Source organism: Muscardinus avellanarius, assembly GCF_963383645.1.
Source record: "Muscardinus avellanarius genome assembly, chromosome: 9".
Taxonomy (NCBI): Eukaryota; Metazoa; Chordata; class Mammalia; order Rodentia; family Gliridae; genus Muscardinus; species Muscardinus avellanarius.
The window spans coordinates 21788348-21860436 of NC_137795.1; the positions used below are offsets into that span (position 1 = coordinate 21788348).

Consider the following 72089-nt stretch of genomic DNA (forward strand, 5'->3'; position numbering starts at 1 on the left):
GAGTGAAACTGAGAAAATGACTAATTTACCTTGACAATTATTTTAATATCAGCTTCAGTTTTAATTGCAATTTTTTTCTGTTTGTACAGTTTAGTGAATTTAAGAATTTAAGTCTCTTAAACACAGTTGTTTATTATAATACAGAACATTAGATTGACTTAAGATTTATCTGGGTTACTTTTTCTTAATATAGAATGTGCTGTTGCAGAAATACGTATATTTATTCAGGTTCAGTGCTACAGAATATCTCAGCTGTCTTTTCAGAATTCAAATAAATGTGTTACATCACAGAAAACATTTACATTCATTTTTACTTACTGTTCTAGCGTTAATGCTGATAAATCTGGTAGTGCTTTGCAAGTTTGTTTTAAATTTTCTGCTTTCCTGAAGAAAATGGCATTGATGATCCCTTCACTTAGATACTGTACATCTCATTGAAATAGAAATCATGAAGGAATATCTTCAATTTTTGGAAATTCAATTTTTCTTTTGCAAGGCATTGAAGTAGACTCCTGCTGAACTCTCAGAATGTTTTGCTGATTTGCTGACTTTGAAGAGTCAAATTGACACTATTACTTAATGTCAGCTAGGATGGCAGAAAGTTAAAGAAGGTCTACATTAAACTCCTTGGTACATCTGCTCAGGACCTTAACAAAATGAAATTTAAATTCAGTTTCTCCTGTACTAAATATAGTATGTTCAAAGTAAGAAATTTTTTTTTTTTTTTTTTTTTTTTGGTGGTACTGGGGGTGGAACCCAGGGGCTTTTCTGTGACGAATTGAGAGAATATGGTTTGAAGAAACTGTTCCCCGGGAACCCCTGCTAGGGTCCCGGACACACTTTCCCCCAACCCATAACAAAACCCAAAACGACCCCAAACAGAAGAAATACCGTGGATTCTTGTCCTAAGCTAAGAATAAATATGCATAGCTTGCACCGATGCTGAAGATTTAAAGAAGTTTATTAAAAGATGGAAATACAGAAAATAGAAATACAGCCCCATGCCAAAATGGCATGGGGGGTGGGGTGACTCAAAATGAATACACCAAAGGGCTTACATATGGACTCAGCCTTTTATACCCATTACCTCCATCTTGTTTGCGTGACTCTGACGTAGTGAATGTCCCTGTAAGGTACCTCCCCTTACCCTGTAAGATACCTCCCCTAGCAAGGTGTGGTGAGGTGTCTCCTTTCTTGAAGGGCAAGGTCAAACCCTGCTCCATCCTCCCTAGATCATCATGTAGATCTGTCTTTAGATAAAAGCCTAGTTCTCCTCTCTTAAGATTTGTCTTTAGATAGAGACAGGCCTAGTTCTTTCCTATTGACTGGTTAATTACTTTGAGCTAGGTTAATTTACATTGGAATAGCTGCCTGTTTTTAGGCAGAAATCAAGTCCTTTCTTTACCCATGTCTGCTGCCATTTTGACACAACTATTTTGAAATATACCAATTATTTTCTTTTGAAATATATTAATAATCAGAGCTTTCCCAAATCTTCCTAGGCCATTCCAATACTGGTACATTTTCTACCTGTGGGCTACACTCCCAGACTTATTTTGTATTTTATTTGGAAACAGGGTCCCAAGTTGCTGAGAGCCTCACAATGTAGCTGAGGCTGGCTGTGAACCTGTGCAATCCTCCTGTCTCAGCCTCCCAAGCTCTGGGATTACAAGCGTGCGCCACCACGCCCAGCTCAAAGTAAGTAATTTGAAGACTAGAAAAAATTTAAAAGAAAGAAAAAAAATATAATTTCTCTAGCCAGACAGTAATGGCAAACATCTAATATATTTTATAGGTAAATTATTTTAAGAATTTATTTAGATTTATGTTATAGAGTTGTAAACATACATGTATATAAGATTTTTAAGATCTGGTTGTTATAACCACACATATTTGTAAGTTATTTAAATGCTTCATAAGCATTCACTTTAATCAGTCTGCTGTGGCTGTACACCATGACTTATCTAATTAGTTCCCTTTCGTTAGATATATAGTTTGTTTTCTAATTAAGAATATCAGAAATATTATGATAAAGTATTTTAGCACAGATTTTTTTTGAAGAATAACATATGCAGTTCATATATGTATACGTGTACATAAGTATAAAGCATTTTAAGTTTTCGCCAGTTGGCACATCACGGAAACCATTTAAATCAGTAAACTATTACTGAATGAACATAGATAGTATGTCTTTCTTGACCACTACCAGATCAAGAGGTCGAACTTTATCAAGTTCCTAAGCACACTCCCCACGTGTGCCTTCCATTCGCTATTCCTTCCTTCTAGCTGAGCAAGCGATTTCTAATGCTATAGGTCAGTTTATGCTTTGAATGTCTGTAATTTAATGTCCTTTGAATTTCTAGAAGTAGTTATTAGACCAAGTATGAAAACGTTAAAATATCTCAGTTCATATAATCATTACTTACTACCACCTTATAGAAAAGTACTTTTTCTGAATGTAGAAGAAAGAGATCAGGATCAATTTTAAATAGATGATGTTTTGGATGGTGAATAAGACCAAATGAGAGCATTTTAGAGAAGTCTCAGTAGTCTGTTTCTGAATTCCATCGTACCCACCTTGAAAATGCTTTTTCGTTTGAATATCACCAGTGATTGGCAGTAAGAAAAGTGAGCATGGCGAATCATGCCCTTAAGAGTTCTGTATACAGCCGGGCGTGGTGGCGCACACTTGTAATCCCCGCGCTTGGGAGGCTAAGACAGGAGGATCACACGGGTTTGAAGCCAGCCTCAGCTACTTAGTGAGGCTTTCAGCTGCTTAGTGAGGCTTTCAGCAACTTAGTGAGACTCTGTTTCCAAATAAAATATTAAAAAAAAAAAAGGTCTGGGAGTATAGCCTGGAGGTAGAAAGCCTCTGGGATCCACCCGCAGTACCACCAAAAAAAAAAAAAAGAGTTCTGTATACAAGTACCAAGCAAACTCTGCCTGCATTCATGGCCAAAGAAAAGCATGTGAGTTCACCAGAACTAGGAGTACATATATCTTTCTACAGGGAGAGGGGCTACAGCAACAGGGACTGGAGTATCTGGTCAACAGTCATACTATCATTCAGTCACACTTCCATTCAGTGGCTTTTCCTCATCTTTGAGAAAATCAAATCTAATTGTTTAGATTATTCACCTTTTTATCTTATTATAGAAGCACTTCCTGGCCTTAGGGAAACCTGCATTTCTATATGGAACTATGACCTCTGTAATTGTTATATAAGTAGTTACATATTGCTGAACTTTGGGGATATGAACACTTCTTTTCCAAGAAGCCCAGAACATATATGTTAATAAATGGTGATGGGAAATTGCTAAAATAAGTGTACTAAGTACTTTTGAAAATAACAGTTCTTCATTAGGAAACAAGTATTTTATGGCTAGTTTACATGCCCTGCTTACATGGCCCAGGACAGCATTGGGTTAATGGCTTCCTATTCCACCAGTAGTGGCACTTATGGACTATGGAAGTTTTCTCCCTGGTTTTACTAAGAGGTTTATTTCTTGTTATGAGGATCACCTTTTATTTGTGGTTAACACCTTTTCCTGCTATAAATTTGCATTCTTTATTGATACTCGTTTCTCTTTTTAATGATTTTTTAAAAAATTTTATTGGTGCATTGTAGTGGAGTACAAGATTGGTACATCTTAGTGGAGTACAAGATGGTATAGGCATATATGCACACATCACCCAGTTAGCCCTTACCCAATTCCCACTCCATTTCCTTCCCCCTCCCTCCTTCTCATGTTTGACTTAGTGATTGACTTTGATATGTTTGTTAATGTACATCATGTACATTAGGGAATTTCTCTCTTCCCTCCTCCCATCCCCCTCAGTTAGGTTGCCTTGTTTTTTCATCTGTAGTATCTCTTTCTTTGTCTAGAATTCCTCCTATGACCCATTTTCTTCCTAACTTCCACATATTAGGGAGAGCATCCAGTTTCTTATGTATTGTGCCTGACTAATCTCACTTAGAATAATGTTCTCCACCTTTATCCATTTTCCTGTAAATGACATAATTTTGTTTTTGTTTATGGCTGAGTAAAATTCCATTGTGTATATATCCTATAATATTGTAATCCATTCATCTGTTGATGGACATCTTGGCTGGTTCCATAGTTTGGCAATGGTGAATTATGAAGCTGTAAACATAGATATGCATGCATTAGTTTGGTAGTTTGGTTTCAGTTCTGTTGGGGGGTAGATACTTAGAAGTAATATGCTGGATCAATCATATGTTTTCCATACTGTTTTTCAAAATGGTTGCAATACTCGTTTCTATAACAGCTAGTTTTTGGTATTAAGAACATAGACTGTTACTTCTTATTTCAGTTTCTTTTTGTCCTTATCAAGACATGAGTATCTTCAGTCAAAACACTCTGTTGCTTAACACATAGGCTCACAGTTGTAAGGGTAGCAAGCATAGTTGTATTAGGTGAGCTCTGGTTTAATGTGGTATATCTCTTTTTATTTCTCAAGGTCTCTTCTCACTAGGGATGTTGAAGTTGGAAGAAGGCTCCTTTAACCTTCCTCTGGGATCAACCACCTGCCAGAAGACATGGAGAATACTCTCACTGGGAGCCAGAGCTCCCATGCTTCTTTGCGTGATGTCCATTCTATCAACCCCACACAACTCATGGCCAGGATCGAGTCCTATGAAGGAAGGGAAAAGAAAGGCATATCTGATGTCAGGAGGACTTTCTGTTTGTTTGTCACCTTTGACCTCTTATTTGTAACATTACTGTGGATAATAGAATTAAATGTAAGTTGATTTTTATTACTTTATAAGAAGTGTTTTCAGTGATAAAAAATAATAATTTTTTCTCATCATTTATCTCACATTTAGTGAATTACATCTTTATTCAAGCATAACAACTTTGCCATTTTCTAGTTTGTATCTTTAATTTAGATATTTCGTTTTCTTTAATGTTATTGTTTGAAACAAACTAGTAAATATAAAACTCATTTTAGCATTTTTAAATTTGAATTTCTAGGCCGGGCGTGGTGGCACACTCTTGTAATCCCCGTGGTTGGGAGGCGGAGACAGGAGGATCTCACAGGTTTGAAGCCAGCCATGCTGGCTTAAGAGACCCTGTTTCCAAATAAAAAATATAAAATAGGTCTGGGAGTGTAGCCTGGAGGTAGAAGGGATTCCAGGAACCCCAGTACCACCAAAATAAAAAAAGAAATTTGAATTTCTAACATTTTTTCCAATAGTAAGAGTTTACAAACAACAGGTTGTGGGACAAATTCAGTTGGACTGCTAAAGTTTTGTTGGACACAACCATGCCCATCTATTTAAGTATAAAAAAGGCAAAAATAATTATTCCCTAAACCTTTTAGAACAAGTTCAACAAGCCTTGCTCTAAAAAAATAGGAAATGCTTCTGGAATATGTTTTAGCTATTACATGAACTTTCCTAATTCTCTTCTTTGAGATTCTGCATATTTTTTACTTTTCTGCAAATAGATCATTTATTTATATTTTGTCAAGCAGAATTTCCTAGTGGTATTTGGAGAATTATGAGATTTTATTGCCAAATAATTGCCTAGATCGGTGTTGTCCATTGGAACTATAATGCAAAATTTGTAATATGTAATTTCTCTAGTTGTTTGATTAATAAAATTAAAAATAAACAAGTGAAATTTATTGTAATAATACATTTTATTTAATCCTATATTTCTCTTTTCTTCCAAACCTGAGTCAAGTTGTTTACATTTCTCACCAGTTGACAGTGGTCTTTTCAGAAGGCTTTCCTCCCAGCAAGGCCTGTCTGCTTCCTGTATCATCAGCAGCTCATGTCAGTCATCAGCCGTTCTCTTATTGTCGCACAGAACGGGCTCCTTTCTGTATTGGGACCTCCACACTAGTAGCTTCTTCTATAGGAAATTAGTCATTTCCTTTATCATTTTTTACATTTTGATATCCTATCGTGGTGGTGTCAGTTTAAATGTTACCATTATTCTATCACACTGCCCTGCATTTGTTCCCTGTGTAGCACTTGTCATCTCTCTCCCTTGCCTAGAATGCACTCCCATGAAGACAGAGATGATGTTTTTCATACTGAAACACTTATTTTAATTAGAACAATGCCTGCCATTCCATTGGTGCCAGCAGATATTTGGCAAGTAGACAAAAATCATTGTGGCAGTGGGGTGCAACTGGGCTAAATTAGGGGTAGATTAGCATACGAACAGTAACTCAGAAGCTGTTGACAGAGTATGAGGTGGTATGAATAGAAAAAGAGCTCATAAGAGAGGCCTACAAGAGAGAAGTAGGAGAAGACTGGCTGACAGGCCGATTTATTTACCCAAGTATCCAAAGATGACTAGCTTTCTCATAATGGAACCCAGAACTGTATGGGTAGAATATCCCTTATCCAAAATGCTCGGGACCAGAAGTATTTGAGACTTTAGATTTTTAAAAATGATACAAGATATGTATCAACTAGGTTGCTGAATCCCCCTAAGCTGCTGAGATGTCCTTTAACTTTCGATCCACCTCTCTCAACCTTCCAAGTACTGGGATTATAGGCATGGACTACCACGCCCTGTGTGGCTGGTTGGTCTTTAATAAATATTTCTTCTTGCTCCCAGGTTCTTATTCTATTCATTTGTAAATGTCTATAGCCAAGCAGGTCCAGGGCCAATATGAACTAATTACACAGAAACCTAAACTTCTAAAGGAATTTTAAGGCACAGAGTAGTGTTTATTATTTGCTTTCATTCATATAATAACATATCCATGAAAAGATCTATGAGCTAAGACCACCCTTTCCTTCCTTTTATTTTAATTTGACCAACTAGGGAAACTCACAAAGTTATTTCTTACTAATTTTTCCCACTTATCCAGTTGCCTGGTTAATTGCCATCTGTTTTGTCCCTTTTTAGAACATCTGTATTTGTTTTCTCAGACTGGTTTAGCCTTAGAAGCTTGAAATAAATGTTATATATCACATTCCCTCTGACCAGGCCAATACATATACGGACCCTCCTAATTACAGATGTCCCACCTGGATACATGTCTGTCTTACTTGATTTGTTAAAAATACTATTTTCCATAGTTCAATTTCTAAACTTTCAGCAATTTAAATTTTGTTTAAAAATAGAATAAGACAGCTGGGCGTGGTGGTCCACGCTTGTAATCCTCACACTAGGGAGGCTGAGACAGGAGGATCCTACAGGTTCAAAGCCAGCCTCAGCTACTTAAGTGAGGCTCTCAGCAACTTAGAGAGATCCTGTTTCCAAGTAAAATATAAAAAATAGGTCTGGGAGTATAGCCCAGAGGTAAAAGCTTCTGGGTTCCACCCCAGTACCACCAAAAAAAAAAAAAAAAAGAAAAGAAAAGAAAAAAGAATAAGACAAATTTTATCATATCCTATCCGGTTTCACTATATCATATACTCTTAATTTTGGTATGATTATAGGCCTAGTCTGTTTTCACTTTTGTTATCTAAGTTATTTATGTGTTTAGTTATTAATATGGTACTGGAGATTTAACCCAGGGGCATTCTATCTCTGAGCTATACTCTGAGCCCTATTTTTATTTTTTATTTTTGAAATAGGATCTGGCTGAGGGCCTCACTAAGTTGCTGAGGCTGGCCTTGAACCGCAATTCTCGTGTTTCAGCCTCCCAGGTGCTGGGATTATAGAGGTGCATCATCATGCCCAGCTTAAATTGTATATTTAAATAAAAAAGAGTGGAGAATTTTAAAATGCTAGGAGCAAATAAAAACGAACAACCATAGAGAATTTTTATCTTCTGTCCAGTGTCATAGTAACTGTTCTCATGCCATTTCATTTTTAGCTTTCTCTTATTTTGATAATGAGAAATTAATCTGGAACAAACTTGGGCAAACTTTGCTACAAGATCAGAGGATACTGGCCCTTCTAACACCTAGAAAGAGGCCCCACGTACACATATATTGCCTTCTTTAAAAATACACATTTGCATAATCGAAGACTTTAAAAAGAGAGTTATTTTTTAGAGTAGCATTTTAGTTTGCCAAAATAGGAACTATGGAAAAGTCATTGTTCTTCATTACACACTTATTTATGTTTGTTGCATAAATAAACTCAGAACTGAGGAAGTGGAAGGTGTTACTACTCAGCCTCTCACCCCTCCCTTTTTTGTGTGTTATTGGAGACTTAACCTAGGGGCATTCTGCCTCTGAGCTATATCCCCAGACCTATTTTATTTTTATTTGGAAACAAGGTCTCACTAACCAGCAATCCTCCTACTAGCCTCCCAGGTACTGGGATTACAAGCATGCACTATCATGCCCAGCTCAGCTGTATTTTATTAAAATTTTGAGGGCTTTTTTTTTTTTTCTGTGTTTGAATATTTTGGGATTCTAAGGAGATAGGAAAGTATATAGGAAACCTTACTCTTATTTCGTTTTCACATGTAAATCACTCCATTTTTCTGCTTCTTACTCTCCTCTCTAGGTGAACGGAGGCATTGAAAACACATTAGAAAAGGAGGTGGTGCAATATGACTACTACTCTTCTTATTTTGATATATTTGTGAGTATGTTTTTTTCTTATATCTCATTTCAGATATGATGAAACCCAAAGGCATCGTTCCTCAAAATAGGCCTCAAATGTGATGCCACTGTTCCCCCTTGCATGCGGGCCATATCTCCTTTTCCATGAATTGCACACCCTGCCCACGCTGTCTTTCTTCCAAGGAACTGTCTGATCACTATAAGAAAAGGAGGATGAGTGAGAGAGAGAGGGAAGCAGGAGTCATTCCCATGTTCTAGGCATGAACCTTTATTCTTCCATGGCAGAAGTAGAAATGTCCTAGTCACTGAAAAGAAGATTTACCTAGTTATGCAGCAGTATGAAGAAAACGCCATTTCATTTTTAGCTTTCTCTTATTTTGATAATGAGAAATTAATCTGGAACAAACTTGGGCAATTTTGTGTTGGGCTCTGGGTAGCAAGTCCTACATGCTGGTCTAGGGATCAGTACCCTTCTAGGGCAGTTCATAGCTAGTCAGAATGATGAAGATAGTCTGGTGAGTTCAGAGAGTTAATTTACTGTATTTTCATATACATTAAATATTGTGTTGCTTTTTTTTCCAGCTTTTGGCAGTTTTTCGATTTAAAGTGTTGATACTTGCTTATGCTGTATGCAAATTGCGCCACTGGTGGGCAATCGCGGTGAGTATGCTGGTGTCAGTGGGTCATCTATATAGAACTGGTGGCCAGCGCCTGCTCACAGTGACCTGAGCTGCAGGAAGAGGGGGCATCAAAGCCTAGAATTCACTACTGCTTCCCAAGTCCCCTTTCCCTCACTTGGTAGGTTTAACACTCCAGGGCTTGTTTCCAGTGTTAACAAATAACTAGCTTTGTCTTTGGGATGCTGAGCCAAATGAGAATTCTTGATATCCAAGAGTGATTATCAGCCAAGTATCCACCTCCTGTGACTGCATTTTGCAGATAAGAGATGAAACCAGTTCTTCTGTCACAGATATTTGGAAAGTTCCTTGTTTGATTGAAACTGCTCAGTGGTTTTATTTATGATTTGGTCTCTATTTGTTTTGATAATCACCTTCCCTCTGCCTTTTGTTGCCCCCGCCAAATCTTAGAGAGAGGAGCTTCTGTGCTTATTCCTATTACTGTCCTCTGGCTCCTTGAGGACAATTGACATTTTTACATATCTCTTCCTTTGCATAAAAGCTTGGGCACATTCTATTCACTCTTAGTAAATATTAAGAGATTGAAAGAGTTATAAGCAGTTCTGTCTGAATTATATTTTGCCATTTCCATAGATGTTCTGTGCACTCATCTATTTTAAAGACCTACTAAGGCAGATATTGGGAAGGGGGTGGGAGATTATGGAAGAAATGATTTGCTCTTCAAACTTGGGAGAATTATACAGGAAGACCCTGAAACTCTGCCATTAAAGGACACTGGTGTGTCCTGGTTGGAATGAGAACTGTGCTGCCCTCCTAAGACTGAGTCCACCAGGGGCCCTCTCAGCATTCCCAGCACCATAGGACACGGGGTAGATCCCTGTTATTCCAGAGCTCTAACATCAGGAATGTAGCCAACAATCTGGGAAGACGATTCTGTTTCCAAATACACTTCCTGATGTCACACTATCTGTGATGACAGCACCCTCCTTATTCTACGTCAGCCCCATTTTGGATACACTAGTATTTGTCAGGTCATCTGTTTCAAGGCAGAGGGATTGATGTAGACATGCAATGAGAGTTATAAGAATCTTCAGTATCTGCTTTCAGATTGTCTTAAAGATAGATCTAATTTAGCAAATCCATTGCACTGTTTCTGATTCTTGTTTAAAACATTTGCAGAGAGAGTCCCTGAGACTTGAGAAGTTCTCTGGTACCAAATAACTCAGGGTTGGCCCATAAAGTAAATTAGTATCAGTCTGTAAAATACCTCTTCTCCCAAGAAACTCATGCTCTTCAGGGGGTGTGTCTATAACTTTGTTAGCACTTCCTGAGCAAGATTCTTGATATTCCATGGCCTTCATGGCTACTGTTGGCATTCACTTTGGTCAGGTGTCACAGTACTAAAAATATTAATTAGAAGTGGGAATAACAAGGCTCTAGTATGGCAAAATTGCTCTGGGTTTCATAACCCCTAGGGAGAGCACTGTATACATATTCTCTGGTCCTTTCTTCTGTGTGATTGTACATTTTTTCCTTCTGTTGTGTAAAATATAGTTTTCTAACACATTAGCTTGCTAAAACTTGGGAGAAGGAATACCATAAGCAGCCAGTCAGTGATTGTGTGCCATATGGAAGTCCATTTTGCCCCAGCCTGAGCATAGATGGTAGATGTAGAATAATGTGAGACTAAGCCATGTCGGGCACAGGTTTTTCAGGCATTGCCTGCTTCTGGCTTGGATGGGTTTCTTATATGAGGCTTGGATGGGTTTCCTAAATGAGGGAGGTGGCTGCACAGTGTGAAATATTACTTTGAATGATGCTTTGTCATGTGTCTTGCAGTTGACAACAGCAGTGACCAGTGCCTTTTTACTAGCGAAAGTGATCCTCTCAAAGGTATGCCCTCCCTTTTCTGTACCTTTGCCCCCTCCGTGGTGGTGAAGCCTCATTATCCAGTGTGAGCCATAGTGACTGCCTCTCCTGTTCCTGCTCACATCTGTTCTTGCAGCTCTTCTCTCAAGGGGCTTTTGGCTATGTGCTGCCCATCATTTCATTCATCCTTGCCTGGATTGAGACATGGTTCCTGGATTTCAAAGTGTTACCTCAAGAAGCAGAAGAAGAAAACAGTAAGTATCTGTCAAAGCCAGCTTCCAGGGCTAGCTGGGTACCAAGTGGCAAAGGAGAGCTGTGGCTTCTCCATGTAGGAGCTGCAGATGGGTAGAGCAGGGCAGTTACTGTGGTTCTGTTTTTCCCTGGCTATGGCAGATTGGAGAAAAGGGTTGGGAGGTGAAAGTATATAACAGGAAGTAGCTCCTCTTTCCAGCTGTGGGGACAGGCTTCCTCTGAAATAAGGTATGAACAATGATCGAAAACATTAAGGAACAGCAAAAAATAGGTACTACCTCTTCCTGCCCAGACAGGTTGACATTTTCTCATTAATAATAATTGTCATAGGATACTAAGCATTTTGCATATATAAACAGCTGTGCTGTTTAAGGACTAAAAATTTAAACCAATTTTAAGTGATTTGAGTCAGCAATTTTGAATATAGTCTGTAGATCTCCAAAGCATCATAATGCTATGCATACAGAAGGACTGCCATAGTTACATAAGTGAAATGCCTAGATTGGAACTGTAATGATGCGGATAGAGTTCAAGAGGAGGACTCCAGCCACGGCAGTGCTCAGCTCTCTTAGCCTCTGCCATATTCCTCTGGGATGCTGAGTGACAGCTAGCACAGTGTACTTCCAAGTCCTGTCAAAGCCGCTCTAATGCCACCACATGGCTTCGAGTATCCTGGGATATTAACTAGGAAGGCCAGTAGACTGAATGATCTGTGTGGCTGATTATTGGGTGGGGAATTCTCCATAGGTGCCTCAATGGTAGCCCACATGCCCCACCCACCCCCGCTTGGAGGTGAAATGGTGCATGCAGTTTCCAGACATGCTGCCTCTATGCCCTTTTCTGTCATCTGGCTCCATGTACCCTGCCTCAGAGGAAAACCATCTTCATTTTTGAAAATCTGACTAACAAAAGAAATCTATAAGAAAAAAATTATCCAAGAGTAGATTTAAAAAAACATTATTCAGTGGTCCAAAATATGTCTTTCATCCTGTGTCCTCTGTTCATTTATGAAAGCATAGTGTGGAGAAGAGATAGAGAAAAATAATGTAAGTATGAAAGTCATATATATGTATATATATATATATGTATATGTGTGTATATATATATATATATATATATATATCTCAAGCTGAACTTCATTGAAACCATGTGAACTTTTAATATGAATGATGCTTTAATGATTAAATGAATAAGCCAATTCCACCATCAATGATAAATCTATACACAGAATTCATGGAAGTTTTTAAAACTGCATGTGCTTTCATTGTCAGTGTCAGAGGACACATGTGCCTGGTTCTTGCTATCTGGTGGGTACTTCCTCCCACTGTCTCCCGATCCCTCAGTCTTCACCAGATAAATTTGGTGTCTATGTTTCCATGTTCTTCTTTATAACATATTAATGATCTGGTGCTCTCCTCTTTTATTTTCACTTTGTAATACTTGTCTTTTCTTTGGAGTATTTTTCATAAATATTTCTTCATCACCTCAGTTTTTCTTTATATAAATATAAAAGGCCATGTAGGTATTATGCTTGATTTCTGATGTTTCTCTAAACCATATGCACATAGTGGATCATTTGTACAGGCTGCCTGGGTTTTTATTTTACTTTGTGCTTTTCTTTTGAGGTTAGTGCTGATTTGGTAGAGACATAAAAATTATTAAGGGAAAGGTGCTCTAAATACAGTGTGGAATTCCAGGACTAACATGAGGCAGTTTTTATAACTGTCATTATAATATTGGGTCATAGTTTCTTAATGAAACCTTTACTTTTGGTTAAAAAATTTTTAGAGTACCTCCTGTGTCTAAGAGGTATGTATGTATGTATGTATGTATGTATGTAGGTATGTATGTATTTTGCGGTACCGAGGATGGAACCCAGGGGCAATCTACCTCCGAGCTATACTCCCAGCCCTATTTTTTATTCTTTATTTTGAAACAGGGTCTCACTGAGTTGCAAAGAGCCTCACTAAGTAGCTGAGGCTGTCGGTGAATTGCTATCCTCCTATTTCAGCTTCCCAAATGCTGGGATTACAAGCATGTACCACCATGCCCAGCATCTAAGAGGTTCTTAATGTTATAATAATACTATTTATATAATACTGAATCTCGCCTAGAAGCTATAAGGAAGGTGATATCATTCACGGCATCTGAATTTCTTCTCTTTCAGGGCTCCTGATAGTTCAGGATGCATCAGAGAGAGCAGTACTCATACCTGCTGGTCTTTCTGATGGTCAATTTTATTCCCCTCCTGAATCTGAAGCAGGTAAAAAATTTGATTACCATTTTTGTCTCTGTTCATCAAAAGCTCTGCCCTCCCTCTCACTACTCCCTCTTGTTTCTCAATATATTTAGCAAACATTTAGCACACCAGGATATGAAAATAGTTAAGACATACCATTCCATGAGACCAGGGGTGAGACATGGGAGCTCTAAAACTGAGCACAGTAGAGGGGCCCAGGTACTCTGACTCATGATCTGCATCTCAAAGACCGGCAGAAGGGGAAGGGGCTCGCTTCACTCCTTAGCGCCTTCCATCTCTGTGCCACTTCCTGTAGGACTGCCATGGCTGAGAGAGGCAGCTCCATCCCAGGTGCCCAAGTCAGGATCAGAGCCTTTCTGCGAACTTCACCCTTCCTTCAGGCTGATGCCTCATTATTCACAAAGCTGTTCATCTTCCTCCTCCATCTTACTTCCTACCAGCTCCAACCTCAGTTCAGCTTTCCTTGCTTCCTCTTCTGCCACAGCTTTTCTCTTCCTGCCTCCTTATGCCTTCCACTAACCAGCGACCAGAGTGCTCACAGCAGTGGCTCGCAAAATCCAGTAAAACCTGATTGAAAGAACAAAGGTCTTGAAGAGACATCACCCATGAAGGTACACAAATGACCAGTAGGCCTGTGAATTAGTGGTTCACTAATCACTAGAAAAATGCAGTCAAAACCATAGTGAGAGAGATTCCTCACACCAATCAGGATAACTGTTAGCAAAAACAAAGCAAAATAAGAGCAGCAAAAACAAGGGAGAAAAAAAAAACAAACAGAAAAGAAGTGCTGGTGAGGATATGAAGAAACTGGAACCCTGGTACATTGCCTTGAGAATGTAAAGTGCTTTAGTTCCTATAGAAAGCAGAACAATGTTTCCTCAGAAAAATAAACATAGAATTATTTCATAATCCAGCAGTTATACCCCTGTGTATATACCCCAAAGCAGGAGAAGCACATCAGATAAGTGGAAAAGTAGAAACAACCCACATGGCCATCAGCAGATAAATGGATAAACACAATGTGACATGACCTCCAGGAAAGCATTGCTCAACCCGAGAAAGGAATGAGATTCTGACATATGCTGTAACATGCTGGAACCTCGAGCACATTGTGCTAACTAAGCCAGGCACATAAGAACGATTATTCTGCCACTCTCCTTTAATGAGGTACCTAGTATAGTCACGTTCACAGAGACAAAGTACAATAGTGGTTTCCAGGGGCTGAGGGATGTGCAGAGAGATACATGGCAGTGACAGTGGCACAACAGTGTAGATGAACTGACAAGTACACTTAAAAAGAGTTAAAATGTCAAATTTTACGTTCAGTGTATTTTGCCATAATTAAAAATCATTATTTTAAAAATCATTATCAAAGTTGCTAATACTTTGTAGATATCAGGTGCTATTCTCAGGGCCTTGCTGACATTCATTCACCTATTCCTCATAACCACTCTTTGATATAAGACTCTTGTCCTCAGTGTAGAGATGAGCTAGTTGAAGCACAGAGAGCAGAATCAGCTACCCAGAACCACACAGAAAATAAGTAGTGGAGCTAAGATTGGAACTCAGCTCCAGTGCTGGGTCCATGCTCTTGACTGTTCAAGCCAACGGCTTTCGGTGTGGATGAAATGCAAAGTTGATCCTATCAGTCCCCTCTCCAGATGTCTTCAGCAGCACAAGGGACTCATCAACCCTCCTAGCAGCAACTCCTCTGTGACCACTCCTGCCCTGTTGTCCTCTCACCTCATTCCGACCTTCTTGGCTTCTCTTTGCAGTTTTCCTGAAAATGCTGTGCTCCAAAGTCCTCATGTCATTGCTCATCTTGTTCTTTCTATCCTGTGGTTACACCTCCTCTCATGTGCTGTCTGTATACCATTTCCCACCCACCCCATCCCTCCTGGAAGTCTGGAGATGGTCTCTGGGATCTCTTTCCCAGCCTGCAATCCTGTACTGCCAGCACTTCCTTCAGCAGTGACTTGGTCTCTTTCTGCCACTGAGATATCTGCTTGTTTTAGAGACTACATTATAGTATTCCAGTGTTTGACATAGTATTTTAAACACACACTGCAATAACACAATCTAGGCAGAAAGAGCCATGTAAAAGATGGAAGGCACAATAATGAAATATCAGTGCACTGGAAGTACTCCAGGTAACTTACATTCTAGACTATTGATGTAGGATCTAAAAGCACTACAAAATACACAACTATAGTGCAACATGAAATAGAAATGTAGATTAGCAGAAAATCTGTTTATAAGATGGTAAAAATTAAAATTAAGTATTAATCTTTTCAATACCTTATAAGAATTATTGCATTCAGATATTTTGTCATAGAACTCATTCTATTTAAAGTTCATAATATATTTCATGCTTTTCTACTTTTAAGACTATCCAGTTTTTAGCTTATTCTTTTTATAAAACGAATAGATTTCTCAGTACTAATCTATATTCTTATTTAGAAGGTCAGAAAAATAGCATAATAGCAGAAGGAATTCAGCATTCCTTCCCTATCATGTCTGTGGTGTTTGCTACCACCTAGTGGTCCTGGATTAGGAAGCTAAACAAAACATTTTCAGTGCCCACTGGTGGTTGTGTATGGGTGCGTGCATGCGTGCATGCATGTGTGTGTGCATGCGTGCGTGTGTGTTAATTACTAGGGATTGAACCCAGGGGCATTCTACCTCCGAGCTACACCCCTATCCCTATTTTTTTTTTATTCTTTTTTTTTTTTGGTACTGGGATTCCTGGAAACCCTTCTACCTTCGGGCTTCACTCCCAAACCTATTTTTTATATTTTTTATTTAAAAACAGGGTCTCTTAAGCCAGCAAGGCTGGCTTCGAACCAGCACAATCCTCCTGTCTCCACCTCCCAAGCGTGGGGATTACAAGCATGAGCCACCACACCTGGCTTATTCTTTATTTTGAAACAAGGTCTCACTAAATTACGGAGGGCCCAAGTAGCTGAGGCTGGCCACAAACCTGTGATCCTCCTGTCTCAGCCTCCCAAGTACTTGGATTACAAGAATGCACAAACAGGCCCAGCTGGGTGGCTGCTATGGTTGACAAAATGCAGATTAGCAGTGGTGGACATAGGAGTGTGCAAAGACCTTGCTATATTTATCTGTGTTCTCTCTTCAATTTAGGAAAGAATTTCAAGTGAAATGATTCCTAGAGTTAATGTATCTTAAAAAAAAAAAAAAAAAGAACACTCTGGAGCAAAGGCTTCTTTTTATGTCAGTAGCTAAAAATAGTCTTTCAGTAGCTACAGTCCCCTGGTCCTCTTCCCACTCTAGTAGACTGGAATCTTCTGAAAATCCAAGCTTTCCATTCCTGTCCGTTCTTCCATAGCACTAAGACAGTACCTGGCACATAAATTTATATCTAATGAAGGTTGAATGAAATCAGAAAGAGAAGAGTTATACATAAAGATGTTAGCAGTTTTCCTTGTAGGAACAGCTTGACTTTAGTATCCAAGAAATTAAAAAGTTAGCACATGTTAGTAGATGTATTTTAAGGGCTATAGTTTCTTTGTGGGCTTGCTTAGAAACTACCTGTGTGCCTGCATATTAAATGGAATGCATGAGGAAACACTGTCCTTCAGATGACTATATTGAAGTGGTTGTCCATGGTCAGAGAGCTGAATGAACCAGTGATGTTGAGAAGTGTAGCTCTTCACATCCTAACTCATGGAAGACTAGTTTAGAATCTAGTGTAGCTCCATTGCATAATATAATCTGTTCTAGAAAGGTCTAGAGTTACCATACATTCTGGATTGATTTCATAGACTTGTCTTATTTCTTGTTGCTTAATGTGAGTATTATTAGAACTTCTTTTATCTCCCAGAAGAGTTCCCATTTAAATAATCATATGATCATGCTATGTGTAGTGAGTAGATTTAAAGCGTAATTTTCCCCACCTTGAAATTAAAGTTTTGAAAAATATTAAGGACTCATTGTCATGGATATTTCAATAATGTTTATTTCTTTAAAAATCTCTGTGGAGCCAGGTATGGCATTGCATGCCTGCAATACCAGTACTTAAGAGGCTGAGACAGGAAGGTCACAGGTTTGAAGCTAGGCCTTAGCAACTTAGCAAAACCCTGTTTAAAAATAAAAAGTAAAGTTGAAGTGTAACTTGGAGATAGAACATCCCTAGTTCAACCTCTAGTATCAAAAGGAAAAACTCTGGAAGTATAATTTGTATACTGCAAAATCTGTCCTTTGCAAATGTATAATTGCATTATTTTAATCAATGTAGTTTTTCAACCAACATCACAATATAATTTTAGAACATGTTCATCACTAGATAACTTCTTTCATGCCCATTTGCAGTTAACTCCAGCCTCTGTCTCTAGTCCTAAGTAACCACTGATCTTCTTTCTACCTTGACAAATTCATATTTTCTGTGAATTTTGTATTAATGTAGTTATACAACATGTAGTTTTCGCATCCAGTTTCTTTTGCTGAGCAATAAGGTTTTTGTTTTTATTTTTGTTTTGCTTTATTTTTGTGGTACTGAAGATCCAGGAGCATTCAGAGAGCGTCATGGAGCCATCTATTCCAAGAGTAGAAGTGACATGGGGTTTTCCTTGTGATGAGTTCTTCTATTTGGCTTGCAAACCTATTTTCATGCTGTAGCTTAGTCTTCCTGTCCTAGTGAGCCTGTGTTATATTCACTGTATTAGAAACCTTCCCATCAGGGCCTGAGTGGAACTCATGGGAGTGTTGGTGTCTAAAATGGCAATGTGAATGAAAGGACAACATCCTGGCAGTTGCCACAGGTTTCATTTGGGTAAGCTGTTTTAGCTTCCTGAGGCTAGACCACTCCCCTCAGGTCATTCCTCTTCCCTGCTCACCTCTTGCCCAAATTTTTTTTTTTTTTTTTTTGGTGGTCCTGGTGTTCCTGGAAGCCCTTCTACCTCCGGGCTACACTCCCAGACCTATTTTTGTACTTTTTTTTAAAATTTGGAAACAGGGTCTCTTAAGCCAGCGAGGCTATGAACCTTCACGATCCTCTGGTCTCCGCCTCCCAAGCGCGGGAATTACAAGCGTACTCCACCATGCCCGGCTTGCCCAAATTTTTGATGCATAGTTTTTAATGTTTCAATCTAGTTATAAATATCTTCTTTCATGGGAAGTCTATTTGAGTTCTTATCTAAGAACTCTTTACCTTAACCGGATATCATGAAGATTTCCTCTCAGGTTTTGGTTTAGAAAACCATATACTTTTTCATCTTGCAATTAAAAATATGGTACATTTTTAAATATTTTTAATATACTGATGAGGTAAGGAACTGAATTCATTGTCTTGCTTTGGGGTAGCCACTCTTCCTTGTTTTTGAAGAGATAATTTCTCCCCCTGAAACCAAATTAGCACATTTGTCAAAGAGTTGTCCATAAGCGTGTCAAGCCAATGTTTATTACTTTCATGATTCTCCTTGGATTAGGTTCTCTTTCTACTTCTTTTGGTAAAGTATTTTACATAATTGATTTGAAACATTTCCTGTAGAACTTGTTTTAGTGATATCTCAAGTTTCAATGTGCTGTATATTCATTTTCATGTGTATTTTTTGCAGGTTGGCAATGATACACATGTAGATCTCTTTGTGCATAGCTGAATTCATCTTTCTTTAAGCTTATTAGATGTGTAGATTGATATGTCTCAAAAAATTAGGAAATTTTGGCCATTATTTCTTCAAACATAATTCATAATACTCACATATTGGTAGAATTCATGTTAGTAGACAGGTCTCTGAATTCTGTTCAGTTTTTTTCAGTCTTTTACTCTCAGTATATCAGATCATTTCTATCAGTCTACCTTCAAGTACACCAGTTGTTCTGCCATCTTGGATAGTTTTTTGATTCTGTCTGGCAAATATTTCATCACATTTACACTTTGTTAACTCCAGAATTTGTTATTTTTAAATTTCTGTTCATTTTAAATTATTTTCCTTCTTGATAATTCTATTTTAATTTATTGTCTTTTTAGTTTCCTTTAGTTCTTTTTTTTATTATTTTTGTGCTACTGGGGTTCCTGGAAGGCCTTCTACCTCCGGGCTACACTCCCAGACCTATTTTATACTTTATTATATTTGGAAACAGGGTCTCTTAAAACCAGCACGGCTGGCTTCAAACCTGCGCGATCTTCCTGTCTCTGCCTCCCAAGAGTGGGGATTACAAGCGTGGGCCACCACGCCCAGCAACCTTTAGTTCTTTAACTCACTATAGTACCTTGAGCATATTTATAACAACTGCTTTTATATTTTTCTTGCTACATAAAGTATTTGGAAGTACACAAAGATGGTATGCTTCAACTGTTTTCTTTATTTTTTCACTTTCCCCCGGAAAATTATAACATTTGCTGGATTCTCTACATCTTGTTTTTTCTGTTGAAAAGTAATTTGTGGAAAATATATTGTAGCAACTCTGGATTCTCATTTTTTTCCAAAATGTTGTTGTTATTTGTTTAGCTAATTTTTCATAAAATTTTATTCCCTAGGGGATGTAACTATGTCTGCCTTCTTTAGTTTTTTTTATGTATGTTTTTAAGCCAGGCATGGTGGCATATGCTTGTAATCCCAGCATTCTGGAGGCTGAAACCAGAGGATCGCGGTTTGTGGACAACCTTAGCTACTTAGTGAGGCCTTCCGTAACTTAGTGAGACCCTGTTTCAAAATAAACAATAAAAAACGCCGGGCGTGGTGGCGCACGCTTGTAATCCCCGCGCTTGGGAGGCGGAGACAGGAGGATCGCGCAGGTTCGAAGCCAACCGCGCTGGTGTAAGAGACCCTGTTTCAAAAATATAAAATAGGTCTGGGAGTGTAGCCCGGAGGAAGAAGGGCTTCCAGGAACCCCAGTACCACCAAAAAAAAAAAATAAATAAATAAAATAAAATAAAATAAACAATAAAAAATAGGGCAGGGACCGGGCGTGGTGGCACACGCTTGTAATACCCTCACTTGGGAGGCGGAGACGAGGATCGCACAGGTTCGAAGCCAGCCTCGCTGGCTTAAGAGACCCTGTTTCCAAATAAAAATATAAAATAGGTCTGGGAGTGTAGCCCGGAGGTAGAAGGGCTTCCAGGAACCCCAGTACCACCAAAAAAAAAAAAAAATAGAGCAGGGGGTCTTATGTATGTTTTTTTGTTTTGTTTTGTTTTGTTTCTTTTAAAATGTTGCCTTGTTGTTTTTTTTTAACCTAAGCCTAGCTTCCCAGGAGATTCCTGTGTCTACAGAACTTGGTGGTAGCCAAGGCTGGACAGAGGTTGTGCTCAACTCCATGGATTAAGGCTTCCATCCTTTGCCAGATGAAAATGTTGAGTAGTACATTCAAAGTTCAGGCCCTTTTCAGGTTGTGTGTAGCTTTTACTTTTTGCTCAGACTTTTCATGTGTTCTCTGCACATGCTGATAGCTCAGGGTATCTAGCTAGCTTGAGCTCTCCTGGTCTGCCCTATGCATGTGAACGGATTTAGGCATATGCTTGCTCCAGCCATGATACCACCTCAGGCCACCAGAGCAGCTGCCCTTCCTGCTAACCAGTGATTGTCACTTTCCCATCAGTACTGCTGTCAAGGAGTGTGGATCCCACTCCAGAGTACATGGGCTCCCCTCAACCGTGGCTTTGCTGCCAGTCCTCACTGTGGCCCGCTGTACCCTGGCAGAACTACCATGCCATCCAGCTGAGTGCTAGGAGGAACAGAGCAGCTGAGGCCAGTGCAGGACTGTTGTTCCCTGGGTTCTTCAGTTTTTCGAAAATGAACTGGTCTTCAGTTATCGTATGCCTTTGGTCATTTTCAGAGGAGTTAAATGCTTAGTTTTGACTATTTTTCCAACTTTTATAGATACTTTTCATAGAAAAGTTTATTGATTCCTTCACAAGGCCACAGCAAGAGGTCCTTTAAAAATATATAGGGAATGCATATGGTTGTACTTCAGTGGAAGATGTAAGTTCATTTAGGATTCTCAGATAATCCCAAGATAAGGCTGCTCATTGTGGCTATTTGCTCTTGGCCCAGCCAGGGTGCACCTTTGAAGAGGAAGGCTTGCTTTGACCTGAGACTCCTTTCAATATGAGAACACAGTTAAACCACCCAGAATTTCTAGCAGCTTAATGGGTTGGAAAGTAAAGCCTTGCTCCTACTCTACCTGTATCTAATTCTTTTACCCCAAATTCTACTTGAACTGCATGCCATTTATGAGGTTGAGATGTGGGACACAGTCTTAAGATTCTCAGCCATTCTTTCTCTTGTACCACACTTGTTCTTGGCTAGAAGCCATGCAGATATTTTTATAAGACAGAAGTGCCCTCTTCACAGTGTACTGTCTCACAGATGAAAGCCGTCGCCAAGACCAGCTGCGGCCTGTGTGAGCTGATCACATCTACTGCAGTCTCTGTCTTTTCACACCTCCTATTCTATTTCTTTCCTCTGATTATGAACAAAATGCATGCTTTTATGCAAAGGCTAAAAAAACAAATATTAAAACTTACTGATCCTTCAAACTATTCAGTAGTATCACCATTCACAGTTTAACTTGTTTCTTTTCTATGTGTGTGTGTAATTTCACATCATTGTACCCATGCTGCCTGTATTGTTTATATCCTGCTTTTAAAACTAGAATGTAAAAATTATAAAGTCACTAATTTTTTTAAACATTTTGGAGTAGCCACCAAAATATGATATGCAGAAGTCATGTGGTTATTTTCTTCAACTTTCTCATTTGCACAAATATATATATTTTTAAATTTTTGTTGGTACATTGTAGTCATACATCTTAATGGGTACAGGATGGTAGAGGCATAGATTGCACACATCACCCAATTAGCCTTTATGCAATTCCCATCCCATCCCCTCCCCCTCTCTCCTTCTCATGTTTGGCTTAGTGATTGAATTTGATATGTTTGTGAATGTACCTCATCAAATGTAACCTTATGATATAACAAGCTTACTTATTATTACATATATACTTTGTTTTAATGCACATGTATTTTCTATATAATCACAAACTATAATCCTAATTTTACACAGATATAAGATATTTCATAGAATGTAATTATTTATTCTTGTTTACATTCCAGGCAGTTAGGTTTATTTGTAATTTTTAGAGAGACTATCTACATAATGGGTACATATTGGATAGTATCATTTCTTTAAGAATAGATCCTAGAGCGAGAACCTCAGAGTGGGGTGACAGGATTAAATGTAGAGTATATAAAACTCTTGAGATACAGATTCAGAACAGCTGGGCAGTGGTTGGTGGCAGCAGCATAGATGATGTCCATCAGGCGTCGCCTCCACGGTAGGAGCACATACTGCTCCCCCACTCACCCGGTGCGGTGAGTAAGTCCTTTCTACCAACGCTCAGCAGCATTTCCGCTTAAAAATCTATGTCTAAGCTTGACAGAAAACAGGTGGAGAAGGAATATCAACTGATAACAGTTCCTGATATTGGAATATTTTCACTAGTACATAAGTGGAATTCATGAATTCCTCTGCCAATTTTCCTTCTGCGAGAAATAAGTGTGTGTGTGTGTGTGTGTGTGTGTGTGTGTGTGTGTGTGTGTGTGTGTGTGTGGTGCTGGGGCTTGAACTCAGGGGCACTCTACCTCCGAGCTACACCCCCAGCCCGATTTTTTATTCTTTATTTTGTTAGCCTAAATCTCATGAGGACAAATCATATGTATCTTTCACTTAAAATTGTATGTCTATGTTACTGTTACTGACACTTTTCTTTTCTGCACTTCTCCTTCCCCACCATGTAGGATCTGAAGAAGAAGCTGAGGAAAAACAGGACAGTGAAAAGCCGCTTTTGGAACTCTGAGTTCTGCACTGTGAAAGTAAGTGTTTGAAAATGAAAATGAAACAACAAAATGGCTAAATAAAAAGCATTCCCTTAGGTAGATGCAATGTAAACTTTAAAGAATACGAGTGCATGTTTATAACAGATAAATTTATGTGAATTTACATGAATTTAATAGTCACATTTCACTAATATAAAATTTCTTAACACTTTTTTTGGTATAAATTTGTAAAGTTTGAAAAATACCTCAGACTTCCAAAGTCTCCAAATAAGAAGAAATTCATGTTTCTTAGCAAGAGTGTCCTTGTGCCAGACATTGCTTTAATTTCAAGCATTAGCCTTTGTGTTCTGAGGATAGCGTTCCTGTGAGACCAAGGGGCTGTTACTGCCTTCAGGTCACAGGTGTGGCTCCGTGGTAAGGAACTGGTCCAGAGCTGCACAGCTTGGAGTGGAAAGCAGACTCAGATCTGTGCAGTGTGGCCCCAAGGGCTGCTGCAGCCCTGACCAAGATGACTCGCAAGGGTTTCAGAGCATCTGAAATGAAAGCTGCTGTATGTTGGAAGTTCAAGGCAGAATTAATCATTAAATCCCTTCAGATCATCAGAGTATCATTTCTTTGTGTGTGTGTGTGTGTTTGGGGATGGAACCCAGGGGCATTCAACCTCTGAGCTACATCCCCTGCCCTATTTTTTATTCTTTATTTTGAAACAGAGTCTCACTGAGTTGCAAAGGGCCTCACTAAGTAGCTGAGGCTGTCCACAAACCGTAATCCTCTGGTCTCAACCTCCCGTGCTGGGATTACAAGCGTGCACCACAATGCCCAGCTCAGAGTATCATTTCAACCCTTTAAGTAGAAAGCATATAGATAGCAAGTAAATTGCAGTAGCAGCAGCTCTACGTAATTATTTCACCACAGAAATAAAAAGTAGTGGATGTAATGCAAATCCGTGGAGGGCCAGGACAGAGGCTGGCAAGGCAGTAGAGCCCTCGGAAGCACCTGACGCTTCCCTCCACTGCAGCAGCATAGGCAGGAAGCAAATATGTGGACACCTGAATGTTTGCATGTTTTTTAAAGTGCAGTGCCTGGCCAAAGCCATGACCTTTATATGTTTGTATCACAATCCATCTTCAGTACAGACTTGATTATGAAAGTAGAAGGCAGCATAGCATTTTCCCTCCAAACACATCTCAACTCTGTGTCTTCACTCTTTTTCTAAGTGTGAAGGACCTTCACTGAAGTCATTTGAGGGAAAATCATGGAGTTGTGGTCTCCATTGCTGACCTTGGTGAACAGCTCATAAGCAGCTATTTATGGTGATACTTCGTGGAGTTGCCCCACACCCACGCAGTCCCCTGCCTGTGGTGATCAGGTCACATCATGATCCTCTGTACAGTGAGACTGAGTCTGACCCGTGGAGGAATAATTGAAGGAAAGTCGTGTGCTGTATCCTACTTAAAGGACTTCTTAAAACATTGAAATAACACTTTGGTAGTAAGTGAGATTCCTTTTTATTTCAATTCACAGGATGGAATTATTTTGTTTGATGTCTCAGATTTCTTTTGTATTTCTTTTGTAACACCCTACATTTCCCTTGTGTTTTTTTTTAACTCATGCACATGTGCTCTTTGTACAATTTTTGAAAGTAATAAAATCCAGCATATCAAAATGATTAGTTGTTTTTCTTGGTTTTCATCATTTGGCCTTTAACTTTGGAATAAAGATAAAGATGAGGAGGGATCGTGAATACGTATAAAATGTTACTGTGTATTTTATGATATTTTTATCGTCAAATCCTGTCTTTCTCTGAAATATAGATCTGAAGTGTTCTAAGTACTCTTTCTTGCAACCCACAAAAGGACTATGGAACTATTGCTATCATTTTTTTCCTTTCTCCTTGGTTAGTTTGAATTAAAATGAACTAAAGTATATCATAAGCTGTGTGTCCCAACTTGAGTATTCACCATACTGCTTCACAGAGAGGCAGCAAGCCTGTTAGTCCACTGTCATCATTGCCTGTACCATTCAGGAAAAACTTACTTCTCACAGTGGTGTTGATGCTGGTTTAGGTGGAATCTGAGCACTTACGCAGATCCATCCACTCATCTGTGCTTGTTCTAAGAGTGGGCCAGATCTCGGCCATGCACCTGGAAGCTGGTAGGAAAGCTGGGGTCTGACCAGGAAGAGCTGCTCACAGGGGAGGAGGGTCAAGGAAGCCTCCAGGGTGGGGCTTGTAGACCAAGACCTAAGGAACTTACTGGTGTCCCATTGACAGTCTACTGTCTCAAGAGTGTAGTAGCAGTCACACCAAGCCCACAGGTGAGGCCTCAGCAGAACTTTAGGTTATTAATTTAGCCTAAGAAATACTGGGCAGAGGCAGTAGGATGAGGCTGGTCCTCTTAGGAAGAATAAAATGCTTTCTCAGAAGTTGACTCTCTGAGCATAGAACAAAGGCAATGTATGTGATTCAGATATGTCAGAAACTCAGATTATGATAGCCTAAAATAATTAAACTTCCCTTGAGACTAGACAGATTGAGCCGAGGGGCTAGGGAAGCCACTCTGTTCCATGGATGGGTGGGTAGGTTAGGAAAATTTGTTCTTCATGTTGGTGAACAACCATCTTCTGACTAACCCAAATTATTTATTTATTTATTTATTTATTTATTTATTTATTTATTTTTGTGTGTGGTACTAGGGATTGAACCCAGGGGCATTCTACCTCCAGGCTACACCCCCAGCCTTATTTTTTATTCTTTATTTTGAAATAGGGTCTCACTGAGTTGCAAAGGGCCTCACTAAGTAGTAGCTGAGGCTCTCCACAAACACCGATCCTTCTGTCTCAGCCTCCCAAATGCTGGGATTACAGGCATATACCACCATGCCCAGCCACTGTTTATCTGATGTTAATGTCCTCTATTAACCCTTGCGTGGGGAGACTCTGAAATTATTTGATCTTTGTATAGGGACTTCATGTTATCTTCTGTACAACATGGAATTACACAGATGAACTCAGATCATCAATATCTCCCAAAGCACATTGCTGTACATCTATATGTACCTCTGCTAAGGGCTTCATGGACATTGGTCTTGGGCTACTCTTTCTACACTGAGAAAACAAACAGAAGGACCCCCAATGCATAAACTCAGTACAAAAGAAAAGCACAGACCCTTGGGGGGAATGTTAGGGATTGTCTTGGGCTGCAGACCTCCTCCTCTTCAGAGCTTTCTTGAGGACAGAATCGGGCGTGATGAAGGACAGTGTCAGAACAATCCTGGGCATCAGATTCTCAACCCTCAGCCTCCCATGAGTTCTGCATGAAGAGGAGGGCCCACCCACCCCAGCAGGGGGAGGCAGTTGCACCCAATCTCACATTGCAGGTGGATCTGTTCTTTCCATGAACTGCGGCCTTTTGAAAGTGAGTGGAGTTGACTGTGGTTTAACTGCCCTCATTTCTCTTTCACACCCTAGCCACCCCTTGTGCTGCCCCAACTAGTCAGAGCCGGTTCAACTTTGGGCATTTTCCACGAATCAACCACATTTAACAGAATACGTAAACAAACGAAGCCTGAGAAACTAAAATGCCATCCGCCACAGCAGCACCACTACCCACCGTATGCATCACCACAGTGCTCTGCTTCTCTACAATACTGAAGTTCAGGCCCCAGGAAATGGGGAAATAAGGTGCTGAGAGATTTGAAACCACAGGAGACATTGTACCTAGCCAGAGATACCAGCCCCACAAAGCTCTAGTAGACTAAGTGTTTGCAGTGTTAATGCCTGTGTTTTCCCAGTGAAGAAATAGTGCCACTTCCAATGAAGACACCATGTTTGGTGTGATCAATTTATGAGCATCAAGGAGTAGATATAAATTAAATTTAATCTTAAGTCCGGCTGCTCTTATTTCCAAATGGGAACCTTAGCTTGGTTTCCAAAAACAGTGTTTCATGGAAAGTGAAGTTGACTTTAAACAAACAAAAAATTTCCAGTATTAAATGGCTCATGGTTTTAATTCAAATTTATAAAAAGTTTGTTATTAGAAAATATAAAAATACATACTAATATTTGTCCCACTTACCATACATTGAACATTTTGTTTCTTTTTCTACAGAAATGCAGAGACACAGCAAACAAGTGTCTAAGTATTATTACTCAATAGGAAAAATGGTCAAAAGACATGAACAAGGTTGCAAAGGTATGTTATTAGACCTCACATGTAGGGAAATACATTATCTTCACTAATAACCAAGAGAAAACATTAAAGCGACAGTGAGATCTAGTGTTCACCTGTAAGACTAGCAAACTTCTGCTAGTTGGAGACAACTCTCACATCCTCATACATGGCAATGTAAGAGCTAAGTGGGGCCATTTCTGGAGGGCAAGTTGGCCGTGCCTGCCAGACCAGTGCACACACAAGCAAACTGACATGGACACTTCTCTTTTCAGCATATTTATAGCAGCAAAATGTTGGAAATAAACTGTGGATCTAACAGAGGAAATGATAAATTACAATGTTTATGTTGACCAGGGAAATACCTTGTGGCTCTCTGAATATCCCTATATACAAATATAAAAAGAGTTTTCAAGCCAGTAATTCCAGTGTTTGGGAGGCTAAGACAGGAGGATTGTGGTCTCAGCCAGCCTCAGCTACTTAGGCCCTTTGCAACTCAGTGAGACCCAGCCCCCCACCCCCCCCAAAAAAATAAGTAGAATAAAAAATAGGACTGGGAGTGTAGCTCGGAGGTAGAATGCCCCTGGGTTCCATCCCCAGTACCACACACACACACAAAAAAAAAAAAAAAAAAAAAAAAAAACAGCATTCATATTTAGAAATGAAAAGAAGTGGAAATAGAATAATGTTTGTTGTATAAAAACTTTGTGTAAGAAGGTGAAATGGGAGTATTTATACATATATATTTATTTATGTACTTCCATATTTACAGAAATTAAAAGCATAATGTATTGGGGTTTTTTTTAACTATTTGGATGTATTGTCTAAGAATTTCAGCAACTTGATGCTGTAAATATTGTATTTCAATACCATGCCCTATTTTCCATTACTTTAAATAACTTACATTTTTGAAGATATATATTGATCTATCTTATGATATCCTCTATGTTATTAATTTCTCATTCAGCATTTGTGTTCATCGCGGGCTGTTCCATGTAGCACTATACTGGATGACCATGCTTGCATTTTGTTTCATATGGTAAGATCACTTCCTAGGCGAGGCACATCTCACACGTGTCTGTGCTGTCTGTGAGGCTCCCTATGGCCTGCCAGCTGACACAGCTGTGCTGGGTTTAGGAGCTACTTCCCTTACTTGCTGACCTCAGCCCTGGATGTGCATTAGAATGACTGAAAGAGTTCCGTAAGTCCCTATACCTGATCTGTGATAAGGTCCCTGCTCAGTAACTTTCAAGGTCTCCCAGAAAGATAAAGCCACGGGTAGAATAGATAGAAGAATGGGTCTTAAATTAGACACATCTGGAATCATGTGGACTCAGGTTTACCCAGTGTTTGATATCAGACTTATTTAAATTGTGTCCTGTTAGTAACATTGAACATACTTAACTTGGGGGAGTACACTGTATGGGTTTCTGAGGCCTGGTTGTCATAGTTAGTTGAACATAATGTCTGCATTCTGGTACAATTGAGAGCACTGGGAAGAAAGCAAGCTGCCCTGAAGAATTCCTGATTCTCACTAACTGGCAGGTACTGGCTACTGTTCAGACCAAAAAAAAAAGCTAAAAGTAGCCTAACAGAATAGGTGGAAACCATGAGGTCAGTTAGTCAATTACAAAGTTTTCATGACTCATGAAAATGTTGCATTTCTAGCCTTTTCTTTGAATTGTATCATCTTGGTACAGTCTCCTGTTATGGGTTGTTACTCTGAATTTCTAATTAGCAGTTATATGGGACTTTGAGGAAAACTTATTGATGTGTCTTGTTTGGATTAAAAGCCTTCAAAAAACAAAATCTAATGAGGAAAAATATTTCAAAGAAGTATAAGGAGAATGCATAATGGGGAATATTTTGTGAACTGTTGCCTGGACAATTTCCCTTTTTCAATAAATAAAAAGGTAATTTTTTTGTAGTCAAAAAATGTCAAAAGCGTCCTGGCTCTACAATGTCATTTAAAACATTGTCGCTGGGCGTGGTGGCACACACCTTGTAATCCCAGCGCTTGGGAAGCTGAGACAGGAGGATCACACGGGTTCGAAGCCAGCCTCAGCTACTTAGTGAGGCTCTCAGTAACTTAGTGAGACCCTGTTTCCAAATAAAATATAAAATAGGTCTGGGAGTATAGTCCGGAGGTAGGAAGCCTCTGGGTTCCACCCCCAGTACCACCAAAAAAAAAAAAAAAAAAAAACACGGCTGTCTTCATGTGGACTTGTATGAACCTTGGCCTCATTTTCCCACTGAACACTTTTGGATGCAGCCTTATGTGTTTATTTCATTCAGCCACAAGCCATAGACTCGAGTCATAGATGTCCTACTGGTAGATGGGAGATCAGTGTGTAAACACCTTCCCCACATGCAAAACTGTGGGGCCGTTTGGCCCCTTCCTGTCTAATAGTAAGAACAGCACAAGTGTAAGGAAAAGGCAAATAACAAGCTCTTAGTCTAATGAGGAAGGAGAGTTTACTGAAAACAGCCGGCTTCTACCAGAGGAGCAAACACGGAGGAAGGTAAGGGCAGAGCTTCTGAAGCCAGGCTCTGTAAGTTCAGTTCCCAGCCCTGTTTCTTACTATCTGTGCAGCTTTGAGGAAGTCCCTTGGACATGCTGCTTCAATTTTCCCTTTGGCAGAACCAGGGGTAATTTCACATATTAAACTATGTAACTATGAATTATTAAACTATGTAACACACTTAAACCAGACCTGGTACACAGTAAGCACTATGAGTGATGGTCACCACTGCCTTCTTTGTATGTCAGTCACTGAACTTTTAACTCTGCATAGAAATCAGAAATTATTCAACTTGAACACATTCTTGTAGAGATAGATAAACTTAGGCAATGTAGAAAAAACAGAATAATGATAATCTGTAAGCTAGGAAAAAGATTTTGATTGTGTTAGTGACAAAAAATAGATGTTTGAGGAGAGATAGATATAACCCTGATTTGAACATTACATAATGAATATATGCATCAAATTATGGTTCCATAAAGATGTGCAAGTTTTATGTCATTTTAAATAAGAGAAAGTGTTATAGCTAGTTAGAGCCAGGCACACACTCACAAGGGAAGCAGAATTTCTATTATCTTTCTAACAAGGGAAGCAATTGTGTTTATTTCAGAGTAGGTCACAGTTTTATCCAAAGAAGGAAGATAAATGGGAAACAAGTGATAACCATTGGCCTGGTATACACATGAGGAGAAAATACAGATGCTTCCACATGTTCTTAAAAAAACTCTCTTATTACAGAATGCCTTTAGTAAAGAAGTGGTACATGCTCTTGTTTTTATGTTGTTTCTCTCAATTGAAAATGTATTAAAGGAGAATATGACATTGGGTCAATTATGTATCTACATATGAATACAAACTCTGAGTTCTGAGACACCTGGCTTTTAATTTTGACTATTAGTTAAAAAACAATGTCTTAATTTTTCTGGTCTGTTAACAGTGGGCTATAATTGTAAACACTTGAAGGAGTTCTTAGAGAATTTGTGAATAGCCTGGTGCATGGTAGAAACTAAGTTCCTATTCCATCTCATCCAGCCTTTCTGCAGAGAAGAACAGATATCATCCTTGTTTTTGCATCTATGTGAGTGTGGTGTCCACTATTTCTAGAGTTGAGCACATAAGGAATGCTGTTGAGGACTTGCTGTACCAAACATTTTTAACCCATCTGATCCCCGCAAGTCCAGGAGGCAGGGCATTCTAACTTCATTTTAAAGGAGGCAATTATGGCACAGAAATTTCAAGTCTGAGGTCACCCAGATACTATCTTCCAGGCACAGGATTGAAGCACAGGCCTCTCAGTCCATAGGTTCAATTCCTACATCATGCTGCCTCTGAGAGTTCAGCAGAGCACTCATGGGGTTACTGTGAGGACTAGGAATGGTACTTGGGAAACTAGTACAGTGCTGAGCATGCATGAGGACTCTATTTTCATCAGAATGTTTCTAGCTAAATTTGAATGTGTGACATTTAAGGAACAGAACGCGAGCATCTTCATTTTCCTGTGGCTCCTCTTAGAGCCAGCGCCCTGAGGAAAGGCCCATAACCAACCTGTCAGGGACAGAAATGAAAATGTGGTATGGGACCCTTATTAGCAGCCAACACTGGGAAGCGTGGCTCAGTTGTCATGCTGTTTCTCTCCTTTCACATCTATTTCAGTTCTATCAAATTAAAGTACACATGGCCCAAATTGGTATTTGGACTATTGGTATTTATTGTGTCTGTTATTAAAAACAAAGCAGAGAATGCAAATAACAAGGTTGTGAGGAATGGAACATTCAAGAGGCTTCTGGTTAAAGGGCACTAAGGACTGTGACTAGATGCTGTAGGCCTTCTGTCCCCAGCAAGGATGTGATGGTGTGAATTGGCTAGAGAGGCTCATGGAACATGGAGACAGTGGGACTCTATCACCATGGCAACTCCCTATTACTACAGAGTGAAGCTGCTCAGTTTGCCCACTGGCTCAAAAACGCTTCTGCAATAATGACAGAACAATATTCATGAAAATATAAGGGGCCTGAACCCAGTGAGCACACCCAACTAGGTGCTCAGCAGAAACTTTTGGGACCTTAAATGATGAAGACAAAGATGATCCCATTGTGCCACCATCTGTTAGGAGCTCTTCCCATTGCCACAGACAGCTATTCTTCTCAACAGACAGAAGGTGACCACGGCCAAGTGCAGAGTGCTCTTGAGGAGCAGGAGGAGGTAGGTGTAGTAAGCAGAAGTGTTCGTGAGCTGCAGCTGCAGAGCATCTAGGAGAAGCCATACAGTTAGTGTACCTGATCTTTTGACCACATAGGACACACTGTGGGGGTGGGGGCCAAAGATGCATATTTCTGATGACTTATATTGAGGTGACACCAAACCCCAAAGGTCAACATCTGCCACTTCCACCTGAAGCACCAAGAGCAAGAGTCAGCTGGCAAGTCAGTCCTCAACCTCTGCTGCATTCACTGGGAGCCATCTTAATACTAGAAAGTAGAATTGCACTTATTTATTTGTGTGGGAAGGTACTGGAGATTGAACCAAGTGTTTTCTATCTCTGAGCTGTACCTTCAACCCTTATTTGTTTTTGTCGTTGTTTTGTTTTGTTTTGAAACAAAGTCTTGCTAGGTTGCTAAAACAGTCTTGCTAGGTGCTTACTACATTGCTGAGACTGTCCTGAACCTGTGATCCTTCTGTCTCAGCCTTACAAGTACTGGGATTACAAGCATGTACCACCATGCCTGGCTAGGGCTGCATTTTTAATGAATGAGTCCAATGGGAGACAAAATTATGTGATAACTAGTTTGTAGATTTTTCTTGGGTCCCAATATGTATCTAAGTAATAGAGATAATTGTCATAAGCCAATAACCAAGCTTCAAACAGTAGTCTGAGAGTTCTGCATATACAGCTTTGTTTTCATTTTATTTAAATAACCAATGAGAGTATGAGAGTGCTTGTTTTGATTTTGCAGACAAATGGAGAGCACAGAAAGAAGAAATTTGCCTGTCATTCATTTAAAAAATGACTCTCAGATCTTTACCTATTGACACAACTTTAAAGGACACATTCTCATCTACCATTTGATTCTGCATTACAAAGTACAATTAACATCCAAGACATCATCAAAACATTATGCTTAAGTATAAAGTTGAATTGCAGATTTGGAAGTAGCTAGCTATTACCCTTTACAAATGCAATGAGATTTGTAGGAACTGTACAACTCATGGAAATTTTATGGTGTACCATATTGGGCAGATGAGAGATTTTGGAAAACCTGACCCACTGAAGTGGAAGAAAGGGGTCTATCCAAGTTCCTTGGGATGTGTGGTGGTTGTGGCACATTCTCATGTGAGTTTTAAATATCTCTGGCTGTGGTTATGATATTATTCGGTAATTACAGTCAATGTCCTTTGAAGTTTTACAAGAAATATTTGATATCAAGTAATGAATACAATGTGGTGGGCCACAGTGGCTACTTGGTGAGTCACATGGCCAAGTCTCTTCTTGGAGAAATTTCCGTTTTACATGTTCCATCTCCATATAATGAGAACTAAAGAAAATTAGGCCTAAGGTGTAGAAAGGAACCTCTGAAAATGTGTTCATGACTCTCTGTCCCAGCTGGGCTCAAGGGTCCCTCCCTCCCCTTGCCTGGTGTGGCAGCTGAGGACCAGAGACTGTGGAAATAGGAAGCAGGAGAAAGACCATCAGGGATAGAGCCAATGCTTTGAGTCATGTTCTTTGTGCATATCTAGGGAGAAAGGGCTGGAAACCAGTATGTATTCTAGGCCTGCTAAAAGAAATACCCTATTCTAGACATTTTTCAACTAGGTCTTAATCTCTTCAATGACTCTAAATCTGATGTATTATTCTGGGTTAGCAAATAAGGAAAATATTACTTGCTAAATGGAAGTCACTCATCCAATATTTATGCAACTGATCATTAATAATGGAGTACAGTCCATTCTATGGTACTCTAAGCCTTTGTACATCCTCACCCCATCATGATGGGACCATCATGGCATTTCAGAGCCTCAGCTTTAGAATTCTTGATCTATAACTCTTAGAGAAGAAATAGAGTACTGAGAAAGAGGATGAGCACTACTTGGCAGCCTGGGTTGAAACCCCAGATCTAGCTGCATGGAATATGGAAGGGATTTAATTTTAGTTCATTTCTACCATCTGTAAAGTGTGAGGAAAATGGTGCATCATATCATAGGCATTGTGTGGGTATTAAGCAAGAAAATGCACACAAAGCACAGCCTAAGGCCTTCTATGTATAGTTGATGTTACTAGCAGAAGACTGTAAATAAATCAATAAATCTATTTTCTTTCTTGAAGTAACTGGACATCATGCTTTCCCCAGTCACAAGAAAAACAGACACATGAATGAATGAAGTCTCATTTTTAAAATAGTTCAGAGCAAACCACTATATTCTTGAATTTACAGTCATTACATATAAAAGCAATTTACTATGATAATATCATCCCTAGGAAATTACAGATTAAGTTGAAGTGTCACTCTGTCTATTTTGAAACATCCAGCTATTATGATTACCTTAGAGTGAAGAAGTTTAAAAGTTAAAAATGAGGTAGGCATGGTGGCACACGCTTGTAATCCCAGCGCTTGGGAGGCTGAGACAGGAGGATCGCAAAGGATCGAAGCCAGCCTCAGCTTCTTAGTGAGGCTCTTGGCAACTTAGTGAGATCCTGTTTCTAAATAAAGTATAAAATAGGTCTGGAAGTATAGCCTGGAGGTAGAAAAGCCCCTGGGTTCCACTCCCAGTACCACACACACAAAAAAAAAATTAAAAATTATAGGGAGAGAAAAAACTATAGCATGCGATAAAGGCAAACATACACTAAAACTTACCATTTTCACCTTTCAAACAAGCTTCAGGATCAGTAGTATTGGGAACTAAAACAAAGGACATTATGCTAAGTGAGATTAGTCAGTTACAAAAAATAGGAAATCAGATGCTTTCCCTAATATGTAAGAGTTAGGGAGAAATGGGTCATAGGAAGAACTCTAGATGAAAAAGAAAATCCTATGGAGGAGCAAACAAGACAACCTAAAGGAGGAGAAAGGAGGGGGGAAGAGGAAAATCTCTAAAACACACAATTTACTTAAACATATCGAAGTCAACCACTAAGCCGAGCAAGGGAGAGAGGGACGGGGAGGGAATGGGGTGGGAATTGGGTAGGGGTTAAATAAGTGATGTGTGCATGTCTGTACACACAAGTTTTTTACCCCAATATGATGTATGAATATAATGCACCAATAAAAATTAAATAAAAAAGAAAACAAGTACTAGTCACTTATCATGCTCATTATTTACTTGACTATATGTGCGTGTGTGTGTGTGTGTGTGTGTGTGCGTGTGTAAATTCTATCAACACAGACATAGCAAAGATAATCAATAAAAGCTTATACCTATTCATTGATCATTGCTGTTTCAGGTACTACGTTAGAAGTTTCATGTGCAGCCGGGCATGGTGGCGCACGCTTGTAAATCCCCGCGGTTGGGAGGCGGAGACAGGAGGATCGCGCAGGTTCGAAGCCAGCCATGCTGGCGTAAGAGAGCCTGTTTCCAAAAATAAAAATAGGTCTGGGAGTGTAGCCCGGAGGAAGAAGGGCTTCCAGGAACCCCAGTACCACCAAAAAAAAAAAAAAAAGAAGAAGTTTCATGTGCATCATCTTGTTTAAATATCCTAAAACAAACTGGTGACAGAGGCACATGCTTGTCACCCCAAAACTTGGGAGGATGAAGAGAAGAATTACAGGTTCTGGGCAGCCTCCACAACTTAGACCCGACACAACTTTAAAAATCCCTGTCTTAGTATAAAGAAAAATTAAAAGGGTAGTCTGAGGATTTAGCTCAATGTCAGGGGACCCCTCTGCGTTCAACCTTCAGTACCCCCCAACACACACAAAAGTAGCTGTTCTACAGCACGTGAGTTAAACAATGAAGGTCACAAGTTATCAATGAAGAATTAAGTATAAAGAGTATAGTAGAAAATCTTCTAGTGTCCTAATTATTTTTAGCACATCATGGTCTTTTATTACTATAGGGGCTGAGAATTTCAGTTCAATTCTTTCTGATGATAGAAAGGTCACTGAACAAACTTAAGAGTTGTATTTGTTGTGACTCCTAGGAAATGATGAATTAGTTAGAATATCACTCAGTCTATTCTGAAACATCAGCCATTCTGGTTGTTCTGACTTAATCCAGGGAAGTTGAAAAGTTAAGGTGATCATTAGGGGAAAATAATGTAGAATGAGATGAAGGTAAAGATACACTATAACTTACCCTTTTTGTCTTTCAAACTGGCTCCTCTCGGATTAATAGTGGTGACAACTAAAAGAAATGAGAGCAAGTACTGGTTAATTATATATGCCTATTGTTTGAAAGTATGTTTATGTATACCTATACTTATATTCACATAAGTATATATATCTGAATAAATATAAGCATATATACTTATATATAATTAAAATAAGTATATATTTATCTGAATAAATATATATTTATGTGAATATACTTATATTTTATATTAACTATACTTATAGTCACATAATTTGTGTGTATGTGAATATATATTATATACATATATATATATGTGTGTGTGTGTTGAAACATAAGAGTCATTAAAAATGTTAGTACCACAATTCAAAAGTAGTCTCACTCAACATAATTTAGCATATATCATCCATATATTATGTTTCTGCACATGAAAGTCTTAAAAGTTTATCAATGGTACATTTTTTTTCTTTTTCACAACTGTAGTGTAATATCCATGGCTACCTGATTTTCCTTAGTGTTCATAGCTTCTTACGTGGTATGTGCTACAAAGTTAGTGATCTACAAATGAATGTTCAATAGAAAAATAAATGTAAAATTGGCTGCTTTATCAGCTTTCACACACAGTGCTCACACAAAGTGTTCAATCTAAAATGAATCCGTCCAATCCTAGAGTCTATAACAGAGTTGTGTACATTTGAATGAGTCTTATTGAGAAAAATTTGTCATTTAAGGACAAAAAAACAGTGGTATCTTTCCAAATCATGCATAGCTTTAAGAATCTCAGTGTATTTTATGGTTATTTATAAAGAATAATGCATATTAACTGTAGAGAAAATGATTTATGGTGAAACATCATTCTGCCATATGACACTAAGATAATCTCTTAGTATCTTTATTATTCTTAGTGAATGGCATTTTTATGATAAAATCTAAGTATTTCAGTGTAATTCTTTCTGGGCTTAGAAGGATAGGCCAAGACACATTTTTAGTTCTCTGAATAAATTGCAAGGTGATAATTGTATTTATGTATGATTAAAGAAGAAAACAGCCAGGCCTGGTGGTGCACACTTGTAATCCCTGTGCTTGGAAGGCTGAGACAGGAGGATGGTGCAGGTTCGAAGCCAGCCTCCGCTGCTTTAGGAGACCCTGTTTTCAAATAAAAATATAAAATAGGTCTGGCAGTGTAGCCCGGAGGTAGAAGGCCCCTGGGTTCCATCCCCAGTACCATTAAGAGAAAGAGAAAGAAAGAAAGAAAGAAAGAAAGAAAGAAAGAAAGAAAGAAAGAAAGAAAGAAAGAAAGAAAGAAAGAAACTAGAGTAACTTGATATACTTTCCCTGGTCATTACAAAAATAGACAGACATGAATGAGTGAAGTACCTTTGGTGAAATACTTCAGAGCATGTCAATGTATTCTCCAATTTACATTAATCTCATACCAAGATCAGTAGTCACTGTGTTAATGTGATACCAAGGAAATGATGGATCAATTGAAAATGTCATGCAATCTATTCCAGAACATCCAGCCATTCTGACTTTCCTACCTTATGTGAAAAAAGTTCAAAACTTAAGATGATAGGGAGGAAGAAAAGTGCTGTAGGGTGAAATAAAGGCAAATATACCCCAAAACTTACCATTTTCATCTTTCAAACTAGCTTCTCTAGGATTCATAGTGGGGAAAACTAAAAGAAATGAGAGCAAATACCAGTCATTCATGCCTATTCTCGACAGTGTGTATTTTTGGTTGGCAGAGAGACATGCATTAAACTTTGAGCCCCAGAGTTCCAAAAATAATTGGGCTCCCTATAATTCAGTAAATTTCATTTATGCAGTATGATTATGTATGTGAAAATAATGAAGTTGATGAAGGTTATGCTTTTTCCTTTTTATCACAACTTAAGTATATATTCAAGACTATTATTTGATAGCATGTGTATGTACGTACGTATATATATATATATATACATATATATATGTGCATATATAGATTTTTAAATTGTGTGTGATATAGGAAATTGAAATTGAACCCAGAGGTATTCAATCTCTGAGCCAAACCCTGATCTTTTTTTTTTTTTGTCACTGTTGTTTTCAAACAGCATCTGATGAGGTACTATGTGCTGGCCTGGAATCTGCAATCCTACTGTTAAAATAAAAATTAAATAAAGGGATTGTAGTAGAACAGCCTTGAATTTAATCCCCAGTATAATACACACACACACACACACACACACACACACACACACACACATCTTCTGGCATCTTAATTATGCTTAGTCAATATCCTTTTTAATATATTTATATGTATTTATATAGGAGCTAAGTGTATAAGATAGGAGGGGATAGAAAGGCCAAGTCACATTTCTAGTTCTTTGCATAAAACTTTAGGTTTTGAGTTTTGTAAGCAAACTGGATAATATTATGCTAAGTGAGATAAGTCAGTTTCAGAAAATGAAAGGTGGTAGGTTTTCTCTTACAGACAGGAGCTAGAGAAAAAAGGAAACATAAGAGACTAAGTGTAGAGAGAGACCTGTAGAGTAATTGAAGGGGGCTGGGGAAGAGGGAAGGCTAAAGAATGTAAGAGTTCAAATAATACTATGGCAGTGTGTGTTGGTATTACTACCACTCACTAGCTCATGCAGGAGGGAGGAAGGAGAGCAGGGAGGGATATGGAAGGGAATATGCCACATGCTGTGTGCATGTATGTTTTCATCACACTGCACCTCCTTTTGATGTGTGATTGCCATGCACTGATACAATATTTTTTTAAAAAATCAAAAAAGGAATTTTCATTTATTATAAGTAATTAAAGTACAATCATGGTTGCACAGGGGGATTTACACACATATTTGGAAATGTAAGAGAATAAAAAATTAATAAGATAAAAATTTTTGACAAGGATTAATTAAAAAAAACTTATTGGAAAAAAGTCACAATCAAAGGGATTTCTTAAGAACATCAAGACCCTGAGCAGTAGGGAAGGTATTCTGTCTTACTGCAGCACATCCTCCCTGGGCTCTGCCCATGCTAGGCTGCTCATCTGCATCCCACGCGGGCCTGCAACACACGAGCAGTACAGGGAATGACTGTGCAGTTGTATTATTTACCAGTGACCAGAAATAAATCTATCCTGAAAAAGGAAAGTCTATTTATACATGTTAGTCTCAATCAGCATAAATTACAAAATTCTAACAGTGAAATATAAGATAAAAATTAGAAAAGGTCAAGGCTACTGTAACATTTCAGTGGTCCAGGTAATTCTGATTTGGGGGTGGGGGCAAGGCATGCTCAGGCTCTTTTGTCTGAGCACCATCTTGTTACTGGAGACTTCATTGTAAATTAAACTGTGTTTATGTCACAGGTGAGTGATTTGGATGGCTTGGTGGAAGATTTCTGAAAGAAGCAATATTGTTTTTGTTTTTAAATCAAGAAAAGTCATCAGAAGTGGAAACTTAAGCTTTTAACATGTACTAAATTGCTAGTGCGTTCCTGTATGTTATTAATCTAGTCTACATGACAATTCTATAACACACCCAAAATATTTGTATTTTACGTTGAAACTAAAGTTTTATCAAAATTTCATACTAGTTCAATTCTATGTGGAAAATAACAGCATTTATACTACAATCAAATGTCGGGGCCCACTCGGCAGGACTGAGGTGGCACCCAGGCTTGTTGCCAGCGTGGACTCAAGATGGCGCCTGGGCTTGCAGCCAAGTCACGAGGCTCACGAGGCTGGCGGTGCCCTGAGCCTGCGCAGTGAGCCCTATCAGGCGCCTTACGGATGATTAGTGACGCAGCGCCTCGTGCTACCACCTGCCCGCCCAGGAGAAGGTTAAAAAGCGCGCATGCCCTAGCGGGGGGGAAGGAGAGGGAGCTAAGAGGGTTGGTGGAGTGATGGGGGAGAAGATGGAGAAGATCTACGGGAACTGTATAAGAACCTGGGGTAATAAAACTGCTTGAGGAAGATCGTGTAAGAGTCGTCACTGCGACCGACAAGTGGTGGCCCGTACAGGGAACTTCGCTTTGATCAGAACCTCGGCAGTCCAGGGCAGCTGGCTGGTAACTGTACAAGAACCTGGGGTAATAAAACTGCTTGAGGAAGATCGTGTCTTTGATCAGAACCTCGGCAGTCCAGGGCAGCTGGCTGGTAAGTACTCCTTTGACTCCGAAAAAGGAGGAGGAGGCTCCGTTTACGGAGGGTTATTTTCCCCGATCAAAGGGGGCTCCATTAAGGAGGATATTTTTTAGTGTAAGCAAGTTACCCCGATCAAAGGGGGCTCCATTAAGGAGGATATTTTTTAGTGTAAGCAAGTTACCCCGATCAAAGGGGGCTCCATTAAGGAGGATATTTTTTAGTGTAAGCAAGTTAGAGAATCGGGCTGGTCCTGATTCGACAAGATAGAAGTAAATAAGGCTCGCGGATAAGCGAGGCTCGCGGATAAGCGAGGGACAGCGTTGTGAAGGTTCGCAGGTGTTGCGACGAAAAGGTCTAAGGTTACTAAAGTGAAAGCAGCCATTTTAGAAAATTTGAAAAAGCGAAAGAGATTTCTAAGAAGGAAGAAGCTCTGTTAGAATTCATAGAAAAAATGAAACGCCCTAAACCTTCCGCTCCTCCCCCTCCCTCTCCTAATCCGCCACCATAGATGGAAGACACCTGAGGTTAGTTGGAAAAAAAAAAAAAAAAACTTAGAAAATGAAGAAAGAAACTAAGATAGAAAATGAAGGCGCCTAATGTGTAAATAGTAATAAAGGATAGGTCAGAAGATTAGTTCCTAACGTAAGAGTTATAAAAATATACAGTGGGTCAAAAAATAAGTTTTTTGTTTTTTGCATATATGTTAGAAGATATGCTCTGTGTTAAGTTTCCTAAGGAAGAAACTGCTGCTCGGTACCGTAGAGATGAGTTGTTTTCTTTAAGATCTTTTGGGGAATTATTTCTACTTTCCCTCTTCCTTTACCTTGGTTAATGATAGTTTAGGTTGTTTTATTGATACCTGTTTTCTGACTTTCTGCTATGCTTCTATGCACCCTTGGAGACTTTGGAATTTCTGCTCTTATTGCTGTAATTGTGGCCTCTGTGGCCGTGGCAGTTATTGCAGCCACTATGAATGCTCTATCCTCACATGTGGCTGCTGGCATGGCTCAGCAAGCTCAATTATCTGGACTATATGTATAACGTATGTGCAGTATCAGAATTTCTCCCATGCAGGCAATTTGTTTCGTCAATTAAGCAAGATGCTTCTAGGAACTTGGAGCCGTGAATTTGAACACACCATGATTGAGCTACGAGCGTCCATCGCTGCAATTAATTTTACCCGCGTAGAAGTCGCCGCAATACAACAATGAATGGACTTAATACATGGAACATTGGGTTTTTTAAAAAGACTGGGGTGGCATGGCGTTCTGGGCATTCTTGCTGTTGGTAGCATGATGTTTCATGGTTGGATATATCAGGCGAACTCGACAACGCACACTGCAACAACAGCGCATATTGGTGCAAGCTATGGCAGCCCTTGAAGCTGGCTTATCTCCCCATGTATGGCTCAGTATGCTGGATCGGTAGTCAGTGACGGGTAAGATCGTCCCCGGGACCTTTCAACCTAAGACAGGGAAACAATCATGCTATTGTTCTCCCAATGACGGGTAAGAATGGTCCTTGAGGGTCGGCAACCTAAGACAGGCACGATCCCGAGCCTTATTTTAATAAAACAAAAAGGGAGATATGTCGGGGCCCACTCGGCAGGACTGAGGTGGCACCCAGGCTTGTTGCCAGCGTGGACTCAAGATGGCGCCTGGGCTTGCAGCCAAGTCACGAGGCTCACGAGGCTGGCGGTGCCCTGAGCCTGCGCAGTGAGCCCTATCAGGCGCCTTACGGATGATTAGTGACGCAGCGCCTCGTGCTACCACCTGCCCGCCCAGGAGAAGGTTAAAAGCGCGCATGCCCTAGCGGGGGGAGCTAAGAGGGTTGGTGGAGTGATGAGGGAGGAGATAGAAGACTGATGTTGTTTTTACCTGAGAGGGCGTTGAGAGAGCATTGAAACTGGGGTAATAAAACTGCTTGAGGAAGATCGTGTAAGAGTCGTCACTGCGTGCGACAATCAAATATAATGATATTTATGAAAAATTATTTTTCATACATACATATAATCATATATGCACCAATATATATATATATTGGTGCTGGGGATTTAACCCAGGAGCATTTTACCTCTGACTACACCCCCAGGCCTATTTTTTTATTCTTTATTTTAAAACAAGGTCTCACTAAGTTGCGGAGGGCCTCATTAAGTGGCTGAGGCTGTCTACAAACCCCTATCTTCCTGAGCCTCCCAAGTACTTGGATTACAAGCGTGCACCACCACACCTAACTTTGAAAGGTTATATTTTCATTGAAATACATGTACCTTTCTTTATTGGAGGAAAGAGAATCACTTGATCAGCTCCTCCCTTATTTTTCTCATGCTTGATCATGCATTTGTGCTCTTTATTCATTGAATTCTCAGTCACCGTTAGCCAACTAATCTTCATGTATGAGTCATTAGTCTTCATGGTATTTCCCTGCTGGGACTGCAGAATCCTATCACCATTCTTTTGTTTCCAATACACTCTAATAGCATCAGGGAAAAAGTTCCCAAGAAGACAAAGATATGTCCCAGCCTCATGGAGCTTTGTCTCAGCAGCTGAAGGAAGAAAAATAGTGGGCTTGGGAGAAGTGTCTACATCAAAGCTTTTATCTGTGAAGGAAATGGAACAGAAATAAAAAAGAATTATTAGTGAAACACAAACATCGCATGGTTTGGACTAACTCGCGTAGCACACAACTATGAAAAGGAAAGTTGTCACTGTATTAGAGCCTACCATGGCCTTTCATTCCGCATTGTACTCAAGGTATTTATTACTGTTCTTACTTTACAGATATGCAAAGATGTTCAAGAAGTTAAGTAACTTACCAAAAGTTTCAGCTAGTTAGTGGCAGAGTCTGACTACAACATGGCCGTCATACTTTTCTACACGCCAAGAGGGGTATGAGTTTTACTGTTCATAACGAACTCGATTATTAATGTTTAATATACTTTGTTCTTCCATAGTGGACCATGTTGTCAGGGTTGGTGGGGGGGAGGAGAACAGCAGGTCATTTTATTGACCTCTGTACAGGTGGAGCTCTGTGACCCCTTCTAAAGCTCTTCTTTTCCCCACCCTTTGTCACTTACACTCTCCAAACTAGAAACTCATATTCTTATAATTTGTAATTCTGTACAACCCACTTCATTTAACTGGTTTTAGAATGCACCCTATTAATCTTGTTTCTTATATAAATAAATGGGAGGAAAAAGGTTTTCATTTTTGTTTGCACCAATACAAAGTCATTTTTTTAACAAGAATCTCCTTCTGTATATACTTACTAGTTATGGTGTATCAAGTCAATCTCTTAATTCTAGATCCCATGCCCAGTTTTGAAGTTCCTGGAGTTCTACTAGTTAATTTTTTACTTTATAACATGTGGCTTTCACACCTGAATTTCAGGTTTTGGAGTTGGACAGTATAGAAAGTTGTACCTCTAAATTACTCTGTGTTTTGAATTTAGACACAAAATAGCCAAATTTTCACAGGTTTACCACAAATTTACATTGAATTACTTTCAGAAATGCTCTTGTGTTAATCTTACCAAGTAACATTCTTACCAAAATATTGCTCTGCTTTAGAAAATGTTCATCAAGAACCAGGTGTGGTGGTTTATGCTTGTAATCCCAGCATTTGAAAGGCTGAGATGGGAGGATCATGGCTCGCAGCCAGCTTCAGCTACTTAGGCCCTTTGCAACTCAGTGAGACCCTGTTTCAAAATAAAGAATAAAATAATAGGGCTAAGGTGTACCTTAGAGGTAGAATGCCACTGGGTTCCATCCCCAGTACCACAAAAAAGAAAAGAAAAGAAAAGAAAAGAAAAGAAAAGAAAAGGTTCATCAATATTTTATTTTGGAATTTTAACTAAAATTCAAGCATCACTAAGGACAGATACATCAGGAGTATATTTTATACTTGTTTTAATATGAATTAATTCAATTAAGGAGAGGATGTGTTTATATTTGACTCTCAATGTCTTTCCAGAAATTAACATCAACCCTATTTCCTACATCTCTGTTCTACAGTTTCATAATCTCTGCATCTTAACCTACTCAATAAAATGTGTATGTAGTTAGTGTAATGTTAAAAGTTACAGCTTCAGAGTTTCTTGTAGACATAATGTCAAAATAGACCCCAAAACATCCTTTTTTTTACCAAGTTATAGCACGTGTAACTAGAATGCTACCTGATCCTACATTTATTTTTAATCTAATGACTTGTTATAAATAATGAAACTATTTCAAATTTGATTTACAATTGGAACTCAAATATTCTTTGTTGGCTGATTTGAAATTAGTATAATAAGCCGGGCGTGGTGGCTCACGCTTATAATCCCCGCGCTTGGGAGGCAGAGACAGGAGGATCGCTCAGGTTTCAAGCCAGCCGCACGCGCTGGCTTAGGAGACCCTGTTTCCAAATAAAATGTAAAAATAGGTCTGGGAGTGTAGCCCGGAGGTAGAAGGGCTTCCAGGAACCCCAGTACCACCAAAAAAAAAAAAAAGAAGAAAATTAGTATAATAATTCTAAGGCAATTTCTTAGGAAAAGAAGACTTGGATTTTTTAGAAGAAAATTATAGATAACATTGATGATTTCTGCTTGTGAGCAAAGTTACTGAGTTTTATCAAAATCAGTAAACATATGTTAGTTTTCTGGGTATACTATAAATATAATTGGGGAATAATGTTCTAATTTTAATTTTATATGCCTTACTTTTAGTGCAGAGTAAGGTGCCATATATTTCTACAACTATATACATCATTTGTACTTTAAAAAGCATGTCATAAGCCAAGTATGGTGGCGTACACTTGTAATCCCTGTACTGGGGAGGCTGAGACAGAAGGTTCAAAGATAGCCTCAGGAACTTAGTGAGACTTTCTGTAACTTAATGAGACCCTGTTTCAAAAAATAAAAAATAAAGATTGGGCTGGAGGTGTAGAATAGAAATAGAATACCTTTGAGTTTCATCCCCAGTGCCACAAAAATGTATATCATAAAAGACAATACTAAATTTTCAATTGTAGTTATATTTGTATAATTTTAGTCTAAGGCAATGTATTATCAAATTTAATCAGCATCCTAGGAAACAATGATGGGAATACTTCTGATTCATTATAATAAAAATTAAAAATAAAAAGATGAATTACAAACATTTCTGTATAATACCATTCCATGCATTGCCTCTTGAATCTTTCTCTTAGTTTTAAGTTTTATGTTTTAGTCAAAGAATGAACTTCCAGAACTCGCTGAACTTCCAAAACTTTCTCAATGAATTAGGTAACTATGTATTAAATAATATACTTGGTAATAGATGATTAAAACCTATTCTGGATCCTTATATTACATTGTCTTTTAAAACACTATTAAATGTATGCCATAAGAGTTTTTTCACAGTCAATTTTTATAATACAAAATATAAAATCTATTCCATTTTCTTGGAATAATGAATAAAATGGCTATCACATACTTTAATCAAGGAAATAAATAAACCTGGCCAATTTATTTATATATATTCATGTGCCTAATAAAAGGATATGCTTTGGGTTAAACTTTCCAAGTTTGTATTTTAAGATACAGTGACATGAAGTCCATATAAACTTACAAAACATGAACCACATTGTCATATTAAAAGTATATTTTGCCGGGCGTGGTGGCTTAAGTTTGTAACCCCCACGCTTCAGGTTTGAAGCCAGCCTCAGCTACTTAGTGAGGCTCTCGTCAACTTGGTGAGACCCTGTTTCCAAGTAAAATATAAAATATAGGTCTGGGAGTATCGCCCGGAGGTAGAGAAGCCCGTGTTCCACCCCCAGTACCACCAAAAAAAAAGTATATTTCAAATGTACATATGAAAAATTATATACAGGATTTCTATTTCTTGTCATTTTCTTTCATCAGATAAATAGTACTATTTCATATTTAAATATATATATTTCAGATTTTTGGCATTTCCAACTATATCTGATTTTATAATGGCTATTTTCTATATGAACTTGAAGTTACTTTTTTTTATAAATATGTGCAGAAGTTCCTCTTATTGTCTAAAAATTTGAGGACCAATGGATACTGATGTTAGAGATATTATTAATTAAGATAAATAATTAAGATTTAAAGCATATAGAGATACAATTTTTTAAAAAAAAAACATATTTAGTTTAGTTATTCTTGCCAAGTGATGTAAGTCTGCTAAAGGGAAACAAGGTCCCTCCAAATTCAATTTTTTTCTGTGTGAATTTTAAGATAACCTTCCATTTGAGCAGTCAGAAATAGTGCTGAATCCTTTGGAGAATTTCTGTATGTAGTTATAGTAATTGGCTGAAAATAATTCTCCACAGTGGAGCCAATTCTTGCTTTAAATTTGAATAGGAAAAACAACTATTGGACATCTAGTGTGTATTGAGAGTGTGCCAAGAAGTGTGTTTGCATTATCTCACTGCATTCTCATATAACTTCTCTGGGTTCATACTGTTAACCCATTTCAAGATTTAATAAACTGTGGCCAAAGAATAATTGTTCAAGTTTATTGAGCTATAAGCTAAGAAGCCAGAGCTCCAGGTCTGCCTGCCTGTGAAGCTCATACTCTTCTAGAACCGCTTTATTATGAGAAAACGGAATGAATGAATCTATCACAGACTTATCTGCAATAATGAAATTTGTCCCAGAATAAAACATTTTAGTGAAATCATTATGTATATTATATGTGAACACTTTATGTAGTATTTCACATTTACAAAAACCTATATTTTATTACATTCTTGCACAATGTTATCTATCTTCTCTTTTAGTATAAGCATTTGATAAAAAAATCTCTCCTAAGATTTTTGCACCAACTTTTGCCGACATTCCTCTGTTTTCTAAACATTCTTCCTATTTTCCAATAGGATCATTTCTTGCCTTTCCTGTGTGACCTTGGGAAAGTTGTTTTCTAGTCATACCCACCTGTGACAACAAGTTTTGTTCCTCCACCGAAGGCTTTCTCAGTCGCCCCACAGTGATTCAACCTCTATCAAAAACGCCACACGACCTTGGCTTCCCTGGGTTCTTCCAAGTCAGGTAGCAACATAATGGCCTGGAAATATTAAAACACCAAGGTTCTAATTCTGGTTTACTTTGCTCAGAACAAATTCAGTGGTTGAGAAAATAAAATAACTTAAAATGTTTGGTGCTGTATTTGTCTTACAACACTGATGATAGTTTTGATCAACTTACCATCACTGTCAGCATTGAAATGACAATAAAATCAAACAAGATGTGAGCTCGGCATAGTGGTGCACGCCTGTAATTCCAGTACTTGGGAGGCTAAAACAGGAAGATCTCAGGTTGGAGGAGAGCCACAGCAACATAATGAGACTCAGCAACCTAGTGAGACCCCATTTCGAAACAAAAAATAAAAAGGGCTGGGGGTGTAGCTTGGAGGTAGAATCCCCTTTGGAACAATCCCTGTTGCCCACTCCCCTCACACACACAAAACAAAAGAAAACAAATGAAAAATAAAAACCAAGATGTAAAAGAGCAATTTGATTGGAAATACTATAAAAACACCAGGTTATTATTTTGTTGTTTACTTTTCCATCACAATCATTTAGTATTAATACCATTAAGTTATATTCTATGGTTCTAAAAGCCATTACACATAATACTAATAGTAATGACAAATTAAAATGGCTAGAATCAGTGCCATAGTAAGCAGAAATTTCTTTTTTCTTTCTTTTCCTTTTTTTCTGTACTGAGGATGGAAACTAGAAGTATTCTACCTCCAAGCTACACCTCAGCCCTATTATTCTTTATTTTGAAACAGGGTCTCACTGATTTAAAAGGGTCTCACTAAGTAGCTGAGGCTGTCCACAAATCATGATCCCCCTGTCTCAGCCTCCTAAATGCTGGGATTACAAGTGTGCTCCATCACACCTGACTCAAAGATTTCTTTATTGTTATCATTATCGTTGTTATTAGTAACAATTTATTTGCTAAGGCTGTGTGCTCTGACCTGAGATTTTAAACTCATAGGGCCAAGCCTTGCCCTCACCCATTGAAATTCAGCTTTTTGAGTGACAATTTGACCCACAGCAATTAAGGCTTTCCTCTGTCCTCTGTCTGCAGTCCACTTTGCTCTGATATGCCTAGAATTTCCAGAGCTATCACCACAAGAATGCTTACTTTATAGTAACTGATTAAAGAAGTACACAAAAACTTCAAATCCAATGTTTTTTATTATAAAATTAGTAAAAGGTGCCGTGCAGCATGCTTTGTTAATGACCTTTTCCTTCATTTACAAAAATAAATGCCGGACACAATGTCCTCTCCCTTACCCCCCCCCCCCCCGAAGTGCAGGGATTACAAGCATGTGCCACTTCACCCGGCCATTACTTCCCTTAATTCCTAAAGAACTTAGGCTTTGGCACCTTTTTCTAAGTTTATAATAAAAAGCATTGGATTTGAAATTTTTGTGTACTTCTTTAATCAGTTAATAGAAAGCAAGCATTCCATTCAATTTAATTTTATTTTTAAGCATCATATTTTACTCTGTGCTTGTTGCTAAATAATTACAGGTTGTTTTTCTTCTCCTTAGAGCTTTGACCTTCAATTTTGACTTGATGATCTGGCTCTACTTGTACATCTTATTTGAGATTTCAAGTGGATTTTGGAAACGGGCTATTTAAGTAAATGATCCACAGTTTATATGCATTATAACATGTTTCACTTTCAGGCCCAGGAGCTGACTGTTTTGTAGTTAGCACCAATAAAGGATAGACAACATGTTTGCAAATCCTAGCTCTGTGGTAGTCTGCAAGCATGCGGGAGCTAAACAGACTGAATGTGCCACAGCATAAGGCCTTCTTTTCACAAATTATCCCAGTACAGGAGTTGCCTTCTGGTTATACAGGTCCATAAGGCAGTTAATACAGGGGCTGCCTCATGTACAGTCTTTGTGTGACCTCTTCTAAGAAAAGGTACCCTTCCAGCCCTCTCCAATCCTAAAATACAACTTGTACCATTAAAGTGAACTTCAGTTAATGCTGGTTTGGAGATAACACCAGTGAAAGAAGAAAAGCAAATATATTTAACATGGATTTGGTAATTATTACTTGGAACAAAAGCCTCTACAGCTTATTTTGCACATGTCTAGATAATAATTAATGGAAACATGCTTTTATTTTGTTCTGCAAGGGAGTGATACCCAGCGAGTGACATCACCATGTGGGGATTCAAAGGGACCCTTGGACCTAAATTGTCTTGGGACGTTGGTAAGAGATATTTTAGATGCAGGTGAAGTCTGGACAAAATTTCTAATGAAATGTAAGGGTAAAAAATTTCATAACTGATATTTGTATCAATATAATTTTTAATTTTGTAGATGTAAATTTTTTATTCTTTATTTTGAAATAAGGCCAAGGTCTCACTGAGTTGCAGAGGGCCTCACTAAATAGTAGGTTGGCCTTGAATTTGCAATCCCCCTACCTAAGGCTTCATAGAATAACAGATTATCGAGGTGTGCCACTGAGTCTGGCATGACATTTAATATTACACATCCTGTGACCAAATAAAATATTTAATCTTTCTGTGACCAATGATAAGTTTTGTGTGTGTGTGTGTGTGTGTGTGTGTGTGTGTGTGTGTGTGTTATTGGGGTTCCTGGAAACCCTTCTACTTCTGAGCTACACTCCCAGACCCATTTTTATATTTTTATTTGGAAACAGGGTCTCTTAAACCAGCAAGGCTGGCTTCGAACCTGCAGGATATCCCTGTCTTCACCTCCCAAGCGTGGGATTACAAACGTGCACCACCACACCTGGCTGCGACCAACGACAACTTTAGCAGATATTTTCCCCCTCTGGTTATTTTTAGAATAAAATAAAATAAAATAAAACATCCAATCTACACATGCTTACAAATCTTTTTTTTTTTTTTTTTTTTTTTGTGGGTCTGGGGATGGAACCCAGGGGCATTTGACCTCCGAGCTACACCTCCTGCTCTGTTTTTTATTCTTTTTTATTCTTTTTTTTAATTTTTTGGTGGTACTGGGGATGGAACCCTTCTACCTCCGGACTACATTCCCAAACCTATTTTTTGTATCTTATTTGGAAACAGGGTCTCTTGAGCCAGAAAGGCTGGCTTCAAACCTGCGCGATCCTCCTGTCTCCGCCTCCCAAGCGCAGTGGCACAGGCTTGTATTCTTTATTTTTGTAACAGGGTCTCACTAAGTTGCGGAGGGCCTCACTAAGTAGCTGAGGCTGTCTGCGAACTGTGATCCTCTGGTCTCAGCCTCCCAAATCCAAATGCTGGGTTACAACTGTGCGCCACCACACCTGTCTACAAATTTTTGAACAAAGAAATAATAGAGACCTAATGCCGCCCTCCCCCTGGGATCTACAATTGCTTTGAAAGCCTCCTTAGTGTCTCTTAGGACAGATCAGATAGAACACTGACATGGACCAAGTCACCTGACCTCTTGGGAGAGCCCACTGGGATGGGTGAACAAACCAGGAGCAATTCCAAGAACGCTGAGCCAGCACCTGTCCTGAAGTCAAAACACCTGCCTGCCTGCCTCCCTCCTTACTCTACCTTGAAGAACTGAAAAAAAATTACCTGTAATGATGGTGCCAGGACGAAACACTGACGATACTGCCACACATTGATCACTTCTTAAAAAGCCTTTAGAAAAATCTCACTTTTCACTTGTTTTATAGTTGCACCAATGTTTTTTCAACATTTATTTAAAAAAACTATAAAAGTCAGTCTTCTTGACATTAAACAAAAACAAAGTTCAAACCAAATCACTTGAGATGAGAGTATGATCAGGAATTTAAGGACTGAGCCCACTCTGCCTGTGAAACTTGTCTTATGCCTGCTCTTTTGTATCACATATGTTGAAAAGTTTTCTTTTTTGATACTGGAGATTGAACCCAGGAGCTTGCACTATACCCCTAGATCTGTTTTTTGTTGTTTGTTTGTTTTGTTTTGAAACAGTATCTCATTAAGTTGCCCAGGCTAGCCTTAAGCCTGAAATCTTCCTGTCTCAGCCTCCCACATACTGGAATTGCAGGCATGCACCACAGTACCTGGCTTAGGAACTCCGATTTTATCTTCTCTCATGACTTGGCCAGAAGTACCTAAATCTCTTCCTTTTAAGGATTTTTATGTATAAATCAGTTCTTGGCAAGGAATATATAGTTCCCTAATATTTCTTCAGTTTTAAAGAAAATCAGTAATAGTAATATATTTGAGCATTAAATAAGCATGTATTTAATATGGCTCATAGGTATTTTGTGATTCATATTCATGGAAGGATGGACATCTGGATTGATTACAGAAGTAATTTTTCTGTAGAATCCAATGCCCCTTGATGGTAGACTTGCTGAGTTTTCCAGAGTGTGGCTGCATAATGATAACCCGTTAGCAGTTCATTGCTAAAAGACTGCTCCTTTGGGCTTGGGAGCACCCCACAATGTACAGAGCATTGAAACTGCGCATCAGAGGATCCAAAGCAGTGGGTATTTCTGCAGCTCTCCCATCAGGAATGACCAGGCAGCTCTGAACTATGTCCTGAACTATCCACTATCCAGTCTAGTATAGCTGCTATTGGCTTTTTACCAGCTCCAATATTTCTTGCAAAATTTATGCCAAAACGAGAAGAAAATTGAGGGAATTGGTGTCCAAATAACTTGTTTTTCTGTGTAAATACACTAAGATCCCTATCTTGATAATGCACTCAGTAAGTACATTTTTTGGAATGACTTCCATGATCTCTTGGGAAGAGAAAGGAGAAATTTCAGTGCTATGACTATTAGCAGAAGCATCATGTTCATGCATGACTGTGCATACAAATTGTGGGCTGTAACTAAGTACATAGTTAAAGAGGCTATGTAAATAGTCAAACTATAGAAAAAGAAACACTCAGAACATAATGGTCTAGACCAGGTTGTTAATAAAAGACACATCTCCATTGGATCCCAGACTTTGTCATAGTTACTATTCCTGTGACTAAGAAGTAAAGAAAATTTTCTAAGCCTTGTTTTCAACTGTGAAAAGGAAAAATACATTCTCTGTGAGGAGAGAAGGTACTAAAACTCTTTAGCATGATGCTGGCCCACAAATAAAGTAGATAATATTATCTTTCTCTCTAATGGGATAGTATTAGGCAATTTCATCAAATTTTTCCTCTAATCATAATACTTAATTTATTTCATACATCTAAAATATCTAGGAACCTGGTGTGGTGGTGCATGCTTGTAATTCCAGCATTTGGGAGGCTGAGACTGGAGGATCATGGTTTGTGGACAGCCTCAGCTACTTATTGAGGCCCTCTGCAACTTAGTGAGACCCTATTTCAAAATAAAGAATAGAAAATAGGGCAGGAGGTGTAGCTCAGAGGTTGAAGGCTTCTGGGTTCCATCTTCAGACCCGCAAAAATAAATAAATAAATAAATAAATAAATAAATAAATAAATAAATAAATAAATAAATAAATAAATAAGTAAAATATCTAGGAACAGATGCAGGACGTGGTGGTGCATGCTTGTAATCCCAGCATTCAGGAGGCAGAGACTGGAGGATCGCGGTTCGCAGACAGCCTCAGCTACTTAGTGAGGCTCTCCACAACTTAGTGAAACCTTGTTTCAAAAAAATAAAAAGACTAAAAAATAGGGCTGGGGGTATAGCTCGGAACAATGCCCCTGGGTTCTAGCCTCAGTACCGCAAAAAAAAAAAAAAAAAAAAAAAAATCTAGGAACAGAAATTTTTTTCAGATTTGAGATGTTGTTCATTCTGTATTTGAATTTTATATACAATAAGTATGACAAAATTAAGAAAAGGGAAGATCTCATAAACCTTAGAACTCCCTGCCTCTCTGGATGCCACATTCTAACGAATACAAGTGGGCACATTGAAGTCAAAATACAGAATATTCATCCACAGCCTAGAAAATTTTGAATGCTGGGCCTCTGTGTCTTGTCTGCTCTTTTATCTCCAGTATTCAACATCAACACCATCTTCAATAAATATTTGCCAAGAGACAAATGAGGATGTAAACCCACAATAATTATTTTCATGGACCTTGGACTGAAATGGTTTGTGAAACATGCAAATTCGAGCAAACCAGGTCACATACAGAGATTATCACTATAGTCACAGTATCATAAATTTTGACTGACAAGCCTTTCTTTTGAGGAGTTAGAGAAATATGAAGTGGAGTTTATTAATGTTTTATATAAGAATTCTTTTTCACTATTGTTAGAGATGAAATCAAAATCAGGAATAGATTCTGCAGGCTTTCTGGAGAAAAGAGCATTATGTTGTATCTCAAATTACAGAGAAGAGATAATTAATTTAAAAAATCTACTTTGGGGATTCTCAAGTAAAATGCCTTTACCAAAAAAAATGTGCTGAAGAAATAACTTACACCAATAATCTATGGACATGGTTCTCAAACATTTTAATTTCTACGCCAATGTTATCTTTTGTGCCTCTCTGCATTCTAATTGCAGTTTCAGTCTGCTTCCTGACAGGAAGAGAACAAGCAATGTATGAAGTGGTTTTGTTTCCATCTACAAGAGGCTCTGGCTGCAGCATTATTGCTTATGTCCTGAGGACAAGAATGTGGCAAAGTCAGATAAAGTTACTGTAAATTGTTGTTCTTCTTTTCTAAAAATCACCTATCCATTTTACATTACTAGGATACAATATAGAAAGAATAAAAAAGCTGCTTACCAGGGAGATTTGCTATGAGTTTAGTTTCTTGGTCAAATATCTCAATCCAGTTTTCTCTGTCATACTGGTCAAAAAGTCTTCAAAACTCTCAGCCTTCAAAAGCCTCAGCTTCATGACATTACCTGCGGTTTAACAATATTCTCTGGCAAGCTCATCTTCTGACTTCCTTTGGGAGGGCTCAAATACAGATTTTGTGGCATCTGCTTATTTTTAAGTTTTCCTATCAATCGATCTTATAAATTGCTTATTTTGCACGGAGGCAACAATCACTGAAAAGTAACAAAAGAAAAGGATAAGGATGAGAGCTGGGCCAACTGGTCAACCGAGGGCTTTTGTAAATTAACAGTAAAAGAATTCTAAGAATCACGCCTGACTCTCTTTCTTTCCTTCCATCTTTCTTCCCTCCCTTCTCCCTCCCTCCCTCCCTCCCTCCCTTCCTTCCTTCCTTCCTTCCTTGCTTCCTTCCTTCCTTATTTCCTTTTTTCCTAAATATCCAGGTATTCAGTTATATTAAAACTGCTCAGATTTCATCAAAGGAATGAGCCTCTGTCTCTCAAACGCCAATCTCACTCTATTAGCAATTTGGGAATATATTTTTGAAAGGAGGAAGCTCTTTAGGAACTGAAAATACAAATGTGCCAACACATTTGGGAAATGTGAACCAAGGTCTCTATTTTCAGTAAAACCGTATTTATCATTTGGTATCAAGATTCATTATGGGGGAACACTGAGTAAAAAAAAAATTCTGTGATAATATTTTTAAATAAATGTGTTAAAAAGAATTAACAAGAGTTACTGGAGCTTTAGGGATAAAACTAACATGGCCATCCCTGTGCTTCTATTTAAAAAATAAACATAGCCGATTGTGGGGACAAATGCCTATACTCCAAGTATGTGGGAGGCTGAAACAGGAAGATCCCAAGTTTGCAGCCAACATCAACAATTTAGAGAAGCCCTCTTCAACTTAAAGCCTGTTTCAAAGTAAAAAATAAAATAAAATGGGCCTGGAGATGTAGCTCAGAGATAGCATGCCCCTTTGTTCAGTTCCCAGCATCACACACACAATACATACAAAGTTAAATGTAAATGTAAAAAAGAACAAGGTTTTTCAGGGGAGCAATTTCTGCTGACACAGACACATTTCGTAGGTGATTGACATAATTTATTGGAGGCAACCAAGGGCTTACATTGCTGCTGTAACAATAGAGTGGGTGGTGCCATGAACACTAGCAGGTTAATTAGAGTTCTAGGAAGAGTTTAGTGAAATAAATCAAATTGGCACATTAGGCATTTGGCAGTGAAGGAAAGACCCTCTAAAGTCAGGACGACCAGAGTTAGATCCCAGTTTTTTCACTCCTGGTATATATCTTTGGGTACACACTTCTCAGAACCTTGGTCTTCTGGTCTGTAACATGAAGAGGATGAGACCCATTTCTGAGAGTTTTGTATGGTTCAAATAAAGTATTATATCTAGAATAGAAACCAAAACATAACAGGCATTAAAATGGTTAATTTTTGTCATTGATGAAAAATCAGGCACAGAGAATTATATTTTTAAGAAATAATGGAACTAAACTGTGAATAAAAATAAATTTGCATCTCACCCTGCTTTATGTAACATATACAAATACACCCTACTCACCACATCCTGAGATGACTATGGGAGTCAACTAAATTCTTACTTCAGATAAGATGAGACATGAATAAATAAGTATGTAAATGACAAACAAGTCAAGTGGGGTAAAGCTCAAGTTTCTACTTAATTGTGTAAAATTGTATGTCACGTCATCAAGCTTGGCAGTTTACTTTCATGTTAACCATTTTCAACCAAATTTGTTAGATAATCAAAAACTATGAAAATACACCTTGTTTTTCATTTCAAGGTATGGGTTGTCATCTTGGAACAAAATAGTAATTTATGCATTTTTTCACATTGTTTTCATTTTCTAAATATTTTTATGGCTTTTAATGAAATCTGGCATATGAGTACATTATAGAGATTTCCAATAAGAAAAATGAGCAGATTATTGTCTTAAACAAAATAAATCCATTTATGATATGTGAAAATATAAAAATAACATATTTCTTCTATGAAACATATGACTTTTGCACCCTGACATAATTTTGATTTCACATACACCAGCACTTAAATAATATCAGATGTGTTTCTGCATAGTATAATGGATCATTGGATATTAGAGTTTATTTGTGTCTTAAAACTCAAACAAGGCAGGTGTTTGGAAGAAATCAGCCCACTTGACTTTCAAAAAGGTTCTCCTTAGCAATTTTATAATCTTATAATAAGTCTTCTTTCTGAGTTTGATGATCTTCTAGTCTCTTAGGGCTTCTTTTGTACTTTGGGTACTCAATATGACCCTACATATATGACATGTATTTCTCAGTTTATGCAACACTCAACAGGGAAACCTCCTTGGTAAAAGCACTAAAAACCTGAAGGTATGGGCAGGGGAGAATTCTCTAATGCACATGATGTGCATTCACAAACATATCAAAGTCAAGCACTAAGCCAAGCATGAGAAGGAGGGAGAAAAAGGGAATGGGGCAGGCACTGGATAAGGGCTAATTGGGTGATGTGTGCATGTATGTCTCCACCATCTTGTATCCCATTAAGATGAATGGCTACAATGCACCAATAAAAAAATATTTTTAAAAAAAAGCACCAAGAGACTTTTTTTTCAGGGAAAAAAAAGAGTTTGCTTTTTCTGAATGGGGATATAGGAAAGACACTTTGTGTGGAAGACTCTCTTGGGGATTAACATTCTATCCTCATCTCTTTCATCTCCTTTCCTCTTCTTTTATCCTTGTTCTAGAATTACAAGCCATGGCCTGCAGCTCTCTGATAGTAAAAGGGAAGAAAATTCATAAATATAGGGTCTGCTGCTATGAAGCAGGCAGCATCTCTATATTTTCTTCAGTGTCACCACTTGCTAGATCATTAAAAGTCAAATGGGAAACAGAGTTCAAGAGTTCAAACCAAGATGAGATTTGATTTCAAGTTTGTAAGGATCCAGGATCCTCTTCATTGAAGTGCTTCACACTGTGGGTGGAGTTAAAAGGACGGAGGCAGAGACTAGTCTATGTCTGTATAAAATAGAGAGTTTCCATCTCAATTGGCTTAACATATAATATTGGTTGTTGCTTTCTGAAACATAGGAATTATCAAACTATGTAAATAGTAGATGAAATGGTTTATTTCCTTTTCTACAAAGCAGTGTGCCAGTGCATGATACTGTGAATCAAGTACACAGTAGAATGAAATAGATAATGATATACTGCATATTTTATAAAATAGAAGAAAGAAATTTGAACATTTTACCATAAAAATTATTAAAGATTTGAGGTAATAGATATATTTACCCTGCCCTGAACATTATACAACATATACATTTACCTAAACATCACATGGTATCTCATAATTATATAGAGATAATTTTATAGTTTGTGCATCAAGCAAAAATAAATTTAAAATTGGGAAACTTTGAAAGGAATTGAATTTTCTTTTCTGTAAAAATTTGAGCTCTTTGAACTTGTAAACATAAATGTTTGTTTCATGATGGGCCACAAGTTTTCTTGGAAATATTATTTTTGAATTCCTTAAAGTGTAGTTCTACTTCTATGAGTTTTTAAAAGAGAGTTGAAGATTTTATCAACCAAAGTAAATATGTTGTAATTTTTTTTCATTTTTTGATTGGAGCATTGTTGTCATATATCTTAATGGGGTACAAGATGGTAGAGGTATACATGCACACATCACTCATTTAGCCCTTTCCCAGTTCACACTCCATTCTCTACCCCGTCTCTCCTTCTCATGTTTGGCTTAGTGATTGACTTTAATATGTTTGTGAATATACATCATGTACATTAGGGAATTTCATTCTTCCTCCTACCATCCCCCTCAGATCAACTTATTTGTTAATCTATGGTGCCTCCTATGAGCATTTTTCTCCCTAGTTTCCACATATTACAGAGAGCATTAGATTACTTTTTGTGACTAACTCACTTAGCATAATGTTCTCCAGTTTCATCCATTTCCCTCAAAATGACTTAATTTTGTTCTTTATGGCTGAGTAAACTTCCATTCTGTATATATTCTTTAGTTTTGTGATCCATTCATCTGTTGATGGACATCTTGATTGGTTCCATAATTTGACAATTATGAATTGTGTGGCTATGAACATAGATACGCATGCATTAGTTTGGCAGTTTGGTTCTCATTCTTTTGGACAGATACCCAGACATGTATTTCTGGATCATATGGTAGGTTCATTCCCAATCTTCTGAGGATTCCCTATACTGTTTTCTAAAGTGGCTGCACTAATTTGCAATCTGACCAACAATGTATTAGAGTTCCCACTTCTCCACATCCTTGCCAGCACTTGTTGCTTGTATCTTTAATGAAATCTCAGAGTAGTTTTGATTTGCACCTCTCTGATAGCTAGTTATGATGATATTTTTAAACTATTTGAATTTCTTCTTTTGTAAAGTGTCAATTTAGTTCACTTGCCTATTTTTGATTGGCTTACTTGTTTTCTTAGTGGTGAGTTTCTTGAGTTTTCTGTATATTCTAGATATTAGTCCTCTATTGAAGACATAATTGGCAAAAATGTTCTCCCCTTCTGTTGGCTCTCTCTTGAAGTTCTTCATAGTTTCCTTTGCTATACAGAAGCTCTTCACATCCTCATCAGCATTTGTTGTTGTTTGTGTTTTGAATGATTGCCATTCTAGTTGGAGTTAGGTGAAATCTCAGGGTAGTTTTGATTTGCATCTCTCTGTTTGCCAATGATGATGAGCATTTTTTCATGCATTTATTGGCCATTTGAATGTCTTCTTTCATGAAGTATCTATTTAATTCACTTGTCCATTTTTTATTGGATTATTTGTTCTTTTAGTGTTGAGTTTCTTGAGTTCTCTGTACATTCTAGATATTAGTCCTCTATCAGAGGAGTAGGTGGTAAAAAATCTTCTCCCATTCTATTAGGTTGAGGTTTTATTTATTTATTAGGTTGAGGTTTCTGACAGTTTCCTTTGCTGAACAGAAGCTCTTTAAATGGTCAAATGTCCTTGCTAATAATAAACAACTAAAAACATTTTAAAAAGCAATGGATAGTTAGTGGAGGCACCTAACAACACCACTAGTGAGGACTGGATCTGATTTAGCATGAATAACTCTGTGAGACCCGGTTTCAAAATAAAGAATAAAAAAAATAAGGCAGGGGATGTAGCTCAGAGGTTGAATGCCCCTGGGGTCCATCCCCATACCTGCAAAATAAATAAATATATAAATAAATAAATAAATAAAATTACAAATTCACTTCTTCCACTTTCTCTTTGAGCTACATCAGGTGATTATAGTGTTTTGATAACTTCTGGAATTCTGAATTTTTAAGTTAAACTGGACCCAGGGGCCTAAACTTCAGAATTATAATTAGCTGGTTTTGCTGGCAAACATTGCCTAGTACCCTGCATTTCAGTGTGAGCATAAGAAGTTTCTACACCTGCACTGAGATACAGTAGTGGGAGTTCTCTGCTCTGGGTCCGTATGTTTTGGTTGGAGGCTCTTGACAGAAACTGAAGTTTCAGGGGGCACTGCACAGGGCTTGGTCTGGCTTGTGGTTGACTTTCTAATGGGTGAAACCATAGCTGAGAGGGTTCCTGTCCTCTTCCTATAGATCTCACATCACAAGCTGCTTGAGAATAGCTGGATCTTTCAACTCTGCATCTCTCATTGCCAGAGAAGATGGAACATGTAATAGGTCAATAAAACAATATCTACATAAAAAAAACCTCCTCACCATTGTGACACATGACACAGTATACCTTTGCCACTTATGGGGATGAGAAAGTTTGAGGCTAAAATAATATATGTGGAGAAGTTTGGTATGATGGGGTGGGATACATGTTTGGCTACTTATGCATCTAAAAAGAAAAGTGTTCCCCTACAATGTAATTACATAGACTTTGTTTTCTCATGTTTTTATTTCTAATGAGATGCTCTTCATACATTGGACATAAAAAGTCCTGGGTCACTCTCAAAGAAAAGAAATCAGGCCAGTGCTACCAAATATGAACCAGCCACAGGCCACTCAGGAATGATCCGGGTTTCAAAGTGAACAGTAGGAAATCTAGGCCAACAGGAAGAAGCACTAGACTGAGAGTTTAAAGATAGGAGAGCAGTCCACCTCTCTGGTTAACGAGCTCAGGACAGGTATTGCCATCTTTGGGCCCCAGCTTTCTCACTTAAAGTGGGGCCATTGGGCTAAATATGTCCTGAGGACCCTAATATTCTTGGCTAACCATAAATGATTAACTTCAAGGTCTCCCCTCTTTTAGTTGGTACCAGTTCACAATGGCATTCTGGAGGAGAACCCTACAGAACTTGCAAGTGAGTGCATTGTTCTGTCTGGTCTTCAGGTTAAAATGATTTTACCCTCAGATATTCTCCTGTTGGTGTCTTCAGCTGAAAAGCACAGAAGAATATCAGAGGTTTTATTATTTATTTATTTATTTATTATTTATTTATTTTTGGTATTTTTGGTGGTACTGGGGGTGGAACCCAGAGGTTTTCTACCTCCGGGCTACACTCTCAGACCTATTTTATATTTTATTTGGGAAACAAGATCTCACTAAGTTGCTGAGAACCTCACTAAGTAGCTGAGGCTGGCTTCAAACCTGTGTGATCCTCCTGTCTCAGCCTACCAGCTCAGAGGTTTTAAGATCCATTGATTCTGGATATAAAAATAATGACAAGGCAAAAAAGAGTAAAGTCAATCTACAAACCCAAGCCCAATACCCAAGAAAATCCCAGGGGTTTACACTTCCGTGACCAGTTAGAATCAACGCCACAAGGAACATGAACTAGAACCTGAGGTTATTACTCTTGTGAAAGTAGCAAAGTACGGAAGAAAAAAGCCTTATTTCATTACCAGCCACTCTTCTTCCATTCATAATTCTTAGTTTTTCAGAATTAAATGTGGCCTTTGCTATTGTCTGGAGGTCAGCACAGATGTGATATTTTAAGTTTTCCAGTATTCTCAGTTTAGCTGAGATGGCTCAGCAAAGTGATTGAGTCAAAATAGGAAAGATACTGTTATTTGTTGAACATGGTGCTAAGGACTTTCAGACAGGGCTCCATGCAGTTCTCAGCAACCCAGGATGCTCTTAACAATTTTCACAATTAGAACTGGGAAAACAGAGTGAAAAGCTCTAGTGGCCCTCCTGGGCCACACTGTCAGCTGTTGTCCCAGCAGGAGTGTGAGGCGCAGGCCCGTCTCCTTGGAAAGGGCTGGCCTTGTCCATCAGTCATTCACTCTCACTCTCCCAGAGCCAGCCAGCCATCTTGAGCATGGGGTTGTGGTCCCTTCCCAGGAGGCTTCTCCTAGAAGGCAAGCAGAGACCATTAAGACACTCTCAAAGCCAGCCCAGCACCTGAGGGAGGAAATGCCTTTGGGTCTTCATGGGGGTTCACCACTGCCTGGGCCCTTGGGTTTCCACTGAGAACGCACTCAGGATGCATGTACAGGAAAAGCACTGTGGAGAGTGGAAGGTGCAAAGAGGAGGCGTGTGTTTGCACAGGTGCAACACAATTGGGAGGGTGTTGTGTGGTGACCGGACAGCACTTTGAGCACATTCCAGCCATGTGGTGGCACATCCCTGTGCCCTCCTGGGCCTGCGGGTACACTAGGCTGCAGGCCACGTCACCTGCTGTTTCCTCATGTCTATCTCTCCTCACTAACACCCCACTCATGAACAACATTTTCATTTAAGGAAATATACACAATTTGTTTTGGAAGCAGGCCTGGCCTTAGTGGGTGCCAGTGTTCATATACATTTGTCTTTATGGTGTTTGTTTTCATTCATCTTTTAAGAAATGCCCTATTTCCTTTTTTTACATAGTGATATGTGATACAAACTGTGTGATGAAAATTTATCCACTTGTATCTGAAAGAAAATCAAAAGGTAAAATGTTTTTAATTTTTCAAACTTGTAAAATATTCAAGCTTATTAAGTAGCACACTCTCATTCTCAATTTATGCAAAGCTTGGTATCTGAGGTTACATTTTCTTCTTTAAAAAAATTCAGGTAGGAATTTGTGAACTTAGCTTGAAAACAGGGTCTCACTAAGTTGCCGAGAGCCTCACTAAATAGCTGAGGCTGGCTTTGAACCTGTGTGATCCTCCTGTCTCAGCCTCTGAAGCATGGAGATTACAAGCGTGCACTGTCACACCCAGCCTTCATCTTTTAAATTTATTCCATGCAGACAAACTATTGCACATTCATTTATGCTCCATCCTTAGTACTTAGGAGAACTTAAAGAACATTTCCCAGTTCTGTATTTACTTTCCTGGAGTATTCTGACTTAAGGCAAGATTCTTGGTTCACCTGCACGTTGACCAAAAAACCACTTCAGAGTCCACAGACTGCGTTCATTTTACGTGTCTGTCCAACAGCACACAACAGAAGAAAACAGAATTTCTTATTTAATTCATCACTTGCTTTGGAATCCTATGACACTCTGTTTGAACACCTCCTGGTGGGTAGTAAATTGCCCTTTCCTGTCTGCCTTCCTTTCCTGGCTTTATCCCTCACCCCCTTGCAAGTTCATCTCCCACATGGACCACTGGCAGCCAGAGACTGAAGCTCACCTCTGGGGAAACCAAACAATGACAGGCTGGTCCTGCGCTTTAGTAAGGCCACGGCATCTGGTAGGTGGCCTCTCACATGGACTATCCCAGTTGTCATTCAGCTTTAAGACCTCGACATCTGCAAGTGGCCAGGAGTTTGGGCTGTTCATACTGAGCAGTTTGGACAGAGACCACGTGGCCTCCAAAACAAAACAACAACAAAATACTTTCTGGCCTTAAAGGGGGGAAAAAATGCTGATTCCTATTTCAAAACAATTGAAAATAATTTTTTCAGCCTCAATAATTTTTTAACATTTCTGTAGAGTAGGTCTAAGAATAAATTACAGTTTTTGTTGTGTCTGAAAAAGTCTTTATATGGGATAACAGTTCTTCTCTCTCTCTCTCTCTCTCTCTCTCTCTCTCTCTCTCTCTCTCTCCCTCTGTTAATAAACTTTTTTTTTTTTTTTGCGGGTTTGGGGATGGAACCCAGAGTCATTGGACCTCCAAGCTACTCCCCTTGCCCTATTTTTTATTCTTTATTTTGAAACAGTGTCTCACTGAGTTGCAGAGGGCTTAAGTAGCTGAGGCTGTCCACAAACTGCGATCCTCGCTCTCAACCTCCTAAATGCTGGGATTACAAGCGTGTGCCACCACGCCTGGCTTTTTTTTTTTTAATAAACTTTACATAGTTTACATAGTTTTACATTGCTTACATAGTTTCTGATGGAAAGTCTCCTATTGTTCTCCCCTCTGGCTACCTTTAAGATACTCTCATTAGCCAAGTGTGGTAGCACACACCTGTAATTCCAGTACTTGGGAGAGTGAGACAGGAGGATCTCATATTTGAGGCCAGCCTCAGCAATTTCGTGAAACCCTCAGAAACGTAGTGAGACCCTGTTCCAAAACCAAAACCAAAAAGGTCTTAGTGTATAGCTCAGAGGTACAAAACCCCTGGGTTAAATTCCCATTACAAAAAATAAATAAATAAAAATATATTCTCTTTATCTTTGGTTTCCTGTAGTTTAAATATAACATACATATCATTTTTTTCCCCAGTACTGGGGGTGGAACCCAGGGGCTTTCTAACTCTGGGATACACTCCCAGACCTATTTTATAATTTATTTGGAAACAGGGTCTCACTAAGTTGCTGAGAGCCTCACTAAGTAGCTGAGGCTGGCTTCGAACCCGTGCGATCCTCCTGTCTCAGTCTCCCAAGCACGGGGATTACAAGCATGCGCCACCACGCCTGGCTCATATTTAGTAATATAATATATTGTGTATATTATTAAATATATCAACATTTATCTCTATCCTACTTGGCATATTTATGATCTTTTTGGCTCTGTAGTTCAGTGTTTATTACTAAATCTGCAATGTTCTCAGCCATCATCTTTTCTTTTCTTCTATTTTATTGGTACATTGTAACTTTAGACCACGGTGAGGTTCAAAATGATACAAACATATGCACACTCAGCATTTGCTGAGTCTTTCTCCAGATACCTCTCCTCTCCCATCCCCCTGCACCCGTAGTGAGGTTGGGAGTGACGCTCCATACACAGAGGTAACATGATTTGATCTGTCTCCTTCCTCTAGCCTCCTTTCTCCTCTCCTCACCTCCCTCCTCCGATTCCATTCCACTCTTCTTCTGGTCTCTTTCTTCATTTTCACCAAGTTCCTTAGATTTCCTTTTTCTCTGTAGCTTCCACCTATGAGAGAAGACATGACTTTCCAAGACTATCCGCCATCATGTTTAAGAATATTTATTTTGTTGCATTCTCTCTTTTTTCTGCTTTGTGGGTTCTTTTTTTTTTTTTTTTTTTTTTTTTGGTGGTACTGGGGTTCCTGGAAGCCCTTCTACCTCCGGGCTACACTCCCAGACCTATTTTATATTTTTGAAACAGGGTCTCTTACGCCAGCGCGGCTGGCTTCGAACCTGCGCGATCCTCCTGTCTCCGCCTCCCAAGCGCGGGGATTACAAGTGTGCGCCACCACGCCCGGCTGCTTTGTGGGTTCTAATCACAAATATGTTTGTGACCTGCTTCCCATCTCAGTCTCGTCTCCTTGCACTGCCTTTTTGGTAATTTCTAGGGGCCCATCTTCAGGTTAACTAGCTCTTCCCTAATCTGGGTTGAATCTGCTTTGAGCCCTCCAAAGACATTCTTCATTTCTGTTACTGTTTTTTTTTTTTTTGTCATTGTTGTCACTTACTTGTTTTAAGTCTGTGTGTGTGTGTGTGTGTGTGTGTGTGTGTGTGCATGTGTGGTGCTGGGGTGGAACCCAAGGGCTTTCTACCTCTGGGCTATATTCCCAGGCCTATTTTTACACCTTATTGGAAACAGGGTCTCACTGAGTTGCTGAGAGCCTCACTAAGTAGCTGAGGCTGGCTTCGAACCTACGCAACCCTCCTGTCTCAGCCTCCCAAGAGTGGGGATTACAAGTGTGTGCCACCACGCTTGGCTCTGTTTCAAGTCTTTGATTCCTTCCAATAATTGCCATCCGACCATCTGTCTGACCTTGCATATTTTCTACCTTTTCTGTGCCACCTTCAGAGTTGTTTTTAATTCCTTGACTGGTAGTTCAAACATCTGAATTGTGTCTGAATGTTTCTGATGATTTCCTTCTGACTGCTTCTCCTTACCTTTTGGTATGGCTCTTAGATTTTTTTTTGTTGACAGCTGAACATGTTTAATACAGTAGATACTGAAGGAAGTATGTTTTATGTACAAGAATGCACAAACTTTCCTTCTGCTGGGCCTTTAGTGTGGAGGTTTGTGCTACTCTTGCCAGGAGTTAGAGTGGATTTGAAATTTGTTATTGTCAGGCTTTCAGGATGAGAGTTTGTTCTCAGGAATCAGAAGTGCCAAGTATCTCCACCTGTACCTTATTCTCATCCCCCCACCCCCATGGCTTTGATTCTGTCCTATGTTCTCCCCAGAGAAAGTCTGTCTCTTGCAGCTCTATTTGCTCTTAATCGTCTGTGATTTTTCTTGAGTCTTGACAGCATGGTGGCGAGAGGTAAGGACAGATAAGTTCTCTGAGATTTTCCTTAAATTTCTGTCTTAAACAGGCAAACTAAAACTGAGATCTCAGGATGTGTCCTTCAAAAACATCCCTTTTCCTATTTCAAAAGTGGTGCCTGTGTTTCTGGTTTTGATGCCCATCCTTGGGGGGATAGCGACTTGTTGCTTTGTGGAGATAGGAAAGACAGATCTGGGAAGAGTTCAGGTCGTGGCCTCCTTCCCCTTTTCAACTATTGTGATATTCTACCTGGCGCCTTCTATTGTGCACCATTTTTTTTTTCTAAACTGGAGATGGACGGGTAGGTCTGGATCATTTTAATCAGTGAGTGCTGTTCTCCTAAAGCCAGCACCAAAGGGCATGTGTCCTCTGGACTCTCTATGACCTTACAAGAGCTTGGCAGTGTCCTAAAGAAGAACCCTGAGAGGATGGGACAGTCCATATATTTGTGTCCACAAGGGTTCACACTTCTCTGCTAGTTTAACTCAGACTTTATTATTTCAGGAAAACTTTATAGTTTAATCCTTTTACTAGTTTTAGCTTAGCAGTCAGGACAATATGATGTCAATTTTATTTCCTGTGTTTCAAAGGTAGGAGAGCAGGTGGTTAAGAGAAAAGTCAAGAAGCCTGGGACTCAACTTCCTCCCCACCCCTTTTGGTAACTTTCACATAAATTAAGTAATATTTTTACACCTCTTTTTGCACATGCACAAAATAATAACGATGATATCAATAATATCAAAGGATTATGATAAAAATAAGAAGGGTTCTATGCAAGGAATTTGGAGCAGTGCTTGAGAAGGAGCAAGAGTCAATGAGTAAATGGCCTCTATGATCCTGGGCAGGCTCACGGAATTCCAGAGGAAAAGCTGAAACAGCTGTCCTTCGCCATCCCCTAAGGCTCCCAGGGGCTGCAGAAGCTCCAATGACAGGGCACAGGCCAGGGGAGGGCTCTTCCTATGAAGATGTGGAGCACGGTAGATGGTGACAATGGCAGTGAGCTTCATTTTCCCTCTCCTCTTCTATTCCCTGAAATCTTGTTTTTCGATAGCAACAGTACCCTAAGGATATGAAGACTTGTATTTTGTGCTCAACACAAAAAAATTAAACTTTCTATGGACCTTGTGGCTCTAAAAGTCAGGGCTCTGAAAGAAGACCTGTACTTATCAATATATGAAATAACTGAAAGTTTGCACTGATTTTACAAATAATTTTTAAAAGATGAATAAAAGTACATTATAGACCATGAAATGCATTGGTTGTAAGTTAATTTGGAGGTGGCCATGCATTTTGGCCTCACAGAGAACAAATGTCAACTCAGTCTTTCTATCCAGAAATTACAGAAGATAGAGGATACTAAAACTATTCAATGGACGTGGGTTCAGCTTCTTCTTGTTCTGAGCTCCAGAACCCTTTTTTGAACATCTTAAACCCTTGATGCTCAGTTCATAAAGTACCTGGGCATGACCTGAATTTTTTTTTCTTTTTCTTTTTGGTGGTACTGGGGTTCCTGGAAGCCCTTCTACCTCCAGGCTACACTTCCAGACCTATTTTATACTTTTTTATTTATTTATTTATTTTTTAGAAACAGGGTCTCTTAAGCCAGCGCTGCTGGCTTCGAACCTGCATGACCTCCTGTCTCTGCCTCCCAAGCATGGGGATTACAAGCATGCACCACCACACCCAGCTGACCTGAAATTTTTATGAGAAGAGATTCAGACTCAGCAGCCCTGGCCCAAGGTTTGTCTTTCTGCATATCTAGCAAGGTCATGTGAAACAGATGTTGCTAATTCACAAACCAAATTTTGTGCACCAAAGATTTAGAGAATTATTCTAAATACTTTAGGGGTGTGTGTGTGTGTGTGTGTGTGTGTGTGTGTGTTTTACTGGGAATTTAACCCATGGGAATTTAACCCAAGGGTATTCTACTTCTGAACTATACCTCAAGCCCTCTTTTATTAATTTTATTTTAAAACAAAGTCTCACTAAGTTGCTGAGGCTGGCCACGAACTGAACCTATAACACTTCTGAGATTAAAGGCTGTGTAACCATACCTAGATAATTTCGTTTTATAATATGCAATAATAACTCATATGACCAATGTAATGCCTCAATTATTGAACATTAGGCATGGTCAATCACTTGTAAAATTTTTATTTTATATTCATTATTTGATTACTCTATTAGTTTTTACAGATTAACATTCTCTTTTATGTTGTCAATTTTATTTTTTTAATTTATTGATGTATTGTAATCATACATCATTATGTGGCACAGGACGGTGGAGGCATACATGCACCCATTACTCATTTAGCTCTTCCCCAATTCTCACCCCATTCCCTCCCCCCTCTCTCTACTTCTGGTGTTCAGCTTAGTGATTGACTGATGTGTCCGTGAATGTACACTGTTCACGTTAGGGTGCTTCCCTCTCCCCCATCTCCCTCAGTTAGCTCATCTTCTTTACTCACCTGAGGTTTCTCCTTCTTTGCCTGAAGTTCCTCTTATGTCCTACTTTCTTCCTAGCTTCTTTCTCCTCTGCATATTAGGGAAAACAGCCTACTTTTCACTTTTTGTGACTGGCTGATCTCACTTAGCATAATGTTCTCCAGTTACATCCATTTCCCTGAAAATGACATAATTTTGTTTTTCTTTATGGCTGTAAAATTCCATTGTGTATATATTTTCATAGTTTTGTAATCCATTCATCTGTTGACAGACATCTTGGCTGGTTCCATAGTTTGGCAATGATGAATTGTGCAGCTATGAATATAGATACACATACATTAGTTTAGTAGTTTTGTTTCCATTCTTTTGGGTAAATACCCAGTAAGGCTATTGCTGGGTCATATGGTAGGTTCATTCCTATTCTTCTGAGGATCTTCTATAGATTTTTCAAAATAGTTGCACTAATTTGTAATTCCACCAGCAATGTATTAGAGTTCCCACTTCTCCACTTACCAGCATTTGTTGTTGTTTGTATTTTTAATGATTACTATTTTAATTGGAGCTAGGTGAAATCTCAGAGTAGTTTTTTTAATCTTTCTGATTGCTAATGATATTGAATATTTTTGTACATTTACTAGCCAATTTATTTCTTCCTTTATGAAGTATCTATTTAGTTTACTTGTCCATTTTTCGATTGGGTAATTTTCTTTCTTAGCAATGAGTTTTTTTGAGTTCTCTATATATTCTAAATATTAGTCCTCTATCAGAGGAGTAGCTGGCACTCTAATAGTTTTTTTTTTTTTCTGCACAGAAGCTCTTCAGTTTAGTGCAATCTCACATCTGGATCCTCCTTTTTAATTTCTTGGACCTTTAGGTCTTGTTGAGAAGTTTTTACCTGAGCTTATGTGTTCAGTGTTGGCCTTACGCCCTCTTCAAGTAGCTGCAAGGTCTCTGGTTTAAATTCTAAGTCTTTGATCCATCTTGACTTGACTCTTGTGCAGGATGAGAAAGTAGATTTTATTTGCATGTTTTTGCATATGGTTGACTAGTTTTGACAACATTATTTGTTAAAGAATCTATCTTTTTTTTTCTAATGTGTGTTTTGGCCCCAATGTCAAAAATCAAATGGCTCTAAGTGTATGGATTTGTTTCTGAGTCTTCTATTCTTCTCCATTGGTCTATGTGTCTGTTTTATGCCAATAATGAGATAGGACACGGAGTCATAGCCTTAGAGATATTGTCAGGAGTTTAGACCTATGATAGGAAAGAGTAAGAGTTCCTCATCCTCTCCCTTTCATTGCTCAGGAGCAAGAATGGAGCAGACATTTCCTAAAGATAAGAGAAGCTGTTCCTTAGGCAACACAGAGTCATGATCCAGGAGCTCTTCTTAATGTAAACAAGAGAGAGCCAGTTAAAAGACTGAAGATAGCTGGGGGATGCTATATAACTTAAGTGCCCTGCTAGATATAAAAAATTTTAAACATATTCCTCCCCTCTCAAAAGTGAGAGACCAATGGTATAAAAATCATGTGAATTCTTTGTTCAAGGCTCAGTTCCTTGAGTTGTCAACTGAGCCATTTGCCAGTAAATAAAGAAAGAAGCCTGTGTCTGATTTCAGCCTCTGGAAATCCTGTCTCAGGAAATGGGGAAACTGAAGAGAAGGAGACAGAGTCTCCAGCAACAGTACCATGCTGTTTTTATTACTGTGGTTTTGTAGTATGGTTTGAAGTCAGGTATCGTGATGCCTCCCGCATGGCTCTTGTTGCTGACAACAACTTTGAATATTCTGGTTGTTCATTTTAAATGAGGAAAACAAATAAGAGATATATGCAGTAGTTTATACCAAGTCACACATCCTCGCCAGCATTTGTTGTTGTTTGATTTCTTTATGCTTGCCACTCTGACTGGGGTTAGATGGAATCTCAGTGTAGTTTTGATTTGCATCTCCCTGATGGCCAGTGATGAAGAACATCTTTTCATGTATCTATTGGCCCTTTGTATCTCTTCTTTTGTGAAGTGTCTATTTAGTTCATTTGCCCATTTCTTGATTGGATTGTTTGTTTTGCTAGTGTAGAGTCTTTTGAGCTCTTTGTATATTCTGGATATTAGCCCCCTATCAGAGGCGAGGATGTGGGGGAAAAGGAACTCTTTTACACTGTTGGTAAGAATGCAAACTAGTTCAACCACTATGGAGATCTGTGTGGAGATTCCTAAGAAAGGTGGGAATAGATCCACCATATGATCCAGCTATACCACTCCTGGGTATCTTTCCAAAGGGGTGTAATTCAGAGAAATACAGCAACATATACATACCTATGTTCATAGCAGCACAATTTGTAATAGCCAAAATATGGAACCAACCCAGATCTCCATCAACAGATGAATGGATAGCAAAACTGTGGGAAGTACACACAATGGAATTCTATTCAGCCATAAAGAAGAACAAAATTATATCATTTGCAAGAAGATGGAAAGCCCTGGAGAACATTATGTTAAGTGAGATCAGCCAAGCACAGAAGGAGAAGGTATATATGTTTCCTCTAATATGCCCAAACTAGGAAACACAGAGGATACCAGTGGGACTCCAGATAATGGAGGGGAAATATAGGAGAGGAGGAAGGCTGATCTTGATTAATGAGGGTCTACATCTGAATATGTGTAAAATTATGAATATGGCATGGTTACTCTGGACAATCATTGGTGGGAGGGGGGAAGGGAAAACGGGGGCGGGAGGAGAGGGCACCAAATATAGTTTAAATGTATACTATTTATGTTCAATAAAAAATTGTTTAAAAAATCACTCATTCTCTCAAAGACATCCACTCTTTTTATATTGGAGAATTATTTATTTTCTTTTTTGTTAATATGCACATTGTGTATAAGAGAGCTTACTATATAAACCCATGTTGTATTCAACGTTGTCTTTGTAATATTTGGTGAATGTTTTCAGTTTTACTCTTAATTCTTCAAAAAATACAGTTAACAGCCACACGGAATTTTGTCACAAGTCACACAGATGAGGTGTTCCTTTTGCTCCTGTTCCTCACTTTAGTGTGTCATAAAGTTTCTATTCTTATGAACATCTCGGAGGCTACTGAAAACTTCAGGTGTATGTGTCTCCCAAGATGTGTGACCTAGTGTGGCCACTGCAGTGAAACTCTATACTCTTCAGAGGATTAAATTAAATAATCTGCATAAATGACTTAGCACCAATATAAGCAGCTTAATTCCGTCTTTTCATTCACTTCTTACTAGAAAGAGTTTATACTCTCAGGCTGTTTTTATCCTCCTGTGATCTTCTTTCCTTTTTATCTCTGTACACATTAGACAAGAGAAGGACTGTTGAGACTAATCAGATGCTCTGATCATTCCCACAGTGCCCACCACAGGCAGGGTATGGGATCAGGGGCTCTGAGTCCACCCCTGTGAAGGTGCCATGAACCCCCCCCCCAAGTGTTTCCTTTTTGTCCTTCAACAACACTTCCACACTTAATACCACCTGGTCCTTAGAAGGACCATTAATGCTCCCATTATTTCAGGAAATGCAGGTAAACTGCATGTATAGCTAGCTACTATGTGGTAAGATACCCATATTAATAAAGTTGCCAATATGAAAAAATTATGAAGGAAGAATTTTTTTATTAATTTACACCTTATTTGAAAGTAGACTGCAAGTAGAAAGTAGAAAATATTATTTGTAAAATTTTAACATTTTGTCCCATGATTCCTTAAAAGCTCTTGACCATCCAGCTACTAAGCATCAAATAAACACAAAATAATTATCTACTTAATTTTCTATTAACAAAGTTAATAATATATTAACTTTTTTATCTGTAGATGCAGGCAGAAGGTATTATCTTT

At 38.7% G+C, this 72089-nt stretch overlaps 1 protein-coding gene across 1 annotated transcript; it reads left to right on the plus strand.

The window, feature by feature from the left end:
• Positions 1-4549: 4549 nt before the first annotated feature.
• Positions 4550-23347, plus strand: STARD3NL (STARD3 N-terminal like; the record flags this gene model as incomplete). The annotated part of the gene is made up of 7 exons (XM_080701764.1): positions 4550-4765; positions 8451-8528; positions 9092-9169; positions 10987-11040; positions 11153-11270; positions 13436-13531; positions 23289-23347. Exons 1-7 carry the CDS (start codon positions 4562-4564, stop codon positions 23345-23347), a joined length of 687 nt encoding a protein of 228 aa, XP_080557890.1. The 5' UTR covers positions 4550-4561.
• Between the last annotated feature and the right edge of the window lie 48742 nt (positions 23348-72089).